The sequence below is a fragment of the Cavia porcellus genome, unplaced genomic scaffold (genome assembly GCF_034190915.1).
Source record: "Cavia porcellus strain 051 isolate PalLab524CR breed Dunkin Hartley unplaced genomic scaffold, mCavPor4.1 scaffold_7, whole genome shotgun sequence".
Classification (NCBI taxonomy): Eukaryota; Metazoa; Chordata; class Mammalia; order Rodentia; family Caviidae; genus Cavia; species Cavia porcellus.
The window spans coordinates 96076818-96148906 of NW_026947490.1; the positions used below are offsets into that span (position 1 = coordinate 96076818).

Here is a 72089-nt window from a genome sequence, read left to right on the forward strand (position 1 = left end):
TCTCAGTCTTCAGCAGCGATTTTCTGTCGGTGACAAATCTGGCAGTGTCGACATTTCCTGTGAGGGCTATTACTTAGGATGACTTACCCACTCTCTGGTGGCTAGGACAGTCCAGTAGCCCTGGAGTAAGGTCTCAAAGAATGCCAGGATGGGGCATTTTGTTGCCCAGTATCTTCTGCTGCATTTGAGCGTGGTCCATGGAGGGGGCAGGCAGCTCCACCTTGTGTAGGTTTACCTGTCTCAGAACTCCAAGTGTCACAAGTGTTAAAAATATAAAAAACCATATTAAGATCTCTCTAAGGTTTGAAGGTCAAGTTTTGCCTTTTTGTTTGGGATTTGGACTATAGTAGAATTAAGTAAGTATGCAGGAATTTAATATTGGCATTTTGGATTAGAGAGCAGGCTTTATCTGGATGGCATATCGCTTTTTTTTTAATATAGGGTGACACGTAGAATTAACAAAGCTTTAGTCTGCCAAACAAGGCTTTAATGGAAATGTTTTGCAGTAAAGGTTTAGCAATCTTATGAATAAATCTATCAAAACTGATCTAATACTGTCAAATTCTGAACACATTTACTTTTAAAGTTGTTATTTGCAGTGGTATGAACCAAGACAAATAAAATAAACTTTGAAGAAAACCCTTGTCTTGAAATAGAGCTAGTGGTTCCTAGCAAAAAGGAATTTATAACATTAGTTGTTAAACAGGAGATTGGTGAAGGCTTTGATTGATAAACTAGGCTGGTAAAATTATCAGGTGGCCAAAAACCTTGATTAAATGGTTTGAGAATTGTAATAAAAAGCATCTTTTGAGCGGAGCCAAATTGTAGAAAAGCATGCCTGAGCAGAGCCGCTGAGCTGCTGTTTCGCGGCGCTCCGGCAGAGCACGCCCAGTGGGTGGGGCAAGCGCTGGGATGTAGCGCGCAGGGGCGGGCTCGGACTGCCCCCGGAAACGTGTAAGGTGGCAGCGGCGGCGACGGCGACACACAGGGGAGGGAGGGGCTGGGACGGCGCATGGGGGAGGGGCTGGGAGGCGGCCCGACACAGTGCACAAAGCTGGAACTGCTCGAAGGGCGCGAGGATTAGAAAGCCAATTTAGGAACACAGCTGGGTTTTGATTAGCCTCCTGGACCTGTTTTAAAAGTTTGTTATAGTTAGTATGCTTGTCCTGCTCTGGCACAGCTATAGGCCCAGAGTCATTATAAACGTCCTTAAAATGTAAATCATAACAATTAGTAATGAATTCAAATTGCCTGATATAATTCTGTGGGTCAACAGAAAAGCTACCTAATTTATGGACAGTCTGGGATAGATCAGAAAGGGAAAAAGGCACATGGATGTTAACAAGTCCCTCGGGGCCAGCTTGCTCCCGAAGCGGTAGCAGAGCCTGAGGAGATTCCGGAGCAGAGGGCCACTGAGCAGCCATCCTTCCGGTAGGCGCATGTGAGCAATCATCTGTAGAGCGGCTACAGAGCTGCTGCCGGTCACCCTGGGAAACACGAGCAGATGGCGTCTCACTGTGTGCCTCGCAGCTAGAGGACTGCTGTCGGCAGCACAATGAAGCGTCATGTGCACTGCAATAGGGCGGCTGTTGTAGTCCATAAGAGGAGCCACAAGGAGACGCCTGTTGACAGTGAGGGTCCTGGGAACATGGCGGCGCCCTGTCATGTGGCCCGAAACATGGCGGCGCCCTGTTGCCATGTGGCCCTCCGGAACATGGCGGCGCCATGCCACGTGGCAGAGGGTTGCAACATGGCGACTGTTCCCCGCACAAGCTGAAACAATCACGCGACCTGCTGGAAGGACATAGTGACCGAGATCTAGCATGGTGGGCAGGCGGTGAGAATGCTGTAGGGGATACAGAATTCTCAGGAGAGGAAGTTGGAGACTGCGAGGAAGCGCTAACAGAGGGATTAAAGCTGCTGGGAGAGTTATGGGTCCCGGAAGGCAGAGAGGGAGACGATCGCACGGCGGGAGGTATCTGCAACGGAGAGGGATTAGAGCTGCTGGGAGAATCAGGCATAGAGGGAGGGGAGAGTGGCCCGGCGGGAGGTAACGGCAGGGCACGAGTTTGGTGGTAGGCAGGCGGCGGCCGGGAAAACACCGGAGGAACGTCCTCAAGCGAATCCTGAGGGCAGGGTGGAAAAGTTTGCGGCGCAGTAGACTTAGCTAAAAGTATCTCAGCGGGAGCACAAGACTTAATGAGAGATGGGCGTGTTCTCAGAATAAGAAAGGCTTGGACATAAGGGAGTTCCAATAACTTGTTGCCAGCTTGACAAAAATCGTACAAGTTCCTGAGAATGCAGGGGTCAAATGTTCCTTTTTTGGGCCAAGGCTTGCCAATAAGCGGGTAGGTTGGCCAGACCTCCTGGCAGTAAAAAGTTAGTTGTTTAGTTTTTATGGTACCTTTAATTTTTAGAGTACGTAAATTGGAAATTAGGCATTGTAAAGGCGTCTTTCGGGAGTTAGAAAACACGTTCCCCATGACTGATTCAGGCAAGAAAAAAAAACCGGAGGTCCAGAAAAAAGTCGTCACTTATTTGTGGTACCACGCAGCAGCTACGGTTCCAAACCGTAAACTCCAGTCATCACTGAGAGATTTACGAATGGAGTCTATGTGGGGTCAGTAACAGTTTTGCCCGTGAAATCGCAAGGCTTTAAGGGAAGTGAGGCATTCTTTCAGTGTGGGCGGTCCCAAAAATCTCTGCTTTGGGCTATCCGAACCCAAAGAACGTGAGAGATTTTGTGGGCGCAGGTTTGCCCAGAAAGAACCCTGCCCTGGGCGGTCCTAAGGACGTGAAAATGCACAGACCCACGCAGACGGGGAGAACATTCCACTGGGGCTGCCCAGTGCGAAAAGTTCCCCGGGGAGTGCTCACCTGAAATCAGTCTGGCCGATGCGGAGTGCAGGCAGCTGGCGACAGGAACGTCTCGGGAGAGGAAAAAGTTCGGGATTAATCCAGGATGTTATCTGGTTATCGGCTAGAAGACTTTGGGTATGTGGCCCAACAGTCAGTTGCCTGCCGATAGAGTCACGGCACCAAATGATAGAGTTATTTCCAAAAGATGAAAAATATTAACAAAAGATGAGAAATATAAAATATAAAGTGGCCTTTATTCTGAGAACACGGAGAGAGATGACCGGCACCCCACCGCTGGCGTCCGGCGATCTCTCCGGCGGACACGTGGCGTGGGGGCCTGTAAATAGCCTCGGTTTGGGGTGGAACCTAAGGCGGGCATTAGGGATACACAGGTAGCCCATTGGTCCTAGGTTTGGCGCCATATGTAAATTCCCAGGGGCGGGAAGATGGCGTCACAGGTAACTTCCTAGGGGCAGGGCAAGATGGGGCTTCCTGCTTCCGGTTGTGGCTTTCCTGGCTACAGTGTCCTGTCTGGGCCAAAACCTTTCAAAAACCAGCCCCCAAAAAGATTTTTCTTGGTACTTTACTTATTTTGCTGAAATAACACTACGGAGGCACCAAGTAAACTTGGGTATAATTGTATTATCTAGAAGACCAGCTAACCCAAAGGGAAATTATTACACTTTGATAGTCAACTTTACTTTCCATGCAATACTAGAATTCTTTATTAAAACAGCAAAAGCAATAACCGCTCTATGTAAAAGAATATGCAAGTTCAATTTTAAAATATAATTTCTTATGTATAATTAAGTGCCACTCCCACTGATCGTAATACTTGGTAATTTCTGGTTTCTGACACAGGTCCTGACCTGACTCCTGTCCTGGGCACGAGGACACCCTGCTGGCAATGGTCAGCTCCCAAGGTCTGCGAGGCCAGTGCTGCAGCTCCCAAGCTTGGCACATGGCCTGCCCTGTCTCGGGGACTGGTGATATTTCTTCAATGAATGAATGCATGGACACAGTCCAGCATGGAGGCTTTGGGGTTAGCTCAATTTTGTCAGATCACTTCTGGAGTTACTAAAAAGAGAGGATTTCAGGAGTGAATGTGAATCAAAATCGGTGAGGGGGGTGCTAGGGGGGCGGCACCAGAGGGGTATCAATTGTGCTATGTCTTCGTTTTTCAGTCCTAGGGATTTTTATGAAGCCAAAAACAAGAGATAAGGAGAGAGTTCAGGCAGAGAAGGTCACAAACTTCTCAGAAATTTCTCAGGAACTCAGGGCATGACCAGGCCCAGTGGAATGATTCATGGTATCAGAATAAATCGAGTCCTAGGCGTCACCTGGCTGGTGCTGGTCATGTCACTGTGGGCAAATCATCCACTTTATAGCTTATACTCTGTCTCCACAGGACCTTTTTTGACATGAGAGTCTTCCTGGAATGGCTATTTTCAAAATGACCTAACACTAAACAGCTTTCAGTTAGCAACACTGTAGTTAAAGGAACTTAATTCAAGGACACATTCCCTGGGGCAGGTTTTTCATATTTTCCAAATTGTTTATGTGGAGGATTAGCAGGAGTTTGTGAAGAAAAAGAAGGGTGTGCATATAACAAGTACGAAGCAGAATTATTTACTGTTGTAACGCTCAGAGCTTTTAATATTAACATTACAGGGGTGCATGGCTGTGATCCCAGCACTGTACAGGCTGAGACAGGAGGATTGCCTGAGTTTGAAGCCAGCCTGGGCTACACAGTGTGTTTAAGGGCACCCTGTGCTACATAATGAGATTCCCCATCTCAAAAAAAATTAACATTATATATACATTACAGAGCTCCAAGTTCCAGAAACCTTGCTCTTCCCCAGAGTTACCCAAGATCAAGATTCCCTCCCAAACCCACACAGAGGAGACCTTGAAAACACAACAGTCCTCTGTTCAAAAGAGTTACAAAATTCGAGAAAAGGGGTGTTAATGTCTGTCCATATGCATCACCTTTTAAGAACAGGATTCTGTTGAACTCTTTTTGGGGAAAACGGACTTATTCAGAAATCCTACCTTCCTTTTAAGCTAAAAAAAAAAACTCCTCATAAATTTCAACACTTTTTGGAAGTCTACATTTTCTTTTTGCTTGGCTTGACGAAAGCCTAAATGAAAGCGTTAGAGGGGAATAAAATTCCCGACCTACTTTATGTCCAAAATCAAAGAATGAATTTAGGAACAATGGAGGTGAAGAGCGGAATATATTTATTGAGAGAGACAAAGCTTCTGTCTGATAGAGACAGAAGGGGTCCCGAGTGGGTTGCCAAACACTCTGTCTCTTCTAAGGAATTTTGTAGAGTAAAATCATGAGGTGGGTGGGTTTAAAGTGGGGAAAACTGGGAACTCACAAGAGTTTTCTGGTGCAATAGAGAGGCAACAAGTAAAAAAAGAAAAGCATGAATTTACCGAGGCTCTGGAAAGGAGCACCACCCGTGGTGGTCGGGCTGTCTCTTTTGGCCAGATATAGAGGGTTTGGGGGGATATGTGACCTCTGACTGGAAGTGGCACACGGGGTGGACACTGATGACATGTGAGGACCGGACTGGAGTTTTCTTTGTGTGCAAACAGGAAGGGGGTTGCAGTTAGGGCTGAGGAAGAAGCAGGGAGGGGTAAGCATCCTGCTTTGGCCTTCCGCCATGCTAGACCACCACCATAATGGTGCAGTAATTTATACGAGGGCGAGAACCTTTCATCGAGGCAGATGGGCATGAGGTGGGCAGAGCTACGGTCAACCAATAAGTTTAACTGTTCAGGTAAAACTGACCAATCAGGGACCAATGGGGAAGTGAGTCATGTGGCAAGCAAGCATTCTGAGAGATCAGTGACTCTCCCTCGGGTGTGGGATGGTGGCTCCTGGCTTCTCAAGGTGACCCAGACCTAATCCCTAAGGATCATGCTTAGGGTGTGGTTGCGTTTGTTTTGCTTCTGTCCTGAGATCGAGCCTGGTGTCAGGCGCAGTCCTGGCCCAGCACCTGGTGCCCCATCTGACTTGGCAGGCACTTTGAATTGTTCCTTGTTTCCCTGAGAACTTAGCAGACCTGGGCTGGTGTGTCTTAGGTCACCTTGACACCCAGCAGCCTGATTTTTCTAGTACACCCTCCTTCCTAGCAGGAAAATGGAGCGTGGGATCCCAGGCAGGGAGCACTGCTGCTGATCCACAGCTGTGGAGGACGTGATCTCAGGTTCCCGGAAAAGTCCAGCGCAGACATCGTTGCAGTGTACCCCAAGCCAATCTCAGGTCACCCCAGGAGCGGCTGGGGCTCTAGATTTGCCTAGAGGAGTGCAGACATATTCAGTGAGAAGCCAGTATTGCAGGGGTAAGGGACGTGGCAGAGGGGGTCCAAGCAGGTCCTGTTCTAAGTAATCTAAGTTCCTAGGTGGAAAAGGAAAGCCTCCTGGCTCTGTCTTTCCTCCTTACCCTTTTCCTGTCCACTGAAGCATTCCTGACCCAAACTAAATCCCGTCCAGCTGAGCCCACCTGGCACCCCTCCAGCCTGGCTAGAGCTGCCTGCCCAGCAGAGACCTGCACCAACCAGTTTCACACTGCAAAATTCAATAGCCTGCTATTAGCTCAGCCAGGAAGGCAGGGAGAGCTGGAGAGGGGTGGAGCATAAAGAGCCGCAAAGGTTTGCTCTGCTCCAAAGTTGGGTTTGAAGTGGGAGGAAATGCGTTTTCCTCTAGCTCTTTTACAGTTTCCCTCCTGTCTGCTGAAACACTAAGGGGTTTGTTAGTTTATTCTTGAAAGGTCGTGGCACACAGTCTGCGCTTAATGCTCACCGAATGAATAAAGCAGCGAATGGATGGGGAATCTGCTGGCATCATGTGGAGGTCACTGGTCCCCGGAATATGCTCCCTAGAAGAGAAGGCGTGGGCAGGACAGGGCTCTTGCTGTACACTGCCAGAGCTGCCCCGCACTCCAGACCCTTCCAGGCAAAGTCACAACAGGCCAAGGGACACGAGGGACCCCCCTTTAGCAGAAGCACACGGGCCATGCATTTCTCAGGCCCTGACTCCTGAGAGCTTGCAGACTAACCAGAGACAGCATTAGCTCCCACAGAACAATGATGCGAATCACGCAAATCAACAAATAATCAGCCTTAAGTGATGTAGGGAGAAGTATAATTATAATTAGAGCTCAAAGGAAAGAGAGACGTGAAGCTGGAACAGTCCAAAAAGCTCCACCGAAGAAGTAGGATTTGACCTTGACGCAGAGAAGACGTCATGCTCGTTCACGTGAGGGAAACGCCGCAGGTTAATTTTCTGGACCCCGCTCCCATCCCGGGCATCACAGTGCTATTTTCCAGCTGCATGCCTGAGCCTCTTTTCAATTTGCCTGCCACGGCCTGATGGCAGGCGAGATTTCCATCACCCTGCGAGCAGAGGGGCTTCACAGAGCAGTGCAGTGAGTGCTGATGAGGCCCACAGGCTCGATGCCAGGCTGTGACCCAGATGCACGAATTTGCTGCTTCAATGTTCCATCAGGAGAGTCCGCTGGGGAGCTCTAATCCTAAGCGAAACCATCTTGATTACAAAGGAAGCAATGACAACACCGGATCGTTTAACTGCTGACCTTCCAGTGAAACGCACAGCGGCATTAACGTTCTCCGCCGTAACGCCGGGTGTAAGCAGTTAATCTGATTTCAGCTGAATGGCACATAAGCAGGCGGTGTGTGGGATTACTGAAGGGAAAGAGAGTTAAGCCAGTTATGGTGTCCCGGGATGTTTTCCCACTGTCGCCTTCACTGGTGTTTTTCAAAGGTCTGCTCCATCACTCAGGATCTAGGGCGCTAGCGTTGGGGCAGTGACCCACGAGGCCGGCCCTGGCCCAGCCTGGAAGCTGTGGGTTTCACTGGACAGTCCTGGAATGTAAGGGGTGCATCTCGGGGCTGTATTTATACCCCTTACTGTGAACTCTATGCACAGCCAAACCTTTTTTCAGGGCCGAAACATCCCTTTACATGGGCCTGCTACAGACACCTTACAGCCTCGCGTGACGTGGCTCAGGGATAATTCTGCCATCTGTCCCCAGAGACACAGTATTCCTAAACCATTCCCTGAACTGCTGGGGTGAAAGGAGAATCTGGGGTGACAGCACACACCCAGCACTCTGGAAGGCTGAGGCAGGAGTGTAAAATGTTCAAGCCCAACCTGGGCAATTTAGTGATATGGTGAGACCTATTTCAAAATATCAACTGAAACTGCCTGGTGATGTAGCTCAGGACAAAGGGTCTCGGTTCAACCTCCAGTTCTCCTTACCACAACAGAAGAAAAACTGCAAGACATCATGGGACCATGGGAGGAGTGAACTGGAGGAGGCAGAATGTATCTTCAGCAGGACATGATGGAAAATACCCGAGTCCCAGCACTCTGGGAGGCTGAGGCAGGAGGATTAAAAAAGTTCAAGCCGTTTGGGAAATGTATTGATTTAGCAGGACCAGCAAACTCAGTGACTTAAAAAGGGCCTGCGATGTAGCTCAGTGGTAATGCTCTGGGTTCAAGCCCCAGGAATGGGCTAAAACAACAGAAGAGAATGTGCCTTCAACTCAACTTAAATGCAACAAAAGCTTCTACCAGTGCCCATCTGACTGTCAGTCTGCTTTCAGGAACTAAGCTTCACAAAGTAATTAAGATTTCTTCAAGCACTGTGAGAGACTAAGAGAGGAGGACTACAAGTTCTCAGGCATCTCAGCTATTCAGGAAAAAAAAATATGAAATATATATTATATATATTTCATGTATTATATGTAAAATTTTTTAAAAAGGACCAAAAGTATAGCTCAGTATAAAGGTCACAGGTTCAGGGGTGGGGGGTTTAGCTCAGCAGCATAAGCACCTGCCTTGCAAGCAGGGGGTCGTGAGTTCGATCCCCGGTACCGATTAAAAAAAAAAAAAAGTCACAGGTTCAAGCACTACTATAAAAAGACTTCCTTTTGGAAAATTTGTATCCATTTGTACTATCAGAAGTGATTATTTTCTTTTCACACCAGATGCTACAGATACTACAGTTTCTGTGCCTGCCAACTCATTCAGTGCAACATAGTTTCATTATGTAGCGATCATTTTAAAAAACATTTGTGGTTAATAGTTAATTGTACACTATTCATAGCTCCACTTTTTTACTTTTATACTGCTCCGTCTTTTTTACTTCTCTGCTTTTCTCTCACTGACTTCTCTGTGCGATATTTACTTACCTCTAATTTTATCCTTTAAATTTTATGTTATATTAATCTTAAGCAGACTATAAGATGATTGGCTGGCTCTTTGATTATTCATTTTTAACAGATAATGGAAATATTTTGATTCCTGCAGCAGCATCCTAGGGAAACGGCTCCGATGGGAAGTGAGCCTCAGAGTAGACAGTTTTGTAGATGGAAGCTCAGGTGAAACAGAACAAGAACGTCAGATGTGTAGGAATCCTATTTATCCCAAGGCCGCGGTCTTGTGGTTGTACCATATCAGGGTTCCAACAAGGTGACACCTGCTGGCTAAGGAGCTAATGGACACCTCTGTTACACAAATGTCTTAGTACCTGAATTCCTGAACTTTAACTTGTTCAAGATACACTGACACTGTTGAAATGAGTCCACAAATACTGTATTTGGAATTTCTGCCTCCATTTTTTTTTTTGAGAAAGGGTTTTATTAATAGTTCAGGCTGGCCTTAAACTCACTACGTAGCCCAGGCTGGCCTTGAACTCGTGGCAATCCTCCTGCCTTGACCTCCCCAAGTGCTGGGAGTACCAGCTTGTGCCACCGTGTCTCTCTTGCCTCCGTATTTTTAACTGGTGTTTACTGTTTCCTTTCTGTGCCATGTCCATCAAGTCTGGTTGGAAAAGTGTGCTGTCTTCAACCCTCTCTGCCTCCCTCTCTTCCTGCTTATACTTAACTATTCACTTATATTGGGATTTAAATCGACCATTTTGCCATTTGTTGTGTTCTACGTTATCATTTCCTTTTCTTGATTTATCTATAGATAATTCCTTCATTTCACTTTGTAATTATACCCTCTTTTACTTTTAGTAGTTACCTTAACAATTTCAACATGAATCCTCATCTTCAGTGTTACTGGGACTTCTGATCTTCACAAATAGCACAATGGCCATTCAACATTTTGACTCCAAGAATCCTGTGATGGTTAATTTTAGGTGTCATCTGGCTGGGCCACAGTCATTGCTTGGTACTGCTAACTGAGATACTGGGTTGGAGCAAAGACTATGACCTGCACGGACAGAGTTAAGCCTGCCAGACAGCACAAGGTCAGCAGAGCTTCAGTGCTGTGGCCAATGCGGGTCCTGAGGTTCCTGGGCTAAGGACCCAAGAGGATGAGAAAAATAAAGAAAAGACAAAGCTGGGGTCAGTGGTGCCCTTCTCCTGAGGGGAGGAAAGGAACTGCTCACCCCTGGAGCACCTTGATTTATACACTGGGCAGGGTGAGGTGAGTCTCAGCGCCTCAGCCAGCACCCCTTGCCTGGCAGGCCTGGGCCCTGCCTTCTTGGTGCTGGGCCACCTTGTTTACATGGCTTGTTTTGGTCTCTCTGTTTTTTCTGGGCTTGCTTTAGCCACACACGGGATCAACCTGCAGCTTCAATGGCGCCCTGCATGTTAGCCCTTCCTGTAATCTCACTCCTCAAAGCTTCTCCAGCAGACACACAACCTACTTATCACACGGTGAACCCAACTCCCTCCTTCTCAGGGGGCCAGTTACAACACGGGCCTGAGGGAACCCTTCCCCTGAAAAGAAAAAAAACAGGAAGGAAGGAAAGAGGCATGTTGATGATCTCCGCTGTCTACTACAGGCCAGACTTACCCAAACTCTGCCCCTTCCCATCAGATCGCACCGCGGGATCCTCACACACATTGCAGGACTTTGGAGTGGAGGGAGCAGAAATTCAGCATGCAGACTCCGCCCGCTCACCTGCTTTATCCTCTTGCTCCTGCTTACCCCACCGCAGGGACTAGTTTTCCAGTGCTATGGGAGAAAAGCCGTGAGACACAGCGTGTGCATGCCACGGGGCAGAGGTTGGATTTTGACTTGTAAGGTCCCTGGGCTGTACCCAGGGCGGCCTGGAGAGGGCAGCCAAAATACAGCGAGGATTTCCAAACAGCCAAGCTCAAGTTCTGTGTATCTCAGCTCGTATTAGATGCCTGGCAACAGCACTTCAAATGGAAGCAGAAAGTGATGTACTAAGAGGAGAGAATGCAAACACAAGTCCCTCTGGTGCCCTCGGAAGCACAGGCAGCTTTTGCTGTCTCTGATGACACCCAGGACAAAGGCCAGAACCCCGGCTCAGGGTTCTACGACCAGATGATCTCGAAGCTTCTGCTAGTTCAAGAAATATAGATAGTTGGGACACTGTTCTTCTCATCTAAAACTCTTACACAGGTCAGCAATGATACTTTTATTCTCAAAAGCCAACGCTACTGAGGTGTAGTCTTTGACAGGAAGATACACCTAACTACAGCATCCTTCCCAGAAAACATTTCACTTTACAAAGAATATGTTACAGTAAAAAGTACAGTTCATCCATGAAACTGGTCCCAATGGGAGTAACATTTACTAACTAAACTGAGGTGTTATTTGTTGACTGAAAGAGTTACACTTTAAAATGTCTGATGTTATTTTTATTTCCCAAACAACAAAAGATAAATAATACAAGAATACATTTTATTTGCAGTAAAATCTTAAGAAGATGAAAATGTATGTTATGTTACATCTGAAGTTTTCAAAAACTATTTAAAAATCCATGTATCATTCCAATTTCTTTAAGTTCCTTTAAAGTATCAAAAAAACTTAAGATATTTTTGTGCAATACAGGCATGATGTGTTTCAGAGTTCAAAACTACGCAAATAATTTTTGATACAACTACAAAATGAAACAGATTTTGTACAGCACTTAATACTTTTTTTTTTTTTTTTTTTTTGTCTTTTTGCTTTTTATCGGTACCAGGGATCGAACTCACAACCGCCTGCTTGCAAGGCAGGCGCTTATGCCGCTGAGCTAAATCCCCAGCCCCAATACTTATTTTTGAAATCGACTACTGCTGATGCAGCTTCTGCAAAGCAATGACCCCCCCAGAAAACAGTAGACTGTCTTTTCCTTTTTAAAGTGCTTATTAGTTTTATCGTCAAAAGCAATGATTCTTGCAAACATAATATTGAAAGGTGCTCAAGTCACTACGCTGACTGAAACACATTTTCTGACTTTTCAGTGTAAACTGGTTTTATCTGCATTAATGAAGACTGCTTTCAATGACTCTCAACCACATGCGTCGAAGCACGACAGCCCAGCAGCAGCAACAGCGGCGGCAAAATGACCCGCAGTGATTTAAGCGGATCACAGCAGATCGGAGAGCTGTCACAGTTTTAGAATGATCCAGATACCCACGGCGAGCCTTCTCCTTCACTCTGCACATACAATCAACATACAACAAAACCCCAAACACACCCGAGTTTCTGTAGCATTTTACAGTCTACAAAGAGGTTCAAATTGTCTTGTATTTAACCAAACTACACAGAGGACAAAGGAGACTTCATGTCCTCACCATTTAAAACAAAGCCTGATTCTGCCATGAAAGCAAGGAGTGAGCGAATCCCTTAATGCTAAAACCTTGAGGAACGAAACTGTGAGCAATTCGGAAGCAGCCCTGGCCTAAAGGCTGACCCATGGGTCCTGCACCGGAACTGAAGGTTTCTGAGCGGGACGCTGTGGCTCACTTCAGCCATGTGGGTTTCGCCTGCCTTCAGAACTGAGCAGAGCAAGCAGTGCCTTAGCCTGACTGCTGCCTGTGGGATCCCAGCACTCACACCCCTAACACGCACCCCTGGGCGTCAGCTCTATTTTCTGACCCTTAAACTTGTTACTTCCTCCTTTCCCCCAAAATCTCTATGTATCCCAAGAGCAACTGTTCATTAAAAAACCACAACTGAAATACAGTTTGATATTACATTTGATTCAAAGTAATAATAAATTATAAATTGCCAAATAATTTAATGTATTTCACAATGCAAATCCCTAGTTTAAAAAAAAAAAAATATCTTGCCCTGAATATAACAAAGCAGTCCGGTGAGTTTAAATTGCTTATGAAATAAAGGCAAAAATAAAATGTAAAATACTATTTACAAAAGTCAAGTAAGAAACCAGTTACCATAAATCTTTTTACAAAGATAAATGTAATGTGGTTTATCACTCCTAAAAATCGTTAAGGATGCTTACAATTAGTAGTTTCAGAAACAACGTTAAGGAAACTAGACACTGAGTTACATATGACACATTAAATATATTCATAACAGTAACACGCAGCAGGGAGTAATTTAAGCCAGTCTTTGGATCTGCTATCTTTAGCAAATATATTTCTTTTTCAAAGACTGTGCTATAACATTAATTTTTAAATGTTAGTCCTCAAAAACCTTTTTACTTGAGGTATTTATGCAAATGAGACAAAAGAAGTCTCAAGTACTAATAATATGTCTACAAAATAAGGATTTTCCTTGTGTCTTTTGTTGTTGTAACAAATACCCTTCAAAACAGACAATTATGTTTGGAAATTAACAAATCCAATTCTTTAAAGAAAAGGGTGGAAAGAAACAAAAGTTGAAAATTCTCATTGAAACGTATATCTGCTTCCTCGAGTTTCTCAGCACTTGACTTGTCCGATCGGCTTCTCTTCGTTGTGACTGAGCTGTGTCGTCCACCGCTTATCCGGATGATACGATGTTGAGTCCCTATTTTGTAGGTTTCAGTTTGAATTTTCTTGAATGTTTGCAAAACTGGTACTAGACTTCAGACGTTTGGCTGGATGAGACAAAAGTATTACATTTTAAATGTAATTCTCTAACCAACATTATTTAATATTCCTATAAAACTATAGTATTTGTCTACTTTTTGAATCTGATAGATCCAATTTTGCGAGGGGAGGTTGAGACAGGGTCTTTCTTTGAGGTATAGGCTCACTTTGAACTCACTATGTAGTCCCAGCTGGCCTCAAGCTTGCAATCCTCCTGCTTCAGCCTCCCAAATGCTGGGATTATAGACATGCATGTGCGCCACCCTGCTTGGCTTGAATAGATCTGATCTTACAAGAAACACAACGTAGGCTTTTTTTCTCTACTAACCTAAAAAAAAAAAATCACTTTGAAACTACATATGATGATTTTGTTATAAGCAGTACAAATAAAACAAGCATCAGGTATCTTCTTAAACATCACAATCTTAAATATGTATTGTTGCCTAGAAAATAAAAGTATTAAAACCAGGCATGGTGGTACACACCTGTGATCCCAGTACTAGGGAAGCTGAGGCAGGAAGATCATTGGAAATTCGAGACAAGCCTGGGCTACAAAGTGAGCTCAAAGCCAGCCTGAATTTCATAGCGAGACGCTGTCTCAAAAAGACCAAGAAAAAAAAAGTACTATAAAGCATAATAATAAAATTACATATTTAGTGATAGGCCCTGCATTCAATCCTGCTACCAAAAAAAAAAAAAAAAAGGAGGGAGGAGAAAAAGACAAAAAAATACATATATTTAAAATTCCAAGCTAGAATCTAATCCAAATTCTTCTTAGAAGAATTCAGGGACTGGGGATTTAGCTCAGCAGCATAAGCGCCTGCTTTGCAAGTGCAGTCATGAGTTCGATCCTTGGTACCAATTAAAAAAAAAAAAAAGGAATTCAGTGAGGGCGGAGAATTTAGCCAGTGGCATAAGCACCTGTCCAGAAAGCATGAGGTCATGAGTTCGATGCCCGGTACCAAAAAAACAAAAACAAAAAGAATTCAGTGAAAACTTCCTCAACCTGATAAAAGGTACCTACAAAGATTCTACAGCAGTCCCCATGCTTAATTCTGAAAGCCTAAAACATCTTCCACCAAGATCTTGCACAAGACAAGCAAACTTGGTCTTCTTCAACATCATGACACAGTTCAGTGAATGAAACATGACAAGAAAGCAAACTGCCTCTATTTTCAGTTGAAAAGAAATTCAGGGGCTGAGACCACAGCTTGGGAGCAGAGTGCACGCTTAGCACGTGTGAGGCCCTGAGCCTAACTGCCAGCACCACACACATACAAAACTTAATTGACGAAAATGAGGTATGTGTTACACACACACACACATAACGGCCATTAATGAAATAGGGTACAGTTTTGATTATGGTGTTAATGGGATTAAGTCCTTCGGATTAATAGAAGAAGTCACGAGGACCTGGCCGGGCAGCACATTTTGTACCATGTTTTGATTGGGCAACTAGGACTCTCCCGCCTTCAGAAGTTCGTAATGCTGGATTAACTTTAAGGCTGTAAATAGAAAGACCTGCAGCACGTTCCAGGTTCCTGTACTGATTTTAAACTCTGCAGGCAGTTCTGATGCACAGCCAGGGGTGACAATGACTGCTTTAGTTTCTACCAGGGTCTCCCTGACCACCACTGCACCTGCGAAATGACAACACGACTTTCTGAATCAGTGTTTTGCTTCAACCTAAACTAACGGGCAAATTTGACCTAAAAAATGACCTAAACAAGCAGTCTACGTTTTAATCCCTCAGTGGACTGAGGAGCCAAAGTAATCAGTAGTTTGATTCTTTTTGGTTGGTTTTCTATTTATTTAAAATTACTAGATATGGTCTAGCTTCTAATATCAAATTACTTAATAAACTCACCAGTTATATATACTTAAAATTCCTTACCGCTCTGATCTCTATCTAACTAATCCCTACATCCTTTAAAATCCCACCCCTGGGACCACATAACGGTGAATTCCAAAACCCTTCCAGGGTCCCCTGTGTGGCCTAACCACACCGTGTGTCGCTCTACTACAGGCCTATGCTAGGCAAGCACCCCACCTCCCCGTGAGGTGCCAGGCCCCTCCTATCTCCTCACCTTTTATGAACTGTGCTTCTGTGAAACATTAATAGGTGTTACATGCAAGTTCTACTCTCCAGTTCTGAGACGTGCAACCCCAGGGTCTTTATCTTATATCCTTATACCTTATGAAGCTCACGAAAAGACATGGTATGCAGTATTTCTCGATCTTCTCTGATTCATAATTTTTGCATAAAGAATTTCATAGTACTAGTATTTCGAGAAACACTAACATTAAATACAGTACAATGTTTCATTCAACTTTCTAGATGTTGGTGATATAAAGGTGAACAACATAAAATTCTTGTCTTGATAAAATTCTTGTTTTGGAACTTAAAGGATTTAACTTACACTAGGTTAGCAATTAATGTTATTAAACATACCTAAGAATGAAGGGAAGGGTGTATTCTTGGACTGACGGAAGGCTAAAAGGTCCCTGAACAAGCGACCTTGACCCCGAGACCCACGTGACCAGGAGGTGGGGGGGGGAATTGGGCGGGGCTTCGGGAGGGGGCGGAGTCCGGGAGGACCGGAGAGAAAGCCAGCTGCCTACAGCAGCGCCAGCAATGGACCGAGGCTGGGCCGTGCACAGTGCACAGCCGGAAGGGCCACTCCGCAGGAGTACCGACTGCCCTAGGTACAGCAGGAGCGCAGGAAGGGTTCCACGTGGGAGAGGGGCGTGGTGACACCTGTGTTTAACAAGACTCATGGCCAGGCACAGCGGCACAGGTCTGTAATCTCAGAGCTCAGAAAGCTGGGATGGCAAGATAAGCCCAGCCCATATAACTCAGCAATTCAGCAAGACACCGTTTCAAAATACAAAACCAAAAATGGCTGGGGGTGTAGTTCAGTGTCAAGGACCTGGATTCAACTCCCAGTACCAAGAAAAAATAGCAAACGGCATGCTGGCTGTAGTAGCTTAGAGCCCTCACATCTCCACCTGCTACTGCCATGCCCCGACCACAGTGCCCTGATACTACTCTTCCGTTGCTGCCAACCTTATTCAAGGCACAAGCTAGACTTAATCCAATTCAGTTAATCATCAGAAAGACATTGTCTTTGATTTTTAGTTATTATCTATTCTTACACAATTCTCACATTTCTTCCATAAATAAGCATAACTGTAAAGCAGAGAATCATTTTAGGCTAATATACTTTGCATTCTTTCTCTACATATATACTACATACACGTATTAAAATAGATCTAAGGGGCTGGGGATTAAGCTCAGTGGCATAAGCGCCTGCCTTGGAAGCAGGTGGTCATGAGTTCGATACCGGGTACCGATAAAAAAAAAAAAAAGAAATAAAATAGATCTAAATAGATAAGACAACTTACGTAAGATGAGTTTACGTTTCTTTTGCTCCGAGTGAAGAAAGCTACTAAGGTAGAAGACCACTGGGAGGAAGAGGATGAACACAGAAACAGCGATCACAGGCACCGTGTCACTGCACGGGACTGAACAGTTGAAGGTGCGACTCCAAAGTTTTCGAGTAATGTTCATCTGGAACAATAACAACAAATGCTATTACTTTATTTTGTATTTAACTGGACTTCAATTTCTTGTAATATTTTGCTAATGTCTAAACAGGTACTCAGACTTAAACTAAATACTCAGCCCTAAAATATACTGAATGTTGAGGACAATTTCTTTTGCCAGGGAAACATACTGATTTATAATTAGTCATTGTTTGCATTTATTTATTTTTTTGTTTGTTTCCATTTAAATGCTCACTAGAGTACAACAGAATGTCAGCCACTAGATAGCTTTCAGAAAACTTACAGCAGTAGGAATGCAGCTGATTCTGTTTGCCTGCTTAAAAATTATTATTTACAGAGAGCCTACTACAAACTAAACACTATTCTAGGCAACAGGAACACAGCAGTAAAAACCAAAACCCAGGGTAGAGCCAAGATAAGAGCTTTTTACCATCCTGAATGTTCCTGGTCCACTCCCGATTCTGAGACAATTCACATTCATTATTTTCAACTTTTAATCTTATCAATTTGATACCTAATTCTCAACTTTGAGCCAACAATTTGTTTCCTCTAACCCCTCAAGGCTCAGGCATCATATCGCCTAAAAAGGCATGACTGCCATCTAGTGGTGCCCATGTAAAGGCCGGCTACCACAGGGTGAAAAGGTTTTTGCTGACCAATTAATCATATTTACTAAGAACTCAGTCATTACCTTATATACTGAGTGATGAACCACAAAAAAATGATAAACACTGTCAGACTGTAGTAGATATAAAGAAATAATGTAACAGGAAGTGACTGAATAGATTTTGAACAACATAGTAAGACCTGCAAACTCTTTTAACAAATATACAAGAAACTGAAATGTAAACATGTAGCAAGGCCCACGCCTTATGAAATGCCTGATTTTCATTTTAGTCTGCTAGATCAGAATATTCTAAAACCTTACTATTTTATAACTACTCTTAATTATTTCTAACCGCAAACACCACACGCAGTATCTCAAAGAGATGGCCCTGAGGGCACGTTCAACAGCACTGAACTGCGCGGCCGCCAGAGGAAAAGCACTTACTGCGTCTTCCACGTCGATGCATAAGTGCGTCCCGGGCTCAGCCTTGTTCTCAAGGTCATTCAGTTTCTGCATCTGACCGTACAGACTGCTTAGGTTTTTGTAGTTCTCGCGGCAGCTTCTGCAGACCTCTGAGTAATTTTTTGGCGGCAGCAGACCGTGTGCAGCCCCCTGGGATGACACAGACGATGTAAGATCCAACGTGAACACTACACACACGGCCCTGTCACCACACTGCCACATCCGGCCTCCGGGGCAGTAGCCACACGGGGGCTCGGCTGCTGGGCTCTGACCCGGGCAAGGCGGCTGCAAGCTTCGTCGCTAAGGGGAGAGGCCTGGACGGGGAGGCACACGAGCAAACGTCGGGGGTCTTCTACAGTGTCCTTAGATTTGAAGACACTGCTAAACCAAGACAGCACTAGCCTATGTGCCAAACCACCAACAGGAAGACACCAGATTCCTTCAGTTACCTCATCAGTACGTATCTGCACTTCTCTACCCTGCTCTCACTGAATAAAGAAAATATGTCCCTGCCAGAGCCGACCTCACCAAATTTAGCTGGTTGAGGCAGGACTTTTGTAACAGGAAAAGAAAAGGGGAAAAAAACTGTGGCCCCGTGGAATTCTCCTGTCACAGGGCTCACAATCCAGGCCTTTTGAAAGCTCCAACACTGGATTGTAGCACACGTCTGTAAGCCCAGCACTTGGGGGGCTGGGGCAGGAGGGTCACTGTGAGCGTCAGGCCAGGCCTGGTGCATGATGAGTTCAAGGGCAGCCTGCACAGTGAGACCCTGTCTCAAAAATTCAATAAAAAATAAAATTTGGATTGCAGGTTTATTTCAATCAATTATTACTATGGAGTTCTATTTTGGTCTAGAAAAGAATAACTAGACATTGTTTAATTTTACAAACTGAAAGAAAACTATAGATTCAAATATTTTTAAAACTTTTAAGAGAGAAAGATGTTTAAATTGCCAGATAAGGCAGTGCATGCCTGTAAACCCTACACTTGGGAGGCTGAGGCAGGAAGACCGCTGTGATTCAAGGCCAGTCGGAACTGCATAGCAAGACTGTCTTGAAACAAAAAAGTTTAAATGCAGAAAATGAAACCACAGAAGTACTAAAACAAATTTTAAAAATAATCACTTGTGGAAAAAGCCTTTTTCGTGTGTCAGAAATACCACAGGCCATTTAAATAACTGATAAATCTAACAAAATTAAAATTTTCTTCATGACAAAAGAAAAATACAATAAAAAACAAACCAGGAAGAATGTGCAACCAGCATGACATGAAAAGTGCTCATTTTCTTCATATATATTTCTTAAAACAGTCTCTGAAGTCATCAACTTCCTATTAAGTTGCAGTATCAAAATTCAAAGATCAAAGATAGAGACAATAAAATCTATCAGGTTGAATTCTTGAAGGCTGCCTTGATAGCACGATCCTCAAAGTTATCTTACTAAACAATGCCTTTAAAAGTATATAAAATATATTTTTAAAATATTGAGGCAAAGAGTAAACTTCCTATAGACAGAACCATTCTGTGTTGTAAAATACTTTATATCATACACAAAGTAAAGTATATTACTGCGTTTTAGTTAAATAACTGCATGTCTCAGTTAATGATTTCATATCCACTATCCCAGCGGACCCTCACTACAAAATACTGAAGATAAGCAGAGTAAATATTACTATCCCTACTCTGTAAGTGATTAAATTGAAGTTTTAATGATTTGTAACTAGAAGAAAAACAGAAATACAGATCTATTAAGTCATCTACATCGTAAGGTCTGCACAAATATCAACAATTAATGCTACAAAACTTTAGAATTACACACTGTTCATTCATGTAAGACAGCATTTTCATTTCAAATATATTTAAATACCTGAAGGTTACTCTCAAAGCAGGTCAAGGTTTGATTAAACAGGTTGAGGAAATCTAATGTAGTGTTTGATAATTCTTCACTGTTGTTTGTTAAACAATCTGTTTTTTTAAAAAGAAAAGTACAAACACACGTAAGCAACAATCATCTAGGTACTGTCATTCCGCATCATGTCGTGGTTCTGGGATCAAACCCAAGGCCTTGCACATGCCGGCTACACAGGCCGCCACCTGTCTCCCAGGCTCTCACCGCTGCTTCACACCTAGCATTCCTCCCTCCCACAACAAGAAGGATTCCACGAAAATGTCTCAAGACACTTAAAACATTTCTTTTCCCAATTAAAATTTTTTCTTGAAAATCTTTATCACATACCCACTCAAATAAAATTTAAAGTGACAACCAGGCTTAGACAAAAGGATTACAAGTTCAAACCCAGCCTGGGCAACCTTAACAAGATCCTATCTCAAAATAAAAGAAAAATTTTAAATAGACTGAGGATATAGCTCAATGACTGAGCACTTGCCTAACATTCATGAGGCCCTGGGTTTAATCCACAGCACTACAAACAAACAAACATTTTAAATTGACCTTTAATGGAGAAAAGGGTCTCGATCATGAACACCAGCTATCAAATGTTGCTTTAGTGACGCTATTCGCTAGTAACACTGCTTACCCTACATGTATTTTACCTAATTATGCCATTTTATCCTTGTTCATACCAAGTCCAGTAGTTCTCTTCCAACTTCAATAATGGGTCAATTTGTACATGACACGGTAATTTAATTTGCTCTTTCTATACTATGCATTGAGAGTACAAAATTTTGCCTAAAATAGTGACAAACGGGGCTTCCAGTGAAGTCTGGAAATAATTAGAATTGTTTTACATGCTCTTGTGAATCTTACAGAACTGACATTCTTCTGTAACTTGCTGCTCCTGCCCGACAGTGGCTCATTTGTTCTTCTCATCGTCTAAGTGTGAACATGCCACACTTTCCCCCACTCCCCTTGAGCGGGAACCTGCTTGTCACCTTCTCCTCCAGTGCAGGCTGACTGCCTGGCTTCAGAGCCCAGAATCTGGATCAGAGCTGGATAGTGGCCAAGCATCTCTATCTCGTTCCTCAAACCCTTGTCCTCTTTTCTGTCCACATACCCACAAATTCCCACTGCTTTCTTTACTCTTCGTTCTGATTACAGAATACTACTACAAAAAATTCTAAAGTGAAGGAACCTGATCAAACGCACGCTTTCTGATCTCGAGGTCATGACACAATCGCATAGAGGGTCTCTGTGTTCTAGTCCTCGGCCCTGTTTGTGTCCTCCTTAATTTCAACACGTACTTTATATCACGTTCACCTGGCTCAGACAATCATAGCCACTGACAGGCTCTTTCTTAACGGGACGCGGAGGAAGCAGTCACTGGACAGCCCAGGAGAACGGTGGCAAAGCAAACAACCTGATGAGTGGCGGACGCAGCTGGTGCAGTGCGGCGTGCAGCGCGGTTCAGCTTTGGGAGGCGGAGGCGGAGGGTCAGTTCAGACCACCTGGGCCACACAGACAGTTCACGGCCAGCCCAAACTAACGAGGCTTTGTCACAAACACAACACAACGTGACACAAGAAGGAGAATAAGAGACACTCAATTAAAGCTGGGTGACACTAGACAGGACAGTAAAGGACAGCCCACGTGTCACGGGAAGGCCAGCCACGGCAGTTACAGCAGGGGGAGCTGACACAGGCTGCCGTGTCCAAGTACTACGTCTACACGGGGAACTCAGTTACTCACTGAGCTGTCGCAATGCTTCTGAGAGACAGTAGCATCATGACTTCCATTGGAAAATAGAGGACAGATGGTTAGAGAAATTAAGGCGGCTGCCCCAAGACGTAAAACTGATTAACAGAATGCTGGATTGGGCCTCAGCCTGAATCTTGAACCTGCACTTTCAAATGCTGCAAAATGAACAAAACATTCATGTCTACATTTTAAGCCAGCAAAACGTTTAAGCCTCACAGCCACACATGCCTTGGCTCCTGCCTCCAGCACCCAGCGACATCTTACCCCACAAGGATTCAGGCATTCCTCAGCTGGTCAGAGTGGGCACCGACATGAAACCTAAACCTGGTGACCAGGGCAGCGGCAACTAGCATTTTAAGACTCCTGTCTAGAAATATCTCTCCCTCTGGGTGGGGGAACTACGGGCACTGTGCCTCCAGAAGCAAGCTGGAATAGCCTGGTCACCATTACCACCCCACTGCACCCCTGCCCGTGTGCACCAGGGTACAGTGCTCTCCTGCTGAACCTACTCCTGGATTCTCTTCCCCTGGAACTCATGTACTTGGGCCGGGGATATAGCTCCACGGCACAAGTGCCTGCCTGGCAAGTGCAAGGTCCTGAGTTCGATTCCCGGCGCCCTTTGCGGGGGGCGGGGTGGGGGGGGAGGGGAGGAACTCACATACTCTACATTCTCTGCAGCTTTATCTTCCCAAAGAACAGGAATCTCATTCAATTAAAGTACTACCAAAACAGATTTACTGGGAGTCCCTTTTAATGCGAGCTTAACACCGTCATGAAACAGCCTGGAATTCGTAGGTATGAGGCAGAGCAGGTATAGATAAAAAGAAACACAACTACACACATGCAGGATATTATCAGTGTATCAGGCTACCGCGTTTGAGAAGGTTTTCAGTTTTTGTGGTTGACGGCTTGCAGGAAGTTGAGGAAGCTCGAATTCATCCACATGTAACCTTACAACACCGCACCACGTCACAACTGACACACCGTGTACGGGGAGAGGAGTGTGTCTCCCCGCGTGGCCTACAGTGACACCAAGCGCACTGACACGAGGCAGCAGCATGTGACGTGAGATAAGCCAGGCACACACACTTAAATACTGCGTGGTTTCCTTACATGAGACACTCAAAATACATACACACACACACACACACACACACACACACACACGCACATATAGATACGTAAAAAGAGAACGAGAAGGGCAGACAGAAGATAGATAAATAGGAAGCAGGGAAAAGTTCAAGCAATTCCTCAAATTATCGACTGTTTCAAAACTATTTTATGAGTATGTGCTAATTTGTTTCATCTATACCACTAGTTTCTGTCTGTTCACAGAAGCTTCGTTTGTCCTTTTGTTTGTTTCTTCCTTGTCAGAGAAAGTCTCCTTGTGTGTGCCTTGGACTCTGAATGACACTGGGGTCATTCCTTTAAAGTCACGATCCACCGTGTACTGACTGCTGTTATTCTCTAGTTATTTCGTTACGAAATTTCGTTTTATGTTTTTCACAGAATGTTTTTTATACATTCTTTATTAATATTTACATGTATTATATTAAGAAAGCAATTTCTTCTATGCAAGATATATAAATTACAGTATTTATAAAAAAAGATTCTCTACAGTATTTATAAAGAAAGATTCTCTGAAGAACATAAGGACTCAATTTCTTGTATTTTACTGATTGTCATTTACTTTTAGCTTAAAATAATTTGAAAATTAAACTAAAGGGTAATGTAAACTGGTCAGCTAGCTAAGTACTGTATTAATGCAGTACCAAAGTTTTTTCTGTACTTGTTGGGGTAGTGCTATAAGGGCATCAAGGAGTTCAAGTGTGTAATTGGGTTAAAGTGTCATTGTTAAAGAGCCCCAACTTCCCGATTCAAAATAAAATCCAGTAAATTCCTTTTACTCTTTTGCAGAAACTGAGAGCACGAGATTAGAAAGAGTGAGGAGCTATGCATTTTAGAAACGGGTATCTGAGCAAATATTAGTAATAACAAAGCTTCCCATGAGCACTAAGTGAAGTGGTCTTAGGAAGTTTCCTGTCTCAGATAATCAGTGGAGCCCTGCAGAGGACAGATTAGCACAGCTCCTGCTCAGCAAGGGCTCCGGCTCCTGCTTCCGCTTGAGAGACACTCGTAATGTGGTAAGGACCCAAGCCAGGACCTTGCATACTAACCTACTAAAGCATCCTAATAGGAATTATGTGCCCTTAAATATAGGATTTGGCATCTATTAGCAGTTTATATAAAGAACTTGGCTGTTTTCAAAACTACTTTTATAGAAAACACACAATCACTAATTCCTGAAAAATAGGTCGTTTCAGAAAATACAGAATTAACTTGGGAACTCTGTAATCATGTTTAAAAAGAAAACTAAGATATTTTAAATTATAAGATGCAAATAAATGACTCTAGCACTTAGTAAATTTCCAGCTAAATAAATTATTGGAACAAATTCTGGTTTACTAACCTTCTTAACCAGTAAGTTTTACTGTTGAGTTTTCAATTATCAAGACATAAGTTATATATATACACTAATTTAAAGTTAATTTTCTTTGAATCATCAGAATCATGCAATAGTTCAATAGCATCATAAATGATTACCCGAGTCACTGTAGATATGGGTTACTCAAAAAAAAAAAAAAAAAAGAGTGGGTTTTCAATATGTAAGACAAAATATCTCATTTATTTTGGGGTTCCTCTTGTTACAACAGCACTTCACGTGCACATTGTTCACCACAGAGCTAAGATGGTTTTACAATAAAGCCGCCTATGGTTTCATCAAATCTGGTCACTCTACTAACTACTCAACCGTAGGATGGACAAGATAACCAACAAGGGGCTCGGCAACAAGACTATCTCTCGGCCAACACCACCTCCCTAGTGACGGGTTTTAATGCTTTACAGGAGATGCACCTTCCTCCCCTTCTCTACTTCTAACGGTCACTCTCCACTAGGAAAACTAGCTTGCATTTTATGAGTACTGTGAGGAGGAAGTATGTGGTTCTTAAAATTTCTTTTGACTTTGCATCAATATCCAACAACTCACTTCCTACAGAGACTAACACCATTCAAAGACAGGAATTCTAAAGAATAACAAAAGGGCTACATGGAGGGCGCTCTCTCCTCTATTTAATTCCTAGCTTTCTTTTCACTAAACAGAACTGCAGAAACTAAGTGCCAACCCTATTTCAAGCTACATCAAGCAAAGTGAAAAGGAAGCTTTGGGTACTGTATAAATTTTAATAATGTTCTTTATAATAATTCTTTATCTTTTATGTTTTTCAATAATACCACATTTCAAGTCTCACCTAGTGGTGTAAATACAGTCAAGTATCACTTGACAACAGGGCCACGTCCTGAGCAGTGCCTTGTCAGGTGGCTCCTCGTGTGCGGGCATGACAGAGTGGACTTACACAAACCTGGACAGTAGCTACTGCACTCCTGGGAAGTCAGGCAGAGCCTGCTGCTCCTGGACTACAAGCCTGTACAGCATGCTACTGTACTCAACCCTAAAACCCGACAGTAAACGTGTGTGTAAACACACATCCAGGCTGGGCTTGGTGGCACATGCCCATAATCCCAGCACTTGGGAGGCTCGGGCAGGAGCACCGCTCCAGGCCAGCCTGGCTACAAAGTAAGATCAAGGGCAGCCTCAACTCTATATGAAATTCTGTCTCACAAACAAAACAAAACAAAACAAAACAAAACAAAACAAAACAAAACAAAACACTCCCCACCACCACCAACAACAAAAAACACGTCCGAACACTAAAAATGCACAGTAAAATACAGCACAAAAGGTAAAAAATGGCACCTGCAGGGGTGCTCACTATGAACCGAGCCTGCAGGACTACAGGCTGTGCTGGGCAAGTCGGTGGCCTTAGGTGGTTAGTGAGTGTGGAGGCTGGTTAGTGAGCACCTATTACTACACTGTTACTAGAGTACTACAGTATAGTGATCGTGTAGCAATAATACTACACACTTAGGCTATACTACATTTAGAACTTTTTTTCAACAAAAACAATCATGTTGAAAAACTTAAATTTTTTATCTTTTGGTCTCTTTTGTAATTACCTTTCGCTTAACTGTGTCTGGATCCACTGGTCATCTGGACAGAAATATTTTCCTTCTTTTTAAAGTGTCTTCCATTCCTTCTGTGCTTGTAGGTGTGTATGTGGGGTTTTCCTGGGCAATGAACCCAGTGTCACACACATGCAGAGCCAACCCCTGGCTCACTACCTTCCTCTCTCTAGAGCCTTATCTGATAGGCTTTTTTCTATTTTAACTATTTCTTTATTTTACTTCTTAAATTTTTTTTGTTAAAATCTAAAGCACAAATGCAAACATTAGTCCAGGACTACACTGGTCACAATCATTAATATGACTGCCTTTCACCTGCACATCTGTCACCCAGTGTACTGCCTGCAGGCCATAAGCGGACCCAACTCAATTTCTTCACCCGCATCTTGTTAAGGACAGGCTGTCTGGAGGACAGAAGTTCCTCTTCAGGTGGGCCAATCAGAACGTGCTGGATCTAGGGGGCTACCAGAGTGGCGGTCAGACACCCTGCACTGCACTGTAATTCTACTGGCATCCTATATGACAAACCTCCTAACTCCATGACAGTTGGCCACTGCCATGATGGCCACTGGAGAGAACCACAAAATTTCCCTCCTTCCAAGAAAACACACGAGTATTCCTCTCCTTTATTTTGCATATCCCTGGTTCCTCATTTTTATCCTATGGCTGACCTGCCTGACCTCCAAGGTTTGAGAAACTGATTTGCAAGTTTATTTCTGTCTCCAATTCTTGGCCAAAAATAAAACTCTCTTTCGCTACCAATCGGAGCAGGATTTTATGTATTGGTTCCGTGATTCTTAGAGGGAAAAAAGACCTGGACTGGAGTAAAAAGCCACTCATACATCTGTCTCTCCGGAAGCTCTTCAGGCGCAGTGACAATCACGGGGCTGCCATGCCCTGGATCAGTGATGACTAACCTTCCAGAGCTTTCAAAGGTACCAAGCAGCCTCCCGAGACTCACGTGCCCCAGCTTACCACAGCCCTAGACAGTGACACCTTCTTCTCTAGGCAGCCTGGGGATCTGCTGGAGGCTGTTTGTGACAGTTAAATTTTTTTCCCACAAGTAGGACTACATTCTAGAACCATGATTGGGCTGGGGATGTGGCACAGCAGCACAGTGCCTCACGGTGCTCAGTCCCTGAGTTTGATTCCGGACCAAAAAAAAAGATAAAATAATGATAAAAAATACAGTACAGTAAGTACCAGGGACACAGTCATATTGCTGTCAAGTATTATGCACGATACATAATTACATGCACTACTTTTTTAATATAAATGGCAGCAAAATAGCTTTCGGGTGTTCACCTCACCATCACCACAAAAATGTGAGTAATGTGCTGAGTCACGACCACTATAGTACAAGGAATTTTTCACCTGTTAGCATCTTACAGGGTCGGGGCTGGGGATTCAGCTCAGCGGCATAAGCGCCTGCCTTGCAAGTGTGAGGTCGTGAGTTCGATCCCTGGTGCAGATAAAAAACAAAAAAGACAAAAAAAAAAAAAAAATCTTACAGGATCTTCTCTGCACATGTAGTCTGCTGCTGAATGAAATGTCACTGTGTAGCATATGACTGCACATTCCCCAAAATTCATGTGCTGACAATTTTTTTTCGGCAGGTCTATGCTGTCCAGTCTGGCCTTGAACTCTTTTTAACAAGCAAGCCTTGTCCCTTAGCCTCCCAAATAGCACTACAGAAGAGATACACGTAACATCTAAAATATTATAATTATACAAAATTTTTTATATTATGGAGATTATAATCTATATATGTAATTTATATAATATAAATTGTATATAACATTTATAATAATTATACACTATTATAATTACATAAAGTATTTACAAGTATTATATAACATATAGAGCATTTATATAATAGAATATATAAATTGTTATATATGATTTATATACTATAGTAGATCAACTGGATATATATCTATTTAATAGATATATAAAACATATGTATATGTGTATAAATAAGATTTTTGGCACTGGAGCTTCAACCCAGGGCCTCTGGCACACTTAGGCAACCACTCTTCCCACTGAGCTGCACCCCACCCCCTATTTGGTATTTTGTTGAGGAACACTAATCAGAACCAGAGAGGGACAGAGCTGCTGTGACAAACCTCTAAATAGCGGAAGGAGGGACGGGCAGAGGCAGGGAGGACTGTGAAAGGAAGAAGCCTGTATTGTTGAGAATGATCATCAAGTCCAATTCCAGTGAGGGCTCAGAAGAGGAGAGCTGTAGAGAAAGCTTCAGTCTTACAGATTTTGTACACAAACATGCAGGTTGCAAACAAAACACTGGTAGAAATACGGACAGTAAAGGCTGTTCTGTTGAAGTCCTAGAAATAAGTAATACCTTACTGGAAATGTGAGGAAAGGACACAAGTGTTAAAAAGTAGCAAAGAACTCAGCAGAATTATGCTCTGTCTTACTGTTTTATGAAAAGCAGAATTTAAGAGCAACAAACTAGGATGCTCGATGGAAGAAGTCTCTTAGCAAAGGGCTCACGATGGCTGTTCATAGTAAAACGGGAGAAGAGACAAAAAAGCTAATGCGGAATTTACAGTCAAAACGGAAGTAGAGCGGAGACAGCTGGAAAATTCTCAGCCTGGCCATATGCAGAGTGTATGTGGGTGTGAGCAAACTGATACAGAGGTTAGTCAGGAAGACAAGGGGAGAATCACCTGGACAGCAGTTCCAAGACCTTCAGGCTGCATCTTCCACAGGAGACTCTGGTGCCAGGGCCCTGAAGGCAGAGCACGCTCAAGGGCAGCCCCAGTGAGAGCTGCAGGTGTAACGCCCAAGCAGTCTCGAGCCTCTGATGCCTGAGCTCCCCGCACAGTGCTTTTAGCTGCCTCAACAGCGGCTCCAGTAGGCCCAGGGGCAGCACGGGCAACTGCCCCATGAGGGACAGCCTATAACGCTGGGCGGCACCTATGCAACGCCAACTCAGCAGGGATGCATGTTCAAACTCTGGAGGCACGGCCACCTCCACTTAGGACAGCCTTGAGGGTCAGGCAAAGAGATCCCACAGGATGCGGATGCTGCCGCACTCCTTGTGGATCAACCCCAGTGGCGCTATGGGAGCAGCAGAGCACCCCTGACAAAGCGACACAGTTGAGCTGTGCGACAGAACCACCAGTCTCCACTCGAACTGTGATCCTGGCCACCAGCGAGAGGCTGGACACAGCAATGACTAGAGGACCAGGAGGCTGCTCCACTGCCAACACGCCAGACCAGCATGGGACCTCAGACTGGGAAGGCAGAGAACGAGGCTCTGACAAGAACAGCCTGCAAAGCTGAAGGCTGGAGCCACCCAGAGCTTTGGGGACTCAGGTGCCAGCGTGTCTAACTGCGGGACGTAGAGTCAAAGACTATGCTAAAACGTCGATTTATTATTATTTGGTTCATCAAGTTTCGGATTCCCTGGAGACTGTACCCCTTTCTTTTTTCCTACTGGCCTCTTTTGGAACAGGAATCTCCTGTGCTGGTCCCACCACTGCATTCTGGAAACCTGTCACTTGTGTGCTGTCGTCAGGCTCACAACTGCAGAGTGATCTGCCGCAGGATGCAGCGTATCTTTGAGTCTCACCCACGTTTGACTGAGACATTTAGATGAAACTTTGAATTTAAAAGCTGATGCTACACACATTAAGACTTTTGGGACTACTGAGATGGAATGAATGTACTATATTTGCGTCTGACAAGGACATATATTTGTGGGCAGGCAGACAGGAATGCTGTGGTCTTCTGTGTTCCCCCAGTTCATGTGTTAAAATTCAGCGGTGCCAGGCATGGTGGCACACACCTGTAACCCCAGCACTCGGGAGGCTGAGGCAGGTGGATCGTTGCCAATTCAAGACCAGCCAGGGCTACAAAGTGAGCCCAAGGCCAGCCTGAACTGCACAGTGAGTGAGACCCTGTCTCAAGAGACAAAAATACATGTAAATTCAATGGGCGATGTCCTAGCAGCATCAAGTGGAGGGGCTTTGGGGTAAGATGTAGATTACTTGCCTAGTGCATGAGGCCTTTGGTTTGATTCCCGTATATATATGAACTTGAAGTGGATTTGAAATGAAAAAGGAAAAGGGAGGGGCTTCTGAAGGTGTGAGGTCACAAAGGCTCCCCTCCTGGGAGTGGGACAAGGCCCCCACAAAGGAAGCTTCACGCGCAGCTTTGTCATTGCTAACTTTCTCATACGCGCAGACACAGCAGTGGCCCTTTCGCCCTTTCTGTCCCTTTTGCCAGGTGAGGAAAGAAGACAGTGCCATCTTTGAGGAACAGCACTTCAGCAGCCACTACACCTGTCAGTGTCCTGATCGGGGACTTCCGGCCTCCAGAACTGTGAGAAGTAAGTTTCTGCTGTTTATAAATTAGCTCATCTATGATATTCTGTTATAGCGCCACAAACTAAGGTAGCCCCTTTAATTCATTTGAGAATATTTTTACCTCTATAATTACAGTTTTGCATTTAGTACTATAAGAAAAGAGAAAGGAATAGACTTTTCATATCAAAAGACACTTTCTGCTAGACGCGGTGTACACACCTATAATTCAGGTACTTAGGAAACTGAGGTAGGAAAGTCTCCAAGTTTGAGGCCAATCGGGGAAACTCAGTAAGATCCTGTCCTAAACTAAACTAAACTAAAATTGAATGGAGATACAGCTCAATGGTTAAGTACTTTCAAGCAGATATGAAGCCCTGGATTTAATTTCCAGTTGGCAGGTCGATGGGGATTACTGGTCTTTGTTCTCTTTCGTAATTTTTTTTTTTCCATTTTTATTTGTAGGTACTAGACTAAAAAAAAGATGTCTCGTGTAGGGGCCAGGGATTTAGCTCAGTGGCATAAGCACCTGCCTAACAAGCAGGAAATCATAAATTCAAGCATTGGTACCAAAAAAAATTTTTTTTCTAATGTTGGCATCAGTTAGCTATGTGTCTGCAAATTTAAAAATTACAGCATTAGAAAAAGGTAAAAGAAAACTGGGTTAACTGATCAATCTTTTTTTGTGTTAAATAAAATGGCAACTAATTCAAAAACTTATTTCTGAATATTTACACTATGCTTTTTGTACATACATTTAAATTTTTACCATGACCTGATTGTCTTCTTCCATTTTATTAAAAGAGAAAACAGACTTCCTTACACATTTTGAAAGGCTAAACTAGTACGATGGTGCATACCCATAATCTTAGCACTAAAAACTGAAGCAAGAGGATTGCCATGAATTGGAGGCCAGCCTGGGCTACACAGTGAGTTCAAGGACAGCGAGAGCTACATAAGATCCCGTCTCAAAAAAAAAAAAGAGAGTGATTTAAAAAAGCAATGATTATATAGGTAGAAAGTTGATTGTTTTTAAAGAGAATAAGTTAGCACAGATCCAACAAAATCAACTGGTAAAGCCATGGTTGCATGAGATCCTGACGTGCCAGGGACACAGCAGAGCTTCCTAACACGCACAGGCCCAGCCTCAGGGGGGCGGGGAGGCAGGGTGCTCCATGCTTATGTTTTAGCACTGCTGAAGGATGACATCAGAAAATGTACAATTTCACTTTAAAATTTTTTTTCACATTATATAGGACTAGATATCTGGTATTTAGGGAAAAACGCGTACTTTAACACTTTTATTTTTAGTAAAAGATTAGACTTTCTGCCATATGAAATATGTCTGCAGTATAAAAGTTAAACTTCAGTAGGTCTAATTTGAATGTATTTATATTTCTTTACATGGGAGACACCAATGAATCTGTGAGGTGGCAGCATAAAAAACAGTACAAAAACCAAAGGCTCAATGCCAGAACACGTGCTTAGCTTTCTCAAAGCCTTCACTCAACCCCTCTGTATGAAAAAAAAATTAGCCTTCACTTATAAAAACGTATACTCAGATGAGCAATCATAAAGCCTTGGGTGCAGTTCTAGACCCTCATCTACAGCTTTTTCATATTCTGTCATCCTCCTCACATCTCTCTGGGCTTATTGGGAAGCTCAAAATTTAGGTAGGGGTTATAAAAAAAACGTAACTTGGGAAATTACAAAAAGTGGTTGACGTGTTAGTCACACACTTAGCTTCCATTTTTTCCTCCTTTTCTCGTGTTACCAATATCTCACTACATCTTAGGAGACTATGCTTTAAGTAAGAAAGCTTTATTAAATTTTGTATTTTTAAAATGACCTGAGTAATTATTTAGATTTTTCAGAAAAATTTCTTCTTACCTTCATTAAATACGTATGCAAAAAGCATCTGACATGCTTCCACGTAATTTGATAAAGATTATAGTTAAAGTGATTATTTAGTAAGACAGTCTATTGGCTTCCTTGGTAAGACTTATAAATATATCTTTCTCTCTAAATTATAAAAATGGGAAGGTAAAAATACCTAGCAGTATTCAAAACATACCTGAATTTGAAATAATGATTTAACTTTGTCCAACGAATATCTGAAAGGATATTTTATTACACAGAAACAAACCTACAAGCTGGTAAAACAGGTATTACACCCCGTCAACATGTGGCATATTATAAACATCGTAACTATTACATTAAAGTCAACATTTCTTAAACATTATGTGCTAGGGATGAAGCTAGGTGCTTTTATACAATTTCTTTCACTTTTAAAACAACCATTTAAATAGGTTCCAATATTACCACCAACTTAAAAATGAGGAAACTGAAGTTCCAAGAGGCAGTTATTTGCCCAAAACCTGACAGCTGGTAAGTAGTAGAACTTACAATCAAATCCATGCCTGACTTGAAAGCTCATCTCATTAATGCTTACAGCTTTCTGATGTTCAGTATTTGCCCAAGGAGTTACCACTGATCCCCTACAGTGCTAACAGCAGTGCACCTCAACTTAGTACAAAAAACATTACCTAGCTTCAAAGAGTCTACACTTCACTAAAATGAACTCTGCTATCTATACTACTGAATCACAACTGAAACATGAAAATGAAAGAAATACTTACTTGCACAATTTGCCTCTTGCCATGTGGCATTAAAAAACTCCGAGAGAATCACAACTACTTGCATTCTATCTGCCATTAAGAGACTTCTGGCACAACTCTGACTTTCTGAAGTATTCTGCAACAAAAGAAGATAGAAAAATACAATCTGAGTATTTTCCGATTTCCAGTTAACAACTTGAGAGACTAACCTTTTAAAAAGTTAAAATATTCATTATAAATGCTTTAAGATTTTACCTGCTATGATCAGATAATGATGGCATTAAAAAGTGTTAAACAGAGGTGGTAAATAATTGTAAAGGTAAATTGTGAAAAACAGTAAAATAGGGTTAATGTTAAAAACTGATAAACTAAAAATGGTAAATTATTAAATTTTTTTAAAAAATTTTTTTGTACTGAGAATTGAACTCATGACCTTGTATTTGCCAGGCAGATGCTGTGTCACTGAGCTGTATCTCTGGCCAAAAATGTGAAATAAATTAGTAGATAACATTTATTGGTATAAAGTTCACCTGCAGAGGAAGAGGAAGAAAATCTTACTTCTTAACTAAGTATTTGCTGTCACAGTAAATCTCTACTTCAGTCCAAATGCCTGCATAACACAACTCTTCTTATGCACAGGAAAACATTCTATTACACTATGCACCAAATACAGAAGTAATTATCTCTGTATAATGAAAATGTGGCAATTTTTATTTTCCCTTTTGTTTCTCTTATGCTGTCTAAATTTTTCATTTACATTTACTTTTTAAATGTTGGGTAAATGATCACAAATTGTTTGGCTTTATCTTTTGGGTAATTTTTGGTTCAAAATCTTATAATCCACAAGAAAACCCATAATACATCCAGGTAGCACCCAGTTAGTACGGAGATTTTTTAAAAAATGCTTTAGACAGATAAAGCCCAATGCCTAAACTATTTGTTTCTTTATTTTTGCCTACACTATTTAATCCCTTTGCCCGCAGGCCTTCATTCTGTCAAGGCTATTGAACTGTTACTGTTTACCGAGCACTAACATAATCCTCGAGTTTCGAGGCTGAAACTCCCATGTATACTCAGCTATAACGTATATGAGAATGCCATTAGCAGTGAGGCTTCAACCACCTCCCTGAAGACAGACAGGGAATTACGCAGTGTGATCCCTGTCAGTGCATGTTCCCGGAGGAAGAACTGACCAGTCACATGCGGTGACAAAGGAAGCAAGGCGAACTTCAAAGAAGAAGGCTCTCTTTAAAACACTGCTGACGTTCATGTCGGAAAGATTACCCTCTTTGTGGCTTACCACCCTCTCAGTAAAAGGTGAATTTAAATGAATGCTTACTTTCAAAACAGTGGGCTGAACAAAACATTTTGAAAGATCTTTGTTGGAATTATCTCCAGGGCAATACAATTGTAGAAGAAAATTTATCTTATTACTTTGTAAACAGAGCTTGGCCAAGGAATTAGACAAATGCAGGTCACAGATCATTTATGTTGGCAGCTGACCTAACCTCTCTAAGGTTCAATTTCACAATCATGGCTCATATAGCTAGTAGTAAATGAAAGAAGAGGTCCAGGGTTAAAGCACTATGGTACAGCTTGCGGCATGCACTCGCCCCTGGGTTCAGGCCCTCCCACACACACAAATTAACACATATTAATCACTCTGCATACTGTCTGACGTACAGTAACTGACATGAGAACTGGCTATCTTGTTGCTAACCCAGAGCACTCTAAGTGGGTGTATCTGAGTCAGTATACCCATTACTTAAGTTGCATCTTGACAACCAGATGACTGGTTCGTGAAAAAATCAGTGCAGGACATCCCGAAAGATGGCAGAGGGTGAAGAGCAGAGAAAGCCTCTCTGAGAGTTGGTGTCCAGATGCTGCAAGAAGAGAAGGGAAGTGGGTCCCCAGGTCACAACAACGATCTGAACCAAGAACGGAAGCCACAGGGACAGGGAAGAAAGAGACCTGAGTGAAGAGGAGGTGGCAAGCAGCACCTTCTCCCTGAGCCCTGACTCGCTGCGTGGTAATGGCAGCTTGAACCTGGATGCTTGATGCCTACTAGCAACCCCAGAGGCCTCCACAGAGAAATGTACCAGTAGAACAGAACATTGGCCATACTGAACTGAGGTGGCTGGTGAGTTATTTGCGTTCAGATGTTCCCCGGGAGAGAGCAATTAGCTGGTAACCACCCTGGAGAGGGGCCAACCGTAGAATTCACAGCAGCTATCAGATGGCTTCCTCTAGCAGCACCAGTGTCAGGGCGAAGCAGAAGCCAGTTCAAATCAGCAGGAGTTCAAGGCAGTTCAAGTCCGCAGGAGGTCAAGACGCCAAGTCCAAGTCAGCAGAGGGGTACTCAGAGCACTGCAGGCTCAACAAATCAGGTTTCAGCCGCACTGCCAGAAACCAGCCTGAACTTCAGGGCGCTAAAGCTGCAGGCTTGCTGGGATTGTCCAGGAACCTGCTGTAAATCTACAGCTGGCTTGCTGGGATTAGTCACCATGGATTCTGACCTCTGGCCACTTTATCAACAGTAGCAGAGATATGCATTGAAGTGGAAATTATTTTTCTTATCTTTTTTCTTCTCTTGCTTTTGCTTTGTTTTTCTTGACTGCTTCTGTTTTTATGAGTATGAACACTTACTAGTCTTTCGTTGTTGCTCTGTTCTTAGTTTTTATTTCTTCCTTCGTGGTTCCTGTCTTCTTCCACAGCTTCCCGAAGTTTGTAGAGCTCTTTGTCTTCCAGCCTTGCTTCTAATCTCTTCCTGTTCTTCTATTTCTCTATTTTTATACCTAACTCCTTTTAAACTTTTGTTCCTGAGGGTAAAACTGCCATACGGAGGACATATTTACTATATACAATTTTCTGGTTTGTTTTAAATTTTGTTATATAACCACAAATCTAGTTCATACAATTAAAGGTGGCAAACTAATAGCTGCCACAGTTTGTCATTTTTTTGGCTCTGTTTGATGCTACTCTTATTGTTAATTGCACTATTTCAGCCAAGATAACATAATATTTCAGTCAGTTGTTCTTCACAGTGTGCCAAGACTGAGATTTCATAAGGAGCAAAAAAACACTACAGGCCAGTACCAAAGAAATAGGGCTTAGGCCAAACAGGCAGTTACTCATCCCCAGTAAATTGGAGAAGCAGGATCTTGCATCAGATTCAAAATCCAAAAGCCAGTTACACCTGGGAGACATTTCTGAGAAACAGTCATTTTCTAAGGATTCTAAATGGCAGCAATAAAGCTACTGGTCATGGGCAATTTACACGCGTCAATCCAGGAATGAATCTAAACTTAAAAAGAGTGGAAGAGGAAAAGACTTCCAGCACACAAAGGCAAACCCCAGAGGAGACGACATAGAACAATTTGAAAGCCACCACAGGGACGCTCAGAAGTAATAACAGCAGAAGTAACAAGCAGACGAATGAGCTTTAGAAAAAAATCAAATCAGAAATAATTTCTGTAATTAAGGAGATGATGACTATAATGAAAGACATGGTTAGTGGCTGTGGAGCAGACACAAACAAAAAATAGAGGAGCTTAGGAAAATGATGGAACCATGAATCCTCTGCATAGGAAACAAGTGGCATCCATGAGAGAGTCAAACAAATACCCAGAGTATACACAGCAGAATGAGCCAATAAGAGGACAGCATATCAGATACAGATAACAGGACTGTGGTCAGTGATCATAAAAAGCTTTCTGAAAAATAGCAAGGGACCAAGAAAAATCAACCCAACAGCTGCTAGGTCAGGCAAAAAAGAATAACGTAAGGTCAGTGAAAAAGCAGGAGATGGCACAAATGACATAAAAAATCTGTTCACAGAAAGTCATGGCAGAAAACTTATCAACCAAGGAAAACTTACCAACCAAGGAAAAAGAATTTGGCATATAGCTAAGTGAGATATATAGAACTCCAACTAGACATGATTAAAAAAAAAATCTACTGAGGCTTGTAATAGTCAAGATTCCAGAAATTCAACAGCAAAACAGACTATTAAAAGCTGTTAGAGAAAAGAAGCAAGTCACCTATAAAGGAAAGCCCAGCAGAATCACAACAGACTTTTCAACACAAACCCTCAAGTCAAGGAGAGTTTGGAGTAAGCTACAGTATTTTAAGCCCTCTGCCCCCCAAAAAACAAAAGAAAGAAACAAACAAAACCTCCACCCTAGACTGATATACCCCATAAAACTATCAAAACTGATAGAGAAATAAGATACTTTCATGATAAAAAACACCTGAAAAAATTCATGACCACCAAACGAGCACTCCAAAATGTACTGAAGGATATTCTAGAAAGACATAACAAGGACCCCCATATAACTCCATGAACTCCAACCTAATGAATCCAACAGATAAGGCACGCAATTAAACACGAAGAAAAAAGGAAATCAACAGGAAAATAATGTGATATGGATAAGTCAATACATATCAGTTGTCACCCACCAAAGTTAATGTTTATATTTTAGTAAGATGGAAAACACAGGGCCGGGATTTAGCTTAGTGGCATAAGTGCCTGCCTCACAAGCGCGAGGTGGTGAGTTCAATCCCCAGTACAAAAAAAAAAAGATGGAAAACAGAGAAGAAATGGACAGACTCCTAGATACATATGAATTACCAAAGCCAAATCAAGAAGAAATAAAAACCATAAATAAACCAGTACCAGTCAACGAAACTGAAGATGTAATTAAAAAACCTACTAACAAATAAAAACCCAGGTCCTCCAAGGAAATTTACTGCCAAGGAAAAATTACTGCCAATATTCCTCAAACTCCTCAATGAAATTGAAAGGGAAGCAAAGCTCCCAAACTCATTCCTGGAGTCAAGTATCACCCTGATACCAAATCGGAGAAAGATCCAACCAACAAAAGAAAACCACACGCCAATCTCCCTAACAAACATGGAGGCAAAAATGCTCACCTGGAAACAGAATGCAGCAAATCATCAAGAAGCTTATATACCATGACCAAGTGGGATTCATCCCAGGGATGCAGGGATGGTTCTACAGATATAAATCAATAAACGCAATATACCATATTAACAGAGCCAATGACAAAAACATATGACCACCTCAATAGAGGCAGAAAAAAACATTGGACAAAGTCCAACACTCATTCATGATAAAAACCCTAAATAAATTTTGGAATAGGTGGTCTTTATCTCAATCTACTAAAAGTCTTCTATGACAAACAATAGCCAACATCATACTAAATACTACATGGACAATCAGGATCAAGACAAGGACATTCTCTGTCAGCACTCTTACTCAATATAGCCCTGGAAACTTTAGCCACAGCAATTAGCAAGAAAAAGAAATAAAAGGAATAGGGATAAGAAAGGAAAAAGTTAAATTATCATTTTTTGCAAATGACATGATACTCTACATAGAAGACCCCAAAACCTCCACCAAAAGACTCCTAGATTTAATAACCAAATTGTAACACAGCTGGATACAAAGTCAACACTCAAAAATCAATAGCCTTCCTGTACACAAAATAACAAAGTAACTGAAATTAGGGAAACAATGCCTTTCACAATTGCATCCAAAAAAGAAAGAACGAAATACCCAGGAACCAATCTAATGAAGGAAGGAAAAGACCTTTACCCTGAAACAGTACCGAGTCCTTTACAGAACTCTGAAAAAGGAGATCAATGATTCCTCGAAAACTAAAACTACAGTTCCCACTTGATACAACTATTTGCCTACTTGGCATGTTCTCAAAAGAAAAGCATCATATCACAGCAATACATGCACACCCATGTTTACAGTGGCACAGTTTGTAAAAGCTAACCCTGGAAACAGTCCAAATGCCCACCAAGCCATAAATGGATCAAGAACATGATACACACACACACACAACACGGAGTATGACTCTGTCACAAAGGGTAAGTCTGAGATGTTTATAGCTAAACTAAACAGACACACCTGGAGCCCGCACTCTCAAGTGAAATAAACTGGACACACATTTACACACCCCATTGTGTGTCTGGTATGAGAAACCAAGAGTAAATAAGGACCAAAATGTATAATGGGAAGAAAATGTTCAAATGAGAAGAGGAAGGGAAGCGGGAGAAGGGGAAGGAAAGAAGGGACAAGGTTTAAAAAAAAAAAAAAACGAGACTAGAATGAGAAAAACGACACAGCGGCGACAGTCTGCAATCCTAGGAATCTGGGAGGCTGAAGCACAAGAAACCCCAGCCCGAATGACTTGGTGACTTCGTGAGAGCCGGTCTCAGAAAAAGGCCTGGAGATGCAGCTCAGTGCAGCCCTCAGCCTAATCCCAGAACTGCCTCACACATGCACAAACACACAAAAATCAATATAGTGCCCTGGGCAAGTGGTCAGAGCAGTTCAGTAGGGAAAGAGACTAATGCGGTTAGGACATACTTAGAAAGAGTTTATGAGGAAACCAGGATTTGGACTAAGTCCTAAGAGAACCTAAAACAGTAGAATACGGTGATCACAGGGTGAAAGTGGAAACGGGTACGTGGCCCCTAGGAGAACTCAGTGTGCCCAGAGTGTCCCTATGAGAGCTGAGGTATTAGAAAGGCCAAAATATTTAGAGGGAGACGACTTAGCCTAAGAAACTTTGTCTCATCATTGTCCTCCCAACAGCTAGCACAGTGGCCAAAAAGAAACACTCAGCCCTTGATTTCTACTCAAGCTGCCGAGACACACAACTTCACGATGGCTTACAGAACCCTCACGTCAGGAGCCGACTAACACCTGCTCCGGGAAGAGGGCAGCAGCCTGTTCGACGACAGTCCACAGCCCGCGCTGCCCGTCTGTTCCCTTGCTGCCCATTCTTCCCTCTTTACAACCACTATTTCAAATCTCTGCGCGCCCCGAACCTGCGTATTTCTGCACCGCGCCTCTCCTGCCACCCCTGGCTAGGCGGAGAAGGTGCCGACTGTCAAAGGCTGCCTCGCGGATGCCCTATCCCGACAGCACACCTCTTAGAGCTTCCGTAACAGTCAGCGAGCTGCCACAAATATGCCACATTCCTATTCTGTCAACTCTGCTTTCCAAGAAAACTGACCCTGTCTATTTCCCACGGCCTCCTGTGGGCTTGCTCAGCTCCACAAGGTCCCCTCTCTCAGCATGTAAAGGTGGTCAGGTACCATGGCGCACACCTGTAGAACCCTTGAGGCAGGAAGTTTGAACTGAGGAGTGTGAGACTAACCTGAGCAACACAGCAAGACCCTTTCTCCAACAAAAAAACCACTGAAGTTGGGCATAGCAGCACTGCTGTCACCCCAGCATTCAGGAGGCCGAGGCAGGAGGACTGCTGTGGAGTTTGAGGTTAGCTTCAGCTACACAGTGAGTTCAAGCCGGAACTATACGTATGAGACCAGTCTCCAAAAACAAACACAAACAAAGTGACTCTGGTTAATGTCACTCATTTAAGTCAGTGTTGACACATGCACTCCTAGCCCTCTCAGCAGGCTCTGACACAAAACACCATGTCTTTGTTTTATGAGACACTAAACTGACTCTTTATCCCCGACCTCAAACTTCAAACTCTCTAAGAGTTCTTATTCTTCAGTTAGGCTCATCAGTGCTGACTATTCCCCAAAGTATTACCTCCAGTTTAGTAGGCACCTAGATGTGGACATCCAACCATGCGGTATCTCTATTTAGATGGCTCAACACATCACCAAATCAACGAGTTTCAAAACTGAATTAATCACTGCCTGCAGGACAGGCTCCTCCTTCCCTATTCACTAAGCTGCCCTTATTAAAACTGTGGAAATCACCAGGCAGGCGCTTCACCATTGAGCTGTATCGCAGTCCTAAAACGAAATCATGATTCCTCTCCCTCACTCCCTACATGCAATTACCCACAAAGACAAACCATTTCTATTTCCTTAATATCTCCAATATCTTCCCATATCTCTCAATCACAATGGTCCCATGTGCCTAGCAACCATTTCTCACATCCCGGCAACAATCCCCTACTTTATCTCCCCACATACCCTCTTCTCCCGCTCTGGCCAGGTCCTGGCCCTCCAATTCCTGTCCTGTTGCCAAAATGGTCTTAAGAAGCACAAATCTAAGCACATCACTCCACAGAATTAAAGCTCCTAGTAACACCGCATTGCTTTAAAATCACGGGTTAAAATCCCTCGTGCTCCCTGTAAGGCTCACATGAGCCTAGACCCCAGCCACGTTTTCGGGCATAGCTCACTAATCTCCTTGCTCACTGTGCTGAGTTCTTCCCAGTCCTCAAACACTCCAACCCATCCAATCACAGTTCTCGCAGCAGCTACTTATTTACATCTATACCTTTTCTCTCTACCCCACAACCTCTCACATTTTAAGTGTCAGCTTTACTCACTGACCACTCTACCTACCCCCACGCATATCTCAGATTACACCTGGTCACACAGCATCTAGGTTTGTTTCTTTGCAACATTTATCACATTTGCATTAACTAATTACCTATATATGTTTTATGTCTATTTTCAGACTACGAGCTCTGCTCATTCAGATATGTCCTTAGTAATCATCATACCCTGTACAAAATAGGTGCTGTTTTTAAATAAATGCACAAAAGGTACATATTCATCTACCTAACCTTTAAACTAAGTGGCACAGTACTGAGCTTAAAATTCCCAATTTCAGCAAGCGAAAACAGCCTGATGATGCTGAACTGCTCAATAAACCCATGCCCCAATCAGTTCAAACTAAAGGAACCGAGATCTCTAAGAGGGAACCTATCAGTTCTGCCGTGCATGCCTGTAATCCCAGCTACTCGGGGGCTGAGTAAGGAAAATTGCAGGTTCAAGGCCAACTTGGGCAAGTTAGCAAGACCCTCTCTCAAAATAAAAAGGGGCTGGATACGTAGGTCAGTGTGAGGCCCAGGGTTCAATCCCTAATACAACAAATAAAATAAAATAAAAAGTGAAACTGTATGTGGTCCTTGTTGCAGTAATTTTAAGAGGAAGTGAAATGTACGTAAGATTTTCACCAGATGACTAGAGTAAATGAGCTTGCTGTATCACATAAATACCTTTCTAACTTCCTCAACTTGCTTTTCACCCTGTTTATACTTTTGTCTTCTCTCAATCAATCCTATCCACTTCTCCTAAAGAAGATGAACAGTGGCGCCCTGTTCACAGCGCAGCCTGTGGTTTCCCGCCTCACCAAACCCACCAGCTCTGTCCCCTGCTGTAACCCTGCACCTCCTCCCCGCTCCTCCTCATCACCAGCATGTGATCTGTAACACACTGGTGCTATTTTCTCTTTTCTTTTTCTTGATATAGTTTTATTTTCTTCCCAACAGCACTGATGCTTTGAGGCCTGTTTTTCTTTCTATAGCCTTTTGCCAGCCCCAAAATCAAGAATACTAGGTGTTGCTAATTAGACTAAGACAGTTTAGCAAATCAAAGAAAATCCTTTAATCTGGAGAAATAATCTCCTCAAAAGACAACCAATTCCTTCATGTTCATTCATAAAGAAACTTACAATATATGTTTCCCTATGTTCATTATTACACACATTGGTTTAATTCCCAAACTAGTCTACAAAAAGTCTATTAAATCTATAAAATACCTCCATACTATAGAAAGCAAGTTTTTAGGCTAGTGAACCACATCCAGCTTTACTAAAGGAAGAGAAACAACGACCAAGGCCTAGAACGAGTTGGATGATGGATTTCTCCCACCTCTTTTCACCCTTTTTATCCTCTTTCTCCACACCGGGGTGAGATGCGCTGGGTTCCCACATCCCTGGCAGAATCTGAGGGGCAGGAGGTACAGGACGCCAGCCTTTGTAACTCATGCTGGGAAACCTTACTAGACAGGAGGATTCACCTAGAAAGTCACAGACGAGTGCTGTCCATAGACAGTGCGAGATAACTATCAACTCCTCAGGATCTACAGAAATGAGAAAAGCATTTGCTGCCTCAAAAGATCCAAGCTTTAGCCAGGTATGTTGATGCAGGAGAATCACAAATTTGAGCTCAGTCAATCTGGTGATTTAGAGACCTTATCTCAAAATTAAAATTTAAAATGTTGCTAAGTATGAACATTGCTCAATATATTGGTGTGGAGTTCAATCCTCAGTACCACTAAAAAAAAAAAAAAAAATGATACATCCAAGCTTTGATCATGAGTCTGACCACAACATAAGCACCCTAAAAATAACTCACTTAACTTCTCAAAACCAAATATAATGTGGTATTATCCTGCTGTAGTTGACAGCAATAGAATTATGCATGCAAAACGTTAACTACAAACCTAACTAGTTCTTTAAAGATTGACTATAGAAGTTAAACAAATTGGGGCTGGGGATTTAGCTGAGCAGGCATAAGCGCCTGCCTTGCAAGTGTGTGGTCGTGAGTTCAATCCCCGGTACCAATAAAAAAGAAGTTAAACAAATCCCTTGTTTTTGCAAAAAAAATAGCTACCAATAGTAGACTGACTTCAAGCAAGACCCAATGATACACAAGTTTATATTCAAATCAGTTACAATTTATGAAACTTCAACCATATCTTCATGAGATTCTGTGCTGTCCGCTCAGTACAGGAGGAGCTTTCTGACTCCCCGATCCCATTATTATTCCTCATGTCTTTCCTTGGCCAGCCATCCTCGTGACTCTCACCAGTCCTAAACTCTAATCTTTTCCTAGTGCACACCCTCTACAGGCAGGGACTGTGCCTTCCTTTTTCTGGTCCTGTAGCAAATGAGCGGGTCTCTCAGGCTACCAAAAATGGAAGGCCGACTTACCATACTCTTAAAATTTTAAATCCTATACAGACAAAATTCTTTTTGCCAGCTTTCTAAGACACGCCTTTATTCCCACTTCACAGATGAGAAAAGAGGCAGAGAATGTAATTTGCCCAGAGTACAACTGCCCTCTCGGCCACACTGTCCTCATCACTAAGGTGAACGCCCCAACATTATTTTTTTAACCCTTGTAAGAGTCACATCACAACTGTGGATGATTTTTGTTCTAGTGTTTTGGTTCCCTCCTCCCACTTCATACAGGAGGAAATTAAGGCCTTGAAAAGATCGTTAATCCCAAATCACCCCACCAGGAATGAGCGGATTTGAACATTTCTGGCTACAAAGCTCAACCTTCTAATCACTACCAGCTTCTCCACTCCATGCGTAGTTTCAGAAGAGGGTCCTTCCTGAGAACTCCGGATTGGGATGGAAAGAAGCTATAGCGAAAGTGAGGAACACTACCCACCCCCCAAAGCCAGTCATAACCTATCTGCAAACAAGTCTGTACAGGTGTTGGCCCTAAAAGAGGGTGCCCAACAGCACCTACGAGGCAGAAAGCCACCCTCTCTCCACCCCACACCGCCCAGCCCCGGGTTCACCCAACTGGACAGGCAGAGACCTCCGCAGTCTGCCATCGCCAGCTGCTCCTCCTCCTCCCCCAGCCCCCCACACCGCAGCCCCCGAGTGTCTCCTGCACCCACCCCCACGGCGCGGCTGATGTTGTCCATCTTGCCGGCGACCTGCTGGAAGAGCGGGTAGCAGGTCTGACACAGGCGCACGGGCCGAGCGCTGCGCACCAGACACCCGGTCAGCTCTGCGCTGCTGTTGGCGAAGTCCAGCAGCATCTCCCGGCACTCGGGATCCAGATCGGGCAGGTCCGGAGGTAGCGACAGCGGCCCCAGGGCTCCACCGCGCATCAAGGACAGGGTCAGGTCCTCCACCTCCAGCAACCGCGGCTCCGACCAGAGGTCCGGAAAGACCCCGTGAGGGCTGCCGGCGAAGGGGAGCGCGCCCAGGGCCAGCCTCGACCACAGCAGCGGCGCTAGCGGCAGCCACCACGGCAACAACGACCTCCGCGGCGCCAGCTCAGGGACCGGCTCCATCACCGGGTCCACCAGCCCCAGGTCGCGGCGCTCCGCTCCTCCGCTTCACGCCGGCGCCGCCACAGCCGCCGCTTCCGGCTTCCGCGGACGCAGGCTCAGAGTGGGTCACGGGGCATGCGCGTCACGACCCCGCCCCCAAGACCCGCCCCTGGACCCGCCCTAGGGCCCGCCCACTGCGCGCGGCGCTCCACCCCATTGGCCGCCGCCCTCCTGGGCCTCAGGTGGCGCTAGAGGCAGCGGGAACGCGCCTTCCGGGGCTTGCACCAAGCGCGCGACCGTGCGGGAAACGCAGGCTTGTGCTGCTGTACACAGGTCTGCGGGGTCTGGGCTCTGGACCGCCGCCTCCCTTCCAGAAGTCTGCAGGCTTCCTTCTTTACTGGACCCACGAGGCCTCCGCATGGAGGTCACTGTCGAGCTAGTTCCAGAGAAAGCCCACCCGCAGGGCTGAGCTTTGGGGAGATTTTAGGGCAGATGGGTTATTGAGAATTGAACCCGTGACCTCCTCGCTGGACGACGTCCCAATCTCCATTCCCAACTTTCTTTCTTTTGGCAGAATCTTGTTAAATTGCTAGATTGCCCCAGCTGGGTTCAAACTTGTGATCCTCCTACCTTCTCCCCGGTTGTTTGACATTTTTACATAATGTTTATCAGCACTTTTTCCCCTATTTGAGGAAAGTAATATCTAGTATTGGGACTAATGGGTTTAAAGGGTTTTGGTTTTTTATTTATTTTTACAGTGCATATAATACTGAAGATTGAACGCAGAGCCTCCCACGTGCTAGGCAAGGGCTCTAAGTGCTACATCCAGCCCATTTTGTTTTTTAGGCAAGGTCTTGTTGAATTACCTAGACTGGCCTTGAACTTGCAATCCTCCTACCTGAATCTCCCAGTGACAGAGATTACAGGCATGCACTACAAAGCCGGGGTATAATTGTGTACAACAGCGCTGCCGTATAAAACTTCTTGCTAGGAAGTATTCTGCGTATCTGCCTTAACGGGATAACCACTGCCCATTGGGAGCTGCTGAGCCCTTGAAATGTGGCTACTGCTACTGAAGAACTGAATTTTCAATTTAATTTAAAAGTGAACGGTCACATCCGGTTGTTGAAAACTGTATTGAACTCTGGACTGAGAGTAGAGCATTTGAGTTTATTTGAAAGAAAAGAGATTCACCAGGTTTAGTGCTAAAATCCAGGAAATTCAGGCAAAACGCTGAACTTCTGGATCCCATCCGGTGCCTGACATGCCCAGGGCAATTTTGAGGGAAAGTCTAGTGAGCATCTTCCTACTACTGCTGGGGTATAAAAAGAATTTAAACTCAAGACCTGGAAAGCCACTTTCTGACCAGTATCTGAATAACAAATTTGGTAGAAAGAAAATAGCTTTTAAGATGCTTTGTGTCATCCTGCTTATAGATTGTCATTTTTGCCTTGTAAATTGCAGAGCTACAGCATTAACTTCTGTTCAACTTCCTGTCCTGATTTATGTTTCTTAGGGTTCTTATAGTTACTTTTTACCCTGTTTAGTTACTGTTTTGTATTACTAAGCTTGCTTGGGATAGCTAAATTTCATTTCATTTTTGTTACTAGAAACTTAATAGTAGAAAATTTGATTTGTTGGAGTCCAGCACAGCTTTCTCAGTTGTGTGGAAGGATGGAGAAATAAAGGTAAGAGTCAGAATACAGAAAGCTGAGATCAGGTGGAGGCCTCTGCGAATGGCAGGAACAGAGCTGCCCCATCACCTTAGTGAGTTTATTTATCCATTTGGCAGATTGCTGTCATGTGCCACCCCTCTGTTGGGACACCTCACGGTTCTCGAAGCAGCTTGTTTGTGATCATCTCCAGCTCCAGCTGCCCTCCACAGATTTGTGTAACAATGAATGTATTTTTAAAATAGAAAATAGTTTGTTTTAATCTTCTCAAATGTCATTATGGAATTTCTAAATCTGTGGATTAGAATTTTCATGGTTTTGGTGGATGTGTACATTGTTAAACTTCTGTAGAAAGTAACCTAGCATAACCAACGTTACAAATGTACATACTCTCTAACGCAGCAAATTTACTTCTAGAAATTTATTTTAAATACATAGTGGCTTTGGATAGATGTGATTACTCATTGTAGTTTTGTTTGTAATAGTAAAAAGGGGGGGTTTAAAAGGCATATTAAGTAATTGGGAACTCTTTTCCCCTTCTTTTCCCTTCCCTTCTTGGGACTACTCAAGTCATAAAGGTGAAGTCAAGCAAGATAGATTCATCTGTGATTGGTAGGATTAGGGTGTCAGAGGCCTTACACAATAAGATGAGAGCATTCATATGGAGCGAAGCAGTATCAGCCTGACACAAATATTGGAACCTGAGTAGGGTTAGTAGGATTTCCACGCAGGGGAGAGGACAGTAACGGGAATTTATTACATTCAGAGGGTTTGATCAAATAAGTATATTGAAGATAATAGGAGTCCAGTTCCTCACTGTTAGAAAAGAGAGTTACAAAACTGAACGGTGAAATAAATTCTGTAGTGTTGAATTTGAATGAGGAATTCAAGTGCATGACTTAAATATATATAAAGAGAAATAAATATAGATGTAAATATGTACTTTTCAACTGTGATGAGATGGGTTACTTACATTACAGAAGAAAAGAATGCAGTGCTTGGTCACAAACCCATGAAACATGCGAAGGGAACTTAAATAAAAGTTATAGGCAGACACTATATTCAAGGATGGGAAAGGCAGGCTCAGCCTGTTCTTATAATTAGAAAATGGCAAAACTCAGCCTTGACATTCCCCATGCCAGCTGCAACTTATAAGGTAGACATAACTCAGCCAGAAGGTGAGTTGCTTTGCTGCTTGAAATTGCTATGCTAATTTGTTTCAAGATTTGAAAGACTTACCACCAGAGACAGACTGGCTCAGCTAAGACAATGTGTGATTCTTCCTTCTCACCCAAGCCCCAGACCTTAAGAAAACACTTTCAGCCCAGAACAAGTCTGCCTGAAAGTGTATGAAGCAGCCTGTGTAATCAATTATAAAATTTCAGCCTTTGGTATTTTCTGCTTAAAGCATATGTAAGTGTCTGTTTAACCCCATGACAGGGACACTGATTTGGAACTGATTCCCTCCAGCCCACTAGAGTAATAAAAGTTGCCTTCCAACTCTTTAGTGCTGTGTGTCTTCCATCCCATTGTGTCCTGGTTTTCCAAAAGTCTCACACACTTCGTATGTGCTAACAGAAGCAGGAATTTCACAGTCAAGCCCCTGCCCATGTATCATTCCAAGAGTTCACCAACTTTCAAGAGTCCAAGGTGCAGAAGAACCAGTTAATTTGACACACAAGGCTTTGGTTGCTTGTGTGTTGTTCATTGAGGGGATCACCGAGGTCTTTGGTCCTACAGAGAAGCAAACCTTTTAGAAGAGCCTGCACTGAAAGCCTTGGTAGTTACAGATAATGCTGCTGCTCATCCTCCAGGCTTTGATGACAACATACTGGAGGAATTCAGATTCAGGAAGATCAAGTCTCTCCCTCCCTACACCACCCAAGTCCTCCAGCCCATGGGTCACAGGTCATTTGAACTTTAAAAAGAAATAATCTGTGATGCTTTGAGGAAACCAAAAGAACAAACCGTCCTCTGAGAGTTTTGGAAAAGTCATTCCCACATCATGAACTGCCTCAAGATCATCAGTAAAGCCTGCAATGGGGTCATGAAGAAAACCCTTAGTTCTGCTTGGAGAAAACCATAGCCTGGTTGCATTCTTGGATGACATAGAGGGGCTTGCTCATGAACAGGACCCACCAGTTGTCCATAAAATTATGTTCATGGGAAATGAGATGAATGAGATGAATGATCAGGAACTGGTAAGGGAGTAATACCAACACAGAGACAAGCAAGTAGATCACTGATTTTGAGACCAGCCTGAACTGTATAGCAAAACCTCTTCTCAAAAAGACCAAAACAAATAAGATTAGAGAACAAAGTCCTGAGTTCAATCCCCAGTACCACAAAAAAAAAAAAAAAAAAGAAAAGAAAAAAAAAGAAAGAAAGAAAGAAAAAGGGAAACTTGGAAAATGTGAGAAACTGCAAAATTGTTAGAAAAATCTGCCTAAATAAGGCTGCCACAGTGTGAGTGATGAATCTGTTCAATGATAATCCAATGTCACATTCCATGAAATGCTCAAGAAGCAAAAGCTTGTGTCACTGAATTCCTTGTTAAAGTTGCACAAAAAGAGGATTCCACTGAGCCAGAAGACAGCAGCGAATCCCTAGTGATAGTGAAAATTATCCTAAACAATGACCCTCCTCTCCCTCACATAAAGCCACCAAGCTTTTCAAAGTAAGTTCAGGTTAATTTGTTTCATTTTCTTTGTATTTTGTACCTTCTTTGTTATGTTACAGAAGTGTAGTCATTTTTATCTGAATATTTTTAGGTTGTAGGAAAGAAACAAGTAAGATGGACATTTGGAGGAGCAGGATTGAGACACTGTATTATTACAGGACAGGGTTTAACTGGGAGCTAAGGTTAGGGTGGGTGGGAAAGAAAGTTTTAATAAAAGGTATGTTATAGTAGACAAGGCAGAGAACTGGTGATTAGGTAGATCTGAAACATGATCCAGCGATGCTTCTAAGATTACGAATTTGAATGAATAAGTGATAGTGCCATAGAGAGGAATAGAGAATATAGGAAAAAAGACAGCATTTGAAGAGAAATGGGAAAAATGAATTTACCTGGAATTCTCAGCTCAGCATCTTTTGGTAGAGATAGCAAGAAGAATTTTAAACTTAAAGTTAGATGCCTGGTACAGATAAATGGGCTAAAGACTTAACACTGGGAGTCATGGAGGTTTATGTGGAAGGCAAGTAAATAATCCAAACTGGGCATGGTGGCATAGTAATCCCAGCACTCAGGAGGCTGAGGCAGGAGGATCATTGCAAGTATGAGACTAGCCTGGGCTACAACGTGAGCTCAAGTCCAGCCTGAACTGCATAGCAAGACCCTGTCTCACAAAGACCAAAAAAAAAAAAAAAAAAAAAAAAAAAAAGTCTCCCAATGACTGAGACCATAGATTAATTAATGATTGTTAAGAAGATTATATTCATCATGATCTATACGATGGTCCCTGAACATAAAAAATAGGGTCGAAGTAAAGGTCTTGTTTTAAGTGTAAACCCTATAACAAAAAGTCTCTTGTCCAAATGCAGATTATTTACAGCTCTTGCCTGCATTCTTATAATAGCAAAGGCTACCAACCAAACGGAAAGGCAAGAACCTGTGTTAGTCCTCTGAACTTTAACAAATACCTAAGAAGAGTCAGTTTTGTACAGAGACGTATATATCTATTGTTAACTGCAAATTCACCATGGGGTTTTACTCCAGAAGTGACTCTTTCTGCGTGACACGCTAGAGTTGGAGAAGAAATCCGGTGAAACACCTGCTGTGTTTGAGAATATTTTATCAGAAGCCATTTGGGGAAAGTGTTAATTGATTACAGCTAAGCCACAGAACAACTATATTTCGAGGTTTCTGTATGACCCTACCACAGTGACTGAATGGGAGACAGCCACAAGAGACAGTTCCAGAAACAAGGTGCCATCATAGACACCTCTGTTGAGTTTAGGATCCAGCTGGGAAGGACACGAGGAGCTTATCTTTCATGGTGGGAAGGCAGGCCTGTCGCATACTTTTGGATCTGGACCATACTGGCGTTAGGTCTAGTGGTCTGCTTGAACCTCCATCCTGCTACCTACATCCAGAACAGTACAGCATTCAGTGACCCGTTTGTTTTCCCTGTCTACCCACGTGAGCAGGGGTCTGCCTTGGCCAGGATGGTTGCCGCTGCCTGGTGTGGTCCAGGGACCTCTGGAGCAGGGGGAGCACCTCACAAGCCCACATGCAGTGAAGCTGGGTGGAAAAAGATGTGAATCTGGGTGCACGGGGGAACCCAAAAGCTGGGAACCACAGGACTGACTGCAGTCTTAGGGCAGAAACCATTAACCAACCAGGCCCCGTAGGAAAGGGGATCGGCATCCACACAGGAAAAAGTGAGTGTTGGCGCAAAGTGCTTCCCAGGAGCTGTTATCCCTCCCCTGTCAGGTGGATTCCAGTGTTACAGACCCTGGGAAGAAACCACGCTTTCAGAAACACATAGAAAAACCTTTTGATTCATTTCCTTTTTTATTTTCCTTCATTTTGGGGGTGTTTGAGATTTTCTTTTTAATTGGTTTTTTTCTTATTTTGCTCTATTTTCTCCTTTTTTATTCTTTTCTGTCACTTTCATCTAATTCTAATAGTTGTATTTTACCCCTGAATTGTATCTTTATCTCACTTTTCTTTCTTCTCATCTTCATTTTTCAATTTTTATTTTATTCTCTCATTCCTCACCCTCCAATACTTAGTATTACTATTAAGCTTTATTAATCTTTAGATATTTAGTTAACTCTGTGCTATCATTATTCAGTTATTTTCTATTGTTAAATGGTTGTGTAGTTGTCGAATTCAGTAGACATCTACTGTATGCTAACACAGTAAACCTTGGTTTGGGAACATAGTTCATTCCAGAAATGTGTTTGTAATCCAAAGCACTTGTATATCAAAGCTAATTTCTCCATAAGAAATAATAGAAACTTAATTCATTCCACAATGCAAAAATATTCACGTAAAATGATTACAATACTCTAATATAAAATATAAAGAAAATAAACAAATTAATATGTACTTTACTTTGAAAGCCTCTGTGGCTGTTTGGAGGGAGACAGCAAAAAAGGTTATTGTGTGCCATGACTTTCACTGTCACTGATAGAATCTCTGCTATTTATTAGCTGATTAGAAGCTTTTTCATTTTGTACAACTTCAGCAAGGAACCTATCCAAAGGCAATCGATTTTTCCTCCTTTTGAGAATTTTGTTGAAATGTAACGTTGCACTGTTGTTGGACAGATTTATCACTTGCACTGCTACAGGAGTTATTCAGATTTGCTTTTCTATCTAAACAGTTTTTCATTGTTTCCACATTTCACACATTTCTCTAATCTCATTTTAAGGGAGGAATTCCTCCTCCTCCTCCTCCTCCTCCTCCTCCTCCTCCTCCTCTTCCTCCTCCTCCTCTATAAATAAGATCTCCAGAGAGAGAGAGAGAGGAACCAGTGGCTCCATTGTGATCATGTGATGGTCAGTGTTACATATTACTTATATAGCAAGTCATTATTTGTTTATCAAGTTAATATTCAGTAGAAATGGTTGCTTGTCTCATTGAACATGACAGAATAAGTTGCTCACATCGCAGGTTTGAGTGTATTTGGGTTTTCCTTTGGTATGTACGGTAACTAGAGGTTTGTTTCTTCAGTTAAGGGGTACAGTAGTAACTCTCATTGCTTCTTATGGCATTTCAGCATCCAATTTGTCTTTGATTCTAGCGTTTTTACTGATTTTGTTGCTGCTGCCAAGTGTCATAGTGGTTGCTATTAATTGGTTTTGACTGTATGTCAATATCTAGTTTGTCTTTGTGTCATCAGCATTACTGTGATTCATCTCTAGAGAGCTGGGTGTTAGGCCATTTAGACTCTGCCCTCCCTTCCCTAACTAGTGAAAGTGGTTGGATCTTGGGACAGAGGTAAAGGACTATATTTAGCCGTGATCAGGGTACATCACTGAAAAGCAGACACTGAAGGTATCTTCATAGAACAGTAGAGTCTTTCAACCGTAATTGACCTGCAATCCTCAGCATAAAAAGAAAACAAAAAATAAGAAAACAAGCATCAGAAAAAAAATCTCAACTCCCCCAAAGCTGAGGGGCATTAATGGGAAGAAAATCAAAAGCCAAAGAGCCAAAGTTTAACAAATGATAAAAAAGAACCAAAAATATTGATAAGGTCTTGAGTGAGCTCAAAAATATATAAACAGATAATTGACAGAATCATCAGTGAGATTACAGAAGACAAGAATAAAAAGATGAGCTACGCAAAATACTACAAAATACAAATGGCCAGTTTAGCAAGGAACTGTAGTCTATGAAAAAGTAACAAACAAAAATCCAGGAGATAAAAAACTCTATTGAATGCATGTGCGGCAAAAGTGAAAAATATGAGGTGACTGAACCAGAAACCCGGGCTGATTCAGGTGACCAGACTCAGGGATACCTTAGAAACAATAAGAGAACATGTAAAATGGATCCAGTAGCTGCTGGATGATGCAAAGAAGGTGAATATAAGGTTAATTAGAGTGACTAGAAAATCAGAAGGCAGATGACATAAAAACCCAATTTACAAAAGTAATAACTTTTCAAAGATAGAAAAAAATTAATGTACAGATAAAAGGCATGGAGAACCCCAAATAACCATGTTCAGGAAAAAAGTTCTCAAATCACATCACAGTCAGAATCCCAGGAGTCCACCACAAAGACAATCTTAAAAGCTGGTAAACAAAAGCAACATCATGAATACAGGTGAATCCTGTGCAGTGAAAGCATACATCTCAGTACAAACCTTAAAGGGCAGTAGAGCAGGGACTGAAGGGTTCAAGCCCTAAAATAAAACAACTTCCAACCCAGACTGATAGGTCTTTCAAAACCGTCTTCTACATTGGCAGAGAGATGAGGTCTTTCGTGAGAAACAGCATTCATGGTCACCAAACCAGCCCTCAAAACATTCACAAGCTATCCTAGGAGACAAGCCAACAATACTAATGAAATAAACATTAGGCAGGATGAACAGTTAAGCAGAATTGGACAAAAATCAGCAACAGAAAAATAATGAATAATGGAAATAAAAAATAATGGAATGACAGAAGTAAGTCAGTATGTTTCACTAGCAGCTCAATGTGAATGAACTCAAATCCCCAATCTAAAGGTATAGATTAGCATAATGGACCAAAACCCAAAGCCCAATAATGTTATGTATAAGAAACATTTGAGGATATCTCAGCAAGCAGGGGAGCATCGCAGGTTCCAGAGGCCCCGCGGCCTGTGGTAAGTGCTCAGCGCGCTCTGCCCAAAGCCCAGACTGTTCGGGACCCTCCACGCTTTCGGTTGCAGTGAAGTGGATTAGCCACAACACTAAAATAATGATCTTTGGAAGATTCTTTTAAAATAGAGTCTGCCAAAAAAAAAAAAAAGACAAAAAAAAGTATATACACCGGGTAAAGGAAAACTTGTACGAATATTTTAATTCTAAATTTACTGAGAGACATCATGAAAATTCTAGCGTGCATGTGGATAAGTCAGTTGGTTCACTGCAAGTCTTATGTCTGGTGTGTATTAAAATATTTATGCAAGTTTTTCCTGAAGTGTGTATACATTTTGTTGGCAGACTCTGTATTTTAAAATGCCATCCATCACCATTATTAGATAAGTGGGGAAGATTGTTTTGGGTCATTTTGTGTTCATCAAAATTTTGGATGTTCAGTGTGTCCCACAATTCCTGGCCTCCATAATGGTCACAAACACTTGATCATTTCTCTGCTTCATCCTAGACTGAGTCCTCTGGGCCCAAGGATAAAGAGTGAGGTGGACAGGAAAGCTTCTAAGATGCTAAGTCTTTACTTACAGTCTGGGCTGTCAGAAACCGTTCAAGTCCTAGACGGTATACATGTAATTGCTGAAATCCACTTTGGAGCAAAGCAAGTCCTCTCCATATAGCCAAGTGAAGTCCTTAGGTCATTTTGAACAGCCTTGAACGCTACCCTCCTACCTCTGGAGACTCATAATCCTACATTAAATTTGTTAAGCCAATCCACTTTTCACAAAACTAATTAATCCCGGTTCAAATGCCACTGTCCATCATTGCAAATGATCTTTAAATGTACCCTCTATTTCAATCTTGCAAATGATACATTTAAATTTGAGAGGGAAAATGTTAAAGGGGTTAAGAACCAATAATAAAGACCTAATTCTAAGTAGCCGTTTTTAAATGAATTGTTTAAATATAAAGCTACATATTGATTCAAAATAAATTCATATGTAAGAGACTTCCCAAAGATTCTTTGTGACATTTCTACAAAAAGTGAGAGAAAAGTAGGCAAAATATACATTAATTAGAGTAAGTCTTCTCCTCATCCTTAAATTCCCATACAGAATGTTCTTCATAAAGCAAACGTACTATAAATTCCCCTTTCTTTCTCGAAGCATCTGTGAGTCTTTCTTCTTTAGAGAAAAGGGCTTTTTTTGGTGGACACGTGACAGGGAAGAGGTTCAATGTAATAAGCAATCATGCTATTTTAAAAACTTCCATCTCAAATTTTACATATGGTATCTTTCTACGGAGGTACTATTGCCATATATAAGCAATTCCAAAAAGTAACATTTCATTTACAGGTTCAGAGTATCTTCCAATTCCCTTGCTAGTGTGCTTCTAAGTCAATCTTAATTGTGCCATTCATTATGAAATGAAAGAAACACTATTGTACTGGATTTTCCCTCGGAGGAAATAAAAATGGTCCTCATAAAATGATTAATCCATAGAAAAGGAAAAACATAACTATGAACCTGAAAATTAAAGCCTAATATTTGTATGTGTATAATTATAAAATTAACAAGAGTAATATCTTTGTTTGATAAAACCAAATTGTTCAAATACATAAAGTTAGTTGTGGTAAAGCCCCCAAATCCATGAGGGGCACTGAGAAAGTAGCAACATATAATAAAAGTGATATGCTTGATAATTCAAATTGCTACTTTATTATAACCAGTTTTTATTTTTTTATTTATTATTTTTTTTTTTTTGTCTTCTTCCTTTTTATCGGTACCGGGGATTGAACTCACAACTGCCTGCTTGTAAGGCAGGCACTTATGCCGCTGAGCTAAATCCCCAGCCCCATAACCAGTTTTTAAATATATCCTTCTGAAATAAACCTTTAAAGTGGGTTTGCCTTAAAAAAAGAAGAACCAAAATACAAATATCTCCGATGTTTTCAGAAGCGCTGCGGAAGAGGTATTTTGTCTGAGCTGTAGAATAATTGGCACACTTGTCTTGTGCCACATCCCCTTGGCATGTCCCTGGGTAACATTTTTCAAATTTAGCATGAAATAATTTTCTAAAATAAATCAATTCCCCTTACATTTTCAATTCATCATCATTCTTGAAATCCGGTCATTTTTATTTAAAATTTGAATGAATTTATACTTTTGTCTATTATCTCCTGCAAATAGTTCTTATTTAAAAAGAAGAAGAAGTAAAATAGTAATTTAAGGGATGTATCAAAAGGGTTAGGGATGTGACTCAGTGGTAGAAAGTGTGCCAGCATGCAGGTGACCCTCCTGAGATCATGCCCCAGTATCAAGAAAAAGAGTCATCAGTTGCTCTGTGGAACTTGTATTAGGTTTCCTAACCACAAAAGAAAATACTTAAAATCACAACTTGCAGGATGAGAGGTTTAATTTGGCTCATGGTTCTGGAGAATTCAGCACATGATCTACTGGTTTTCAGCTGGAAACAGATGGCAAAAGGGCACGGCGGGGGTAAAGCCACTTAGTTCATGGCAGCTGGGAAGCAGAGCAGGGAAACCAGGCCCAGAGAGAGAGTGGGTGAGGGACGATGTGCGGTACCCACGGCCCCACCTCCAGAGCCCACCGGGACCAGACTTTCCTGGCCTGCTCTGTGTTCCTGACGCTGGTGAAGCAGACATGTCGGGGTTCACAGTCACGGATCTGAAGCAGAAAGTCTCATCTAGAAAGAAAATAGAGCATCTCAGCTCTAAGCTTTTCTCTCAACCTGGGACTGGAATTTGTTTTGAGAAATGAATACAGGAAAGAACATACACGAATGTGCCAGAAAAATATGTTCCACAGTGCAGCATGATTTTTTAAAAATTTTTTAAAAATTTCATGATTTTTAAAAAGATTTTTGTACTATTTATTTAAAATCATGGGTTTTTAAAATGTTTTTAAATTTTATTAGCACATATTTGCAGTTCATGCAGTGTACAATCACTTGGGGAAGTGGTAACGTATGCATACCACAGTTTGCTTCTTTTTAAATCCCCTCTCTCTCCCTCCCCCACTTTAATTCCCCTATTCCATTTTGCATTCTTGTTGATATTATTACTCTTGGCTCATGTTGTGGCATATGTTTACCTTAACTGAGTTATGATGTGCCTTACATGGCATATCTTTATTCTGTTCACTTCCCCTTCCCCTCCTCCTCATCCCTCACACTTTTTCCCTTGGACCACTTCCCTACGGCTGGAGATCCATCTCCTTGTCCCCTTCTATGTCTCCTTATTATGCTCTTTGTACTTTGCCTCACTCAAATGAGAAATATCACCCAGCAGTTAAGCTTGCATGTCTGGCTTATTTCACTCAACACTGTATTTTCCAGGATGCATATAATTTTCCAATTATGTGTGTCCATTTTCCTACAAATGTCTCAAATCTATCATTTTTACAGCAAAGTAGTATTCCATCATATAAAGATACCACATTTTCTTTATCCAATCATCTGTTAGTATTATATAGGCTGTTTCTAGGACTTAGCTTATTATGAATTGTGCTGGCATAAATATTGTTATGCATATGTCATTGCAATATGATTTTTTTTGAGACAGGATCTTGCTGTGTAGTTCAGGCTATCCTTAAAGTCACTATGTAGCTCAGGCTGGCCTTGAACTTGTAGCAATTCTCCTGCCTCAGCCTCCCAAGTGCTGGGATTACAAGCAAACACCACCACCTCTGGCTGTAGCATAGTGTTTTAAGCTTTAGGGGAAAGATACTTAGCAGAGGGGTCACATGGTATTTCTAATTTCAGAGCTCTCCATACTGATTTCCATAATGATCACACTAGTTTATATTTCCATCAGCAGTGCAGGAAGGTTCCTCTTTCCCCATTTGTTATGGTTTGGTTTCCTAATGACTGCCATTCTTCCTGGAGTAAGATGGAATCTCAGCATGGTTTTAGTTTGCATTTCACTGATGGTCAGAGATGCTGAACATTTTTCGATATTTGTTGACTGTATTTCTTCCTTTGTGAAGTGTCTGTTCATTTCTCTTGCCCGTTTCTTAACTGGGTCTATAACTTTAGGCAGTGTGATTTTTGAGGGGTTCTTTGTACATTCTAGGTATTAGTCCCCTGACTGGGGAGTAGTTGGGAAAATTGTGTTCCCATTCTGTGGGCTGGCTCTTCACTCTGCTGACTGAGTCTTTGTCGGTACTGAAGCTTCTTTAGTCTGATGTAATCCCATTTATTGATCCTTACTGATATTTCTTGTGCCATTGATGTTCTGTGTAGAAAATCCGTTCTCTTAGGTCTTCAAGTATTTTACCTATTTATCTTCCAGTAGACTTCATGGTTCTGTATTAATGTTTAGATCTCTGATCCATCTTTAGTTTAATTTAGTGTACGGCAAGAGATAAGGCTCCAGTTTTATTCTTCTGCACACTGTTAACCGGTTTGCCCAGAACCACTCTTGAATAGGCTGTCTTTCCTCACCAGATGCTTTTGGCCCCTTTGTTGGAGATCAAGTAGCTGAATGTGTCTAAAGAAGTTTCTGTATCCTCCATTCTGCTCCGCTGACCCCCATATCTGGTTTTGTTCCACTATCATGCCATTTTTTTTTTATCTGTACCAGGATCGAACTCATGACCGCACACTTGCAAGGCAGGCATTTATGCCGCTGAGCTAAATCCCCAGCCCCACATCATGCCATTTTTACCACTATTGCGTGGTACTATAACGTGAAGTCAGGTCCTGCTTTGTCTCTTACATTGCTCTTGTTGCCCAAAATTGCTGTTACTATTCTGGGTCTCTTCTGGTTTCCTATGAATTTTAGGTTTGTTTTCTCTAGATTTGTAAAGTATGCTGTTGGTATTTTGATTGAATCTGTGTAACAGTTTTGGAAGGATGGCAATATTTGTCCTCCTATCCAGGATCAGGGGACATCTTCCCACTTTCTGATGTCTTTTTCTGTCTCCTTCAGGGTACTGTAGATTTCTTTGTAGAGCTCTTTCTCTTCCTTGGTGAAGTTAATTCCTAGGTATTTCATTTTTCTCAGAGCTACTGTGAGTGGTGTTTTCTAATTTCCTTTCATCCTATTCTACGTTGTTGTACATAAATGGTGTTTGTGTTGACCTTGTATTCTGCTACATTGCTGAAGTTTGTTTTTAATTCTAAGAAATCTTTTGTGGAGTTCTTTGGGTCTTCTATGTGGAGTATCATGTCACCTGCAGATAATGATATTTTTTCCTTCTTCCTTTCTTATATGTAACCCTTTTAAATTTCTTTCTTTTGCCTAATTGCTCTTACTAATGTTTCAAGTAATATATTGAAAGAAGAGGAGATAGTGGACAATCTTGTCTTATTCCTTGATTGTATAGGGAATGCTTTTAGGTTTTCTCCATTTAGTATGCTGCTGATCTGCCACATATAGTTTTTATTGTGTGTAAGTCTGGTCCTTCTGTTTTTTTTCAGGGTTTTATCATAGAAGGTGTTGCATTGTGTTGAGAGACTTTTCTACATCTATTGATGTGAGAATATAGTTTTTTACATTGCTTCTGTTTATGTGATGTATTATTTATTTACATATGTTGGACCCCACATCCCAGGCATGAAACCTGCTTGACCTTAATGTATGATCTTTTTGATACTATGCTGCATTCTATTTGCTAATATCTTGTGAGAATTTTTGCATCTATGTTCATTAAGGAGGTTGACCTATAGTTTTCTTTTTTAGTTGGGTCTTTATCCAATTTTGGGATCAGGGTGCTTCTGGCTTTTATAAATGAGTTTGGGAGCACTCTGTCCTTTTCAGTTTCTTTGAAGAGCTTGAGATTTTGTAGAATTTGGCAGTGAATCCCAGTCCTGGGCTTTTGTTGGTTGGTAGAGTCTATGACGGATTGACAACTGGTGGTCAGCTTAAGAACCAGGTAAATGGATCCGTGCGGTGCTGAGTGTGGATGGTCCACCTGAGGACTGCTACCAGCATGGAAAGGAGAGCTAGAGAGAAGAAGGAGTGGTGGTTCTCCTGGTGATGTTAGTTCCAGAGGAGCTTGTCGTGCTGGCTTTCCTGATGTGAACTCAGCTGTTCTCACCACCAGAGAGCCTCACTGTCATTGAGAATGGCTGTCCTTCACTACGGAGGCGCTTTGGTCCTTACTCTGAGCACTGCTTCTTGGCTCCAGAAGGGAAGATGGTGTGCTGTTCAGTCTCCTGCACAACCTTGTCACACTGCTGGCTTCCTGATATGAAACTGGCTATTTTCATCACCAGAGGCACTTTAGACCTTGTTGTCACTGATGATGATTGTGCCACTGTTTAGGGGAGCCCTGGTCCTTACTTTGAGTGTCACTTCCTGATTCCAGTGCAGAACCCTCAACCTACTGGCCTAAATCCTTCATCCAACCGGCACAGGCTTTCGAGCTTCCACTGCTGATCTTTGGGCCTTTCAGGCACAGATTGATGAAACAGACTTGAATGAATCGTTGTGGTGGGCTCTAGGTCTCTAGTTGGATTTGTGGGAGGCATCGTCATGGGCTCTAGGTCTTCAGCTGAACTCATGCAGGATGGTGCCATGGGATCCAGGCCCTCAGCTGGATTCTCTAGGTCTTTAATGTGTGGACAGATTTCCTGTACTTTTCATGTTTGACTCTTTGAGTGACAAATATATTATACAATATATTATACAATAATTCTGTAAATCATGTGTACTATATTGTAAATCCTGACTACAACAGAGACTTTATACTATGTGGGTTTCATTGCTTGTTATTGGGTTGTTAAGCATATTTATGTTTTCCATGTTAATGTTTTGGTAGTTGTATGTGTCCAGGAATCTATTTCTTCAAAATTCACTGATTTTTGGAAATTATTTTTCAAATTAGTTATTATTGTTTTGATTTCCATAGTGTTGTGATATTACTGTTTTCATTTCTAATTGCATTTATGTGTGTTTTCTCACATTCTGTTGGTAAGTCTGGCTAGTTTACTAATTTATTCTTTCAAACAACCAGCTCTTCTATTTGTTGAATTGTTTTTAGTTTTTTGTCTCAATTTCATTGATTTCCACTCTCATCTTTATAATTTTTCTCCTTAGTTTCAGTTTGGGACTGCTTTATTGTTGTTTCTCAAGTATCTCAAAATTTCTTGTGGTATTTTTATACAATGGAGTATTACTCAGCTATAGAGAAGAGTAAACTTGAGGCTTTTATAGGTAAATGGATGCAACTTGACACCATACTCAAGTGAAATAAATTAGACTCGCATGTGTAAACATTGTATTGTCTCCCTAGTGTAAAAAACTGAAAAAGTAAAAAAGTAAAAAGTAAATAAATAGATAACTATACTAATGATCTCTGTTAGTTCATCAAAAAGAACAGTTTGTGCCTTCATTGTTTGTTTGACCATTTTTCTAATGCCTGTATCTTATAATCAGAACAACTACTTTGAAGATCACAATATGCAATATATTAACCAGGGTCAATCTCCTATTATTTTGTTTTGAAACCCTGTATCATTTTTTTTTTACTTTTTTCATCTTTAAAATGAAAAATTTCTCATGTAGCTGGTCATAATGGCACATATCTGTAATCCCAGCACTTGGGAGGCTGAGGTAGAAGGATCACTGTGAGTTTGAGGTCAACCTGGGCTACACAGTGAGTTCAAAACTAGCCTGGACTACACACTAAGACCCTGTGTGGGGCTCTCTCATAAAGTTTTCTATTTGAGCTGGCTTAGTTTTCCTCAGCTGAGCATTGTGAAGAAATTTCTTCTTAGAACTTAAGTGTTGGAGACCAGGCTGTACAGGTTAAGTTGCTGAACACAGACGTCTGGCTGTGTTGGAATAGAACGTATGCACAGAGCTCTGAAGTCAAGATGACACCACAGCTGAGATAACCAAGGACTCCGGCTGCTGACACTCCCTATTCCAGAGCAACAAAGCTGCCAACATTAGCGATCTCTAGACAGTTCTCTAATTGGGAAAATTTACTACTTGGAGAAGTCTTTGAACTGACTCCCAAGGTCCTGCTCAGTGCCCGTGCTTACCTCAGTATCCCCTTCCTTCATTTGAAAACCAAATAAATACAGAGCCACCCAGAGAAGTTCTTTGTCTCAACCCCTAAAGAATCTCAAATTCCATTGGAGGGTTTTGATCCTCCTGGAGCCCTAAAACTATACTATGTGTGTCTTTTATTTAGGTCATTTGCCGTCCACTTATTTAGGAGATTGCTTGATCAGTCCGTGATACCTGGGTGTTTCAATGAGTTGTACCATTATTGTCATTAACATCCAGAAATTTACAAATTTCTTTTTTTCTGTCACTCATTGGTTGTTTAGGACTATGTTGTTAATTTTCCAGAAGATTTTACTTCTCAGAAATTTTCTTTGTCATTGATTTCTATTTTCATCATACAGTGGTCTGATAGTACACGTGAGATAATTTTTATTGTTTTATGTTTACTTAAGCAGGCTTTGTAAACTAATATGTGATCTAGTTTAGAAAAAGTATCATGTCCTGTTGAAAAGAATGTATACTCTGTTGTAGAAGGGAGGCATGATCTATATATATTCATTAAGTTTAAGAGTGTGATTCAGCTCTAAAATTTGTTTATTTTTTGTTTAGTTGATGTGTCTTTTGTAAAAATGAGGTGTAAGGATCCCTACTGTGCTTGTGTTAGTGTTTATTTGATCTTCTAAGTTCAGCTGGTTTTGTTTTATGAAGATAGACACTGCAGTACTGGTGCACATATGTTCTTCAATGTTATCTCTTCTTGTTGGATTATTCTCTTACCTAGAATGTAGTGATCTTGTTTGTCACTTCTAATCAATTTTAGCTCAAAGTTTATCATATTTAATAGTGTTGCCCCTGCTTGTTTTTGAGGTCTTTGTTCATGAAATATTGTTTTCCATCCTTTAATTTTTGGTCTGTGGATGTCTTTTTGGATTAGATGAGTTTCTTGAAAGCAACAGCTTGTTGGGTTCTGTTCTCTGACCCAGTCTGCAGTGTGTGTCTTTTAATTGGAGAGTTGAGTTCATTAATATGGAAATATTACTGATACATGTTGGTTACTTACTCTAACTGCCTTCTTTATCTGTTGGTGTGTCCTTTGTTTTTCTTTGTGCATTTTCTTTATGCATTTTACTGTTTAATGGACTTTGCTAGTTTGTTCTTTGTTTTCAGCTGCAACTGATTTGTTCTTTCTGCCAAGAACATTCATCAGTATTTCCTCTAAAACTGATTCATCACTCTTAAGTCTTGTGAACTGTGCTTTTTCACTTTATTTATCTATATATTTTGAAGGATAGTTTTTCCAGGTAAGTTAATCTGGGTTAGAAGTTATTTGCCCTTAGGGCTTGGAATACTTCACTCCAAGCTCTTCTTGCCCTTAAAATCTGTGTTGCAAAGTCTACTGTGATTCTAATTGGTTTATATTATATATTATTGTTTTGTCTTTCTCTGGATCTTTTTTTAAATTTTGGTTTTTTTCTGAATAACTGGTAATTTAATAAGGGTGTGTCTTGGTGAGCTTTTTTTCGTTATAATTGTTTGGTGTTCTATAAGCATTGCTTACTTATATTTCAAACTTTTCTTATACTTGGGAAATTTTCTTCCACAATTTCTGTAAGCATGTTAGTGAATCTACGTGTACTATCTTCTAGTTTTTCTGTAATTCCAGTTAGCCTTAGATTGGTCTTCTTGTTGTCATCTAGTAGTTGTTGGATAATCTTATCCTGTTCTCTTACTTTCTTTTTGGCTTCTTTGAGCTCTTTATTATAATTAACTATTTTGTCCTCAGTATCAGATACTCTTACATCACACTGATCACTTCTGAAGTGGATGAATTCTATAAAGTTTTTTATTTCAGATATTTATGTCTGACATCTTTTAGAGAATTCCATGTCTTTTTTTGAACCTGTCATTCAAAATTTGAACTGTTTTGATTAGTTCATCTCACGCTCTACCTGTTTCCCTGAAATTCACCATGTAAGTGGGAAAGAAGGGACACAAACTCAACAGAATAAGCAAGTTTATTGTTAAATCTGAGAGGGACCTCAGTGAGCAGAACAATGTCTCTTACAAGCTAAGAGGCTTCTCTACAGCAGTTTTGGAAGGTTTTTGAAGGGAATGGGTCAGAGAAGCAACAAATCTCATGAGTTCTCCAGGGAATGCTTGTAACCTGCTGTGTCTTTTGGAGACTGCTCATGAGGTAAGGCTCAGGTCTCTGATGTGGAAACAGATCAGAGAAAGAGCCTTCAAGGAGTTTGGGAGCCTGTTCACAGAGATGTTTTGCTTTGTCTCTGATGGTACCAGATTTGTTGGTATAAAAGCAGTGTTTTCTTGAAGTACAGATACTGTGGTTTGTATCTGGAAGCAGTTTAGGAGGTGACCAAGGACTCATTCAGTCATGGGAGGCAAGCTTTTCAGAGGTGACTGAATCTAGAGTTTGTGATTGATTCATGGTCCAATGCTGGGCTAAGGGGTGAGTGCTACATTCAGCCTAGGGTGTGTAGGCTGCATACAAAATAAGGACCAGAAGGAGATTTGACTCCTCTCTCTCCCTTGCTGGTTTGCTATAGTCTGCCCTGCATGAACTGTTTTCTGCTAAGCCACCCTGCCTTTGAACCAGCAATCATGAACTGAAACCTTTAAAAACTGTGAGCTAAATAAACCTTTCCTCCCTTAACTGTGTGTGTCTGGTATCTTTGTCTCAGCAATGAGAAAAGTAACTAAGAAAGAATTTGCTACAAGAATCAGGATCACTGCTGTGACATTGCCTGACCATGTGGCTCAAGAGCCTTTAGAACTCACTTCTTGGAAGGAAGATAGGAAAAGTTTGGAGATCCTGGATGAAAAAGTAGAGTTGGACCACCTTGTACTGTACTTGTATGGGAGATTCTGGTCAGAGTTCAGACCAGAAAGCTGGTAAAGAGTAGGCTCAGGAGGTTTCTGGAGGAGGAAGGGCTACACTGGCTGTTAGACTCCAAACAACGTGTGCTGTTGCTTGGCAGAAAGTTTGTCTGCATTTTCTCATGTCAGAGACTTTGCCTGAGAATGACAGTGAGGGTGGTAGACTAATTACTCTGGCAGAGAAAATTTCAAGACAGTCTAAGGCAGTTGAGGCAGTGGCATGGCTTCTGTTGATAGCTTCTAGCCAGATTTATGTTGAGAATTATGAGCAAAAAGCCTAGTAGAATGATTCAAAACATCGTGAGTTTAACCTGAAAGGAAGATCTAAGTTGCAGTCTACAAAGATGGAACACAGGAGAAACTGGTTGGTGAAAAGTTAGTCAAAAATAGCCAAGTATTTCAAAAAGAAGACAACAGAAATGATACCCAAAAAACGTGACAAGAAACAGCAAGGATCCAGTATTGCAGCTTCAGCAAAGGTGAAAGACTTTGCTTTGAGAAGAGAGCCCCAGACCACCTCGCTCCAGAATAGTGGTGGCCTGGACGATTTGTTCTTTGGGGTTAGGTTAGGTTCAGAGTGCTAGGCAGTCTCAGCACTTGACTCCGATAGCCAAGAGAGAAGAAAGCTTGGCTACTGCTGCAGCTGGCAGCAGAAGTTGGCATCACCCATGTGGTGCTGGTTTTAGGTGCATACAGAATGTAAGAGTTGTGGGGTTAGGATGACGTCCACTCAGATTTGCGTAGAAGACCTGGGAGGCCAGCCAGTGTGCCCGTGTGAGGGCAGGGTGCGAAACTGTGAGCGTGAAGTCAAAGGTGCAGGGGAGACCCCAGAAGTTTGAAGATGCAAAGGATAAGGATCATCTGAGAAAAGTGCAAGGAAGGATCATAGCCAGTCCCAAAGAAAAGCCACGAGAGCTACAACTATCTGCAGTGCTACGGGACAGAGCCACCATTTGGAGTTCACATCTTATCACAGATTGCCTCAGATGCTGCACACGGAACTACAGGACTTAATGTTTGCCCTGCTAGGTTTTGGATTGCTTTAGCCCTTTCCTTTGTATGCCCTATTTGTACCTTTTAGAGTAGTAATAGTTATCTTGTGCCATTTTATATTGAAAGTGTTTAACACTCTCTTCACGTATACAGAGACTCACAGCTACACAGCAGACTTTGGACTTGGACTTTTTAGCAGGGCAGAAACTGTTAGAATTTTGGCACTCCCAGATACGGTCTAAAATGCCTTTTGCATAAAGGAATGTATATGAGTTTGTGGGCGGGGCAGAGAGAGAATACTGTGGTTTGTGTCTGGATGGTCCTTCAAAACCTCATGCAATCATGGGATGAGTGAACTTTTCATAGGTGACAATCTAGAGTTTGGGATTGATTCATGGTCCAATGCTGGGATTAATGGTGCGAGCACTACACCCAGCCGAGGGTGGGTAGCCACCATATAATATAAAGGGACAGAAAAAGAATTGTCTCCTCTCTCTTCCTTGGTGGTTTGCTATAGTCTGCCCTCCATGAACTATTCTCCTCTCCATTCTGCCTTGGAGCCAGCCAATTATGGACTAAAACTTCTGTAAACTGTGAGCTAAATAAACCTTTCCTCCCTTAACTTTGGGTGTTTGGTATTTTGTCTCAGCAATGAGAAAAGTAACTAAGACAACAGCACAGACATCACCTTGTGAATCTGTCAGGATATTAAGACCTCTTCAGTTTTGGAGGATTGAGCTAGGGAATCTAATTTTGCAAATGCCCTTGTGGCCAGAGACTTCTTTGAGTCCTTCAGTGAATTCTTTTGACACTCTGGCGAACTCTGAAAGGAAGAATCCTAGGACCCCAGCCCCCATTTCCTGTGATTATTCCTGGGGTGGATCAGCTGTGTGGCACATTGTGCCCTGACATAGGTTATAGGGAAGACAGGGATGGATAGAGAAAATGTTGCTAAGGAAAGAGTGGGAATAAGGAGTCCTGGTGTTACCAGAGTTTTAATCCATCCCAATCCTCTACAAGAAGAGTCACTGCAGGGGCTGGGGACTTAGCTTAGCGGCATAAGCACCTGCCTTGCAAGCCTGTGGTTGTGAGTTCAATCCCTGGTACCAGTAAAAATACAAAAAAAAAAAAAAAAAAAAAAAGAAGAAGAAAAAGAGTCCACTCTGTTAAGCACGCCTGCTTACTATGTGACTCGCTTCCCCGTTTGTCCCTGATGTGGTCAATTTTCCCTGAACTATTAATCTTATTGGTTGACCACAGTTCTGTCGCACCCATGCCCATTTTTCTCCACCTTGGACTCCTCTCACCTGGTGGTTTTGCTCTATAAAAGTCCCCTAGAAAAGACAGAGTCTTTGGCAACCCACTATGGATCCCTTCTGTCTGTGTCTCAGACAGAAGCTGGCTTTCTCTCAATAAATATATTTTGCTCGTAACCTCTGCCGTTCCTAAAATTCATTCTTCAGTTTTAGAGAGCACGAACTCATATGGAACGTCTAGTAGGTTGGGGGTTTCATTCCCCTGTATCAGCAGTACTGAAAGAGAAAAAAAAGGTGGTATTGGATTATGTCCTACAGTATAAATTTTCATGAATTCATACTGACATAGTGACTGACTAAAGAAATACATGGGAGAAAGGAGACAAATGTTTGTTTGTTTGTTTGTTTGTTTTGCCTTTTTTGAGATGGGGTCTCACTATGCACGTTAGGCTGGCCTCAAGCTCACTTTGTAGCCCTAGTTGGTCTCGAACTCGCAACGATCCTCCCACCTCAGCCTCCCGAGTGCTGGAATTACAGGTGTGCACCACCACACCAGGCATGAAAGTCTTTAAATATTACCTCGGGTTGAATTTTTTCTCCCCTCATTCCAGTTCATATGGTGAAGTCCAGACCCCTAGTATCTCAGAATGTGACCCTGTTTTCAAGATAGGTTCTTTACAGAGGTTATCAAGTTGAAGACATTTAGATTGGGCCCTAATCTAATACAATGACATTTTTATTTTAAAATAAAGAATAGTCTCACAAGTGTAAGGCCCTGAACCTGACTGCCAGTATAAAAAATAAAAGAAACTAAAAATAAAATGGTGTGTTTGGATTCACAGATGTGTAGAGAGGGAAGACAGGCAGCTGCAAGCCAAGGAGAGGCCTGGGAAAGATGCTTCTCCACAACAGGCAGCAGCCCTCCATCTCAGGCTTCCACTTCCCGGAGCGTGAGACAATAAATTTGTTGTGTAAGCTTCCCAGTTTGCGGAACTTTGTGACCGTGGCCCTAATACACTAATGCAAATACACTTGGGGAACTTTTGAAAGAAGGATAAAGTGGACAGCCAGTTCTCTTTATATGTTGGATTTCTTGAGTACAGTTTCTTTGCATAAAGGATTCCTAACTGATGTTTAAAATAATCATTGTCCAAAAGTGATTATGATAGAATTGGCTTCTAGTAATACGTTAAATTGCTTCTTGAGGTCATTCCTTGGTAGTAAATTCCTTTCCTTGTCTTAGGGCAGCTACTTCCAAACAGTAGAGCCTCAGACAGTTAATTTAGGAGGTAACTGTAGGCTGTATTAAATGCTTTTCCAATGCTATGTATTATTCTCCTTTTGGACAAACCATTCTCACTTATGATCTATAATTTTTACTGAGTATATTTTCTAGATATATTTTCTAGATAGTAGAACATTAGACTTCAAAGTAGCATCTCTTTAATAATCAAAATTCAACGGTAATAAAGTTCCAAATCAGAAAAAGCCAAATTAATTTGTAACATATATCATACATCATTTTCAAAATATTGTGATATAGGGCTGAGGATTTAGCTCAATAGTGTAAGCACCAGACTAGCAAGCACAAGGTCATGAGTTTGACCCCCAGTCAAAAAAAGTCCAATATATGGGGTTTTTATATATGTAGTGGTATAGAAGAATTCATGAGGTCTTTCTTGGTTTCAGATTGTTGTGGTCTATAACATTTTAGTAATCAAAATTCTCCATAGCATAGGCTGTGTATATTAAGAAATTTATTCATGGCATTAATAAAAGTTTCTGTTGTTTTGTTTTCATGGTACTGGAGACTGAACCCAAGGCCTTGTACTGAGCTACATTTCCAGCCCTTTATTTTGAGTCCGAGTCTCACTCAGGAGTCCAGGATGGGTTGTAACTTTTTTTTTGTACTGGGGATTGAATTTACAACCTTGTACTTACCAAGCAAGTGCTTGAAACTCTGAGCTAAAGCCCCAACCGTGGGCTGTAACTTTCAATCCTCCTGCCTTAGCCTCCCCAAGTGCTGGGATTACAAGCATGTGGCAATACACACAGTACAAAGTTTTGAGTCACACAGTTACAGCTGAGAAGTCTGAAATTTGTGGGACACTATTATAGTTGATGTTGTAATCTTGAGACAGAATTTCTTCTTGAGGAAGTTGTTTCTGCTTTTTAGTCTTTCACTGACTAGATGAGCCCCATAAGGTAGGCACAGTGGCACAGTGGCACAGTGGCACAGCTCAAGACCAGTCTAGGCAACATAGTTCAAGACCAGCCTGAACAAAATAGTGAGACCATACCTAAAAGAAGAAGAAGAAGAAGAAGAAGAAGAAGAAGAAGAAGAAGAAGAAGAAGAAGAAGAAGAAGAAGAAGAAAGAAGAAGAAGATAAGGCCCATGTGCACTGTTACAAGTAATCTCTTTTATTCATAGTCAGTGATTGTAGATGTTAGCCCTGTACCAAATGTCTTCACAGCAACACAAAGATCACTGATAAGTAGGCTGACACACAACTAACCAGCTCACAGCAAAAACCAGGCTCATACATTTTATTCCCTGTGCAATCCTAGGAAAACCAGGAAACCTTCTGGCTCAAATTCTTTTTAGGAGCAGCTACAGTGACATCATCATTTCAACTCACCTAGATAACATCAATAATAAATAAATAAGTAGTTTAGTGAAACTATACTTTAGAAAGTAAAGAATGCTCCTTTAAATAGAAATAATTTCTGTGATTATGATAGGGTGATTTCTCTCTACATCATCTGTCATGGTTTATGTGGGTGGCCCCCGTGCCTCATGTGTTTACATTATGCATTTGTGATTGGTTCATTGTCTAATGCTTAGATTGATGGTGTCAGTGCTCCACCCACATAGGGGTGGGGCCAGCATACAATGTAATGGCAGGAAGAAGGTGTGTCTCTCTCTCTTGCTGGTTTCTGCCTTGCTGTTTGTAGCTGCCCTGAACTGTGGCCCACCCATGCCAGCTGCCTTGGAGCCAACTGAGAATAGACTGAAACCTCCAAAAATTGTAAGAAATAAATGTTTCCTTTTCCAACTTGGGCAACAGATATTTTGTCTCAGCGACCAGTAAAAAGTAACTAAGACAGAATTTGATGACGAGGAGGGAAGTCATTTGCTGTGACTATACCTGACCATTTTTTTCAAGAGGCTTTGAAAATGGCTTGTGGGCAGAGTTTGGAAAGGTTTGGACATGTTGCCTGGATGCATAGAGCTGGAGCAGCTTAGGCTGTTCTGTGGAGGAGATTCTGATCAGAGCTCAGGAGACCAGAAGGCTGATAAAAAGACCAGGCTTAGGAGGTTTCTGCTGGGAAGAAGGACTGCATTGGTTGTTGGACTCCCCTGATGTGTGTTATGACTTGGAAGAAAGTTTGTCTGCATTTTGCTCATGCCCAGAGACTTTGCCTGAGACTGAGACTAAGGGCAATGGACTGATTAATTTGGCAAAGGAAATTTCAAGTCAGTCAAATATTGAGGCTGTGGTATGGCTATTGTTGGGGACTTTTAGCCAGCTTTATGTTGCAAATCAACAGCAAAGAGCCCAACAGGATAATTTACAATGTTGTGAGTTTGGCCAGAAGGAAAACTCCAGTAAAGCTATGGATTGTAAAGATAGAGCTGATGCTTTGATTGCTGTGAAGAAACGGAGAGACAAGAAAGATGGCCAGGGGGCATCCCAGGAAGCAGCGGGTCTCCACCCTTTGCAGGCTCAAAACTGCAAAAGTGAAAGAATTTGCTCAGAGGAGAAAGCTGCAGAGCACCATGCTCCAGAATAGCAATAGAGGCCACATGAGGTTCCAGAATGGTGGCAACATAGAAAAGCTTTTCTTCACAATCAGGTTCACAGAGCCCACGATCCAGGCAATCAACTCCTACAGCCAAGAGAGAGAAAAGCCTGGCTACTGCTCCAGCTGGCGGCAAACCTTGGTGGCATCCACATGGTGCTGATTTTGGTACAAGGAAAAAGCACAAATTCTGAGGGTAAGAATGCTTCCACCTCAATTGCAAAGGGCCTGGGAGGCCAAGCAGTGTGCCCCTGAGAAGGCAATTTTTAAAGACGTAAAGGTGAAGCCAGAGGTGCAATGGAGACCCCAAAAGTTTGGAAAAGCCAGGAACGTGGATCATCCAAGGAAAGCTGCAAAAAGTGAGCAGAGAAGATTTAAAAGAGAAGCTGTGGGAGCTGAAATCTGTGGAAGTGTGGTGGGTATGGAATCACCCAAACCTTTTGGAGCGTGCAACCAGATTGCTTCAAATGCTGAGCATGAAACTCTAGGACTTAATGTTTGTCCTGCTGGATGCTGGACTTATTTTGTTTCCAATGCTTTATATTCCCGTTTGTAACCCTTGGTATGGTAATGTTTATCTTGTGCCTTTACATTTCAGAACTGTTTAACCTTGTTTCATTTGTACAGGGTGTTACAATTAAGAGTTTGCCAAAGTTCTTGGAAGAGACTTGGAACTCGGACTTTTCAGCAGTGCTGAAACTGTTAGGACTTGGGCAACTCTTGGAGAAGGACTAAATGTCTTTTGTATAAAAGATCTATGTAAGTCCTGGGGGCCAGGGGTGGAATGTCATGGTTTATGTCTGTGGCCCTGGCCTCATGTGTTTACATTATGCATTTGTGATTGGTTCATTGTCTAGTGCTTAGATTGATGGTGTCAGTGCTACACCCACATAGGGGTGGAGCCAGCATACGATGTAATGGCAGGAAGAAGGTGTGTCTTGCTCTTTTGCCAATTTCTGCCTTTCTGTTTGCAGCGCCCTGAACTGCAGCCCCGCCATGCCACCCTGCCTTGGAGCCAACTGAGTGTGGACTGAAACCTCCCCAAACTATAAGAAATAAACCTTTCCTTTCCCAACTTCGGGCATCAGGTATTTTGTCTCAGCGACAGGTAAAAAGTAACTAACACATCCCATAATTGTCTGAAAATAAAATTGAATAATCTTTTTAAATTTTTTTTTTCGGTACTGGGGATTGAACTCATGATCTTGCACTTGCTAGGTAGACACTTGTGCCACTGAGCTAAATTCCTGGCCCATTTTTAAAATTCTTTTAAAGAGAATAAAATCAGCCAGGGATTTAACTCAGCAGCATAAGCACCTGCTTGGCAAGCAATAGTTTGTAAGTTAGATCCCTGGTACCAAGAACAAAA

At 42.1% G+C, this 72089-nt stretch overlaps 1 protein-coding gene across 1 annotated transcript; it reads right to left on the bottom strand.

Annotated features, from left to right (window-relative positions):
• Positions 1-11278: 11278 nt before the first annotated feature.
• On the bottom strand, positions 11279-44944 carry Ostm1 (osteoclastogenesis associated transmembrane protein 1). Its single transcript, XM_003466033.5, has 6 exons — positions 44446-44944; positions 33022-33136; positions 20181-20278; positions 18298-18465; positions 17085-17250; positions 11279-13687 (listed from the first exon to the last, which is right to left on the bottom strand). The coding sequence occupies exons 1-6, from the start codon at positions 44845-44847 to the stop codon at positions 13632-13634; spliced, it is 1005 nt and encodes a 334-aa protein (XP_003466081.1). The 5' UTR covers positions 44848-44944; the 3' UTR covers positions 11279-13631.
• Positions 44945-72089: the final 27145 nt, after the last annotated feature.

Bases quoted from the DNA above. Each gene is read 5' to 3' on its own strand.
- Ostm1 (XM_003466033.5), bottom strand. From the start codon at position 44,847: ATGGAGCCGGTCCCTGAGCTGGCGCCGCGGAGGTCGTTGTTGCCGTGG. The intron at 33,137-44,445 runs GTGGGTGCAGGA...CTTTTGTTGCAG, and splicing joins ACATCAGCCGCGCCGTGGGG to AATACTTCAGAAAGTCAGAG. The intron at 20,279-33,021 runs GTAAGTATTTCT...TTAAAAAAACAG, and splicing joins GCAAGAGGCAAATTGTGCAA to ATTGTTTAACAAACAACAGT.